Genomic DNA, 72089 nt, shown 5'->3' on the forward strand with positions numbered 1-72089 from the left:
ATGTTTACAGTATAGCATTTGCAAAATTCAAGAGTAGGATAGTCAAAGTGGATACTGTGCATCAGATCTTGTTTTCTTTCTTTGTCATGAAAACATATGACAATTTTGTAATGATTTCACTTAAACTTGTCAGCTTCAAATATAGTGTCAGTAGTTAATACATGTACATATATATGTCCTTTTATAACTATATTAAGTAATAATACAGTTGCACTTACTTTATAATAGTTAAAATTCCAATATTTTAGAAAATGTGGTTTCTTTGTGAACTTCAGTTACATCCCGCCAAATTTAATTAAAGATGGCTGACAGTACTCATGTTTCCCTCCAAAAAAGTTACAGCTGTAATTTTGAGACATGAGCATTTTACAACTGTAACTTTCAGCTGTATTTTTACAGCTGTATTTTGTGAGAACTGCATGTTTTACATCTGTAAATTTCAATTGTATTTCTGGTCATTTTCCACTTACAGGTCTTTTACAGTTGTAATTTCAAAATACAGTTCATTTACAGACGTTTTACAGCTGTAAAATAGTTCCTTTTTTCGTACAGGTAGTTAAAATAATGCTTTTGCCCTAAACGATAAAGCAATTAGCAGAACTTAACAAACTTGAATTTAGAGAGGGGATCTAACATTATGGAGCCTAACTCAAAACCCTGTAAGGGGTCACTATTTGATATTGGGGGAGAGGAGGGGGCGGGGTTGATTTCTTTGAAACAAATTGCCTGAATTCGGTTTTGCTTGAAAAACTATTATGGCTTAAATATACTGAAAAAAAGTCTCAAATCATTGAAAAAAAATCTGGCTCCAAGTCAGATTAAAGAAAAAAACATATTTCAATTACTCCGAAAGCGATATTCCTGCAATACCTTTTTTAGATTAAATACAATAATTACATAAAACGGTTAGTATATACACCATAACATGAGACGTTTTCTTCATCTAGATAGAAGGAGGAGCAGCATCTACATTAACGTTTAACTATTAAACACTGCTGAAGGATAGTGCGAGATTGATTTAAAGTATTAAAGCTATATGTTGTAATTTTGACTGCAAGATGATATAAAAAAAAATTCAGTATTATCACAGTAATCTACTCTATAGGCGTAAGAGCAGGGGGAGGGGAGGGGGACGAGCACCATCTTTTCAATATATAATTATAATTGATCCGCGCCATGAGAAAACCAACACAGTTGCTTTGCGACCAGCATGGATCCGCGCAGTCTGGTCAGGATCCATGCTATTGGCTATCACTTTCTCTAATTACAATAGTTTTTGAAAGCGCAAAAAAAGCAGAAAATTATTAAAATATTGAAAAATCGCTAGCAGTTTCAGCAACTGTGGGTGTATTCAAACCATTTTTTTTTTCACAAAAACAAGATACTGTGTTTATTTGTTCATTGTTTTAAGCACAAATTTTCCAATCATGTATTTGAATTTGAAAACAAAGTCTATGAAAGGAAAAAAAAGCTACAGGAATTCTCTTCCAACTAAACACTTTATGCTTAACATGATATCAGGACTTTCTAAATCTGAGAAAAAAAAAATATATCTAGAATTAAAGAAACAATGTTTTTTTTTTTTTTTTTCTTTTTTGTTATTTATTCTAAGTGCATCACGCGACATTTCTTCATATTGACTGTATTATTCACAAAACAGGAAACACGTCGTTAAGATAAGTACATACAGCACGTGATGTAAAAAAAGAATGAACTTTGTAATTGACCAATTTAGTTAGAATTAAATACATTGTATTCCAAGTGTACTTATAGTGGATAAGAACATTTCATAGTCGTATACAGTCTGTTTTTTCGGCAAATTTTATACTCATATATATTGAAGATGTGTGTCTTTTAGACCAGTCTGGGTAGTAGATAAAGTCTGTTTTTGACAATGCTATACTCATATAATATATTGAAGAGGTGTCTCTTTGAAAACAATTTGGGTAGTAAATACGGTCAGTTTTTTCGACAAATGCTATACTCATATTTTGAAAAGGTTTTGAGGACAGTGTAGGTAGTAAAACGATTGTATAAAAATATCTTTTAAAAATTAAGGATGCAACAAAGCAAAACAGTAGAATTTCCAACACCTCTAAAATCGACTCCAACATTGACACTAATAGCCATTTCGGCTGAATATTCATTTGTTCTTAAAGTATGTTCGAAAAGTATCATTTTCAAACGATTCACAAGCGAATAGCAAAGTTTCAAACATATTTCTCTTTAGGGCAATCATTTAACGATGGGATAGGTTTCAAAACGTAGGCCACTATATAGGGCCTTTTTTGTCTCAAACTCTAGTGTCCTATTTCGACCGGTTTCCACCGTATAAACGATTTAACATGTGATAAATGCTATATATATATATATCGTTCAGTTCTGTCCTAATATTTCTCAAAAATTTATAGTTTAAGCTTTTCACGCACTTTTATTGATAAGGAATATTAAATTTAATTATCACCCCCCCCCCCCCCCCCCCCCCCCCCCCCCCCATAAAGTATGACTTCTACGCTGCTGAGCAGCATAAGGAAAATATATATGTTGAAGTGCGCAGTTTCATCTACGATATATTTAAACTGTGAATGCTGAAAATACGTTCTATGGTGGGCATTGTTTTCCATTATTCATAAACTGTAGCGATATTGATAATTGTTGGTTCTCCACCATTTATAATGATATAGTTTATCTAGACTAACTAAGATCATACAAGTGTTGACAACTCGTTCTCTTAGAAAGTATACCACTTCAAACTGCATACGGTAATTTTACGTGTTTAGTTTCGCTAGCCCCGTGGAATGAACACAAAAATTGGAATCGACAGGCAGCAAGTTCGACCTCCGTTTGCGGTGTATGACTACAGTCAAAAGTAAATTATCCTTTATGTCTAATTCTTTTAAGGAAGCTGTTTGCAAGTTGAAACTGGTGTAGAATCCAGAAACACTTGTCGGTGCATAACTTAAAACCTTTGGGAAAATGTTACATACTGCTTATAATTACTATGTTACCCTATAAACACTATATTAATAACTATCCAGTTCTAACCCTATAACATTGTATGTATACATAATTGAGGCTACACCCCCATATCAAGACAGATTAGAATATGAGTGTGACTCAAAGCAGACCTGGAGAGACTGTATAAATTACAGACTGCGGTATATACCGGATTCAAGCAATGTGAACGGAAAGAATCTTAAATTGATATATTTTGTACTGACCATGGTAATCCTATCCCTAACCTTTAGTCAGTATATTATACATATTATACACTAAATGCGTGCGGACATGCAAAAACTTGAGTAGTTCAGCCGTACGCTCCAATTGATAATCACTACCGGACATGCGCAGAAGACCGCTCCAGCTCCGCAACGAACAACGGCGTTAAATTGTACTTGTTTCAAGAACGACCTTTACTCATATCATATCAAAGCCCTAACACGCTTACGACAAAATGACGCCATTATCGCACAGTCTTACGATAAAAAAATTAACGATACGAATAGCTCCGGAATTCATAGAGCTATTTTCAATCTATGTTGGTTGCGCAGTCAACCAAGATAGGCAAAGGTAAAGTAATAATAATTTCATGCGGGGTGTTCAGAATGTTTCAGGACATATGCAGTAACATTCTTATTTTTTAATAGTTTTACACAGTTCTTTAAACATACATAGCTTCATATACCTTTTACTCAGTCTCAAAAGCAAATTTACAAAAACGATATTTTATCTTCTGGTTTAGATTAGGGGTATATAGTATATAGCAATATCGGGTTTACAAATTGATACAGACAAAATCGATAATACGTCTGCACCCCGCGTAAAATTATTCAATGGACGTATAATCTCTTTTTCGTGTAGATCTACCAGTAATGTTAAAACACGATTTTTCTCTACGTAATTCTTAAACAGCGCTGCACAAAACATTTAAAAGAGAGGCCGGTTCTAAGTTTTCACGGTTTTTGTTTGTTAGTTGATTACAATCAAGCAAAGAAATAAACAAAACAATATATCGTTCACATCGTCGGTGATATTGATTTTAATTCTTCGACCAAATATAATCATACAATTACACCTTTTAGTACTGTTCTTATGTGGTTGTATGACTCCGATGCGGACAGAGTCATTTGATTAATTAAATCTTATTACAAGGTTATCAGTAATCCCAAAGAAATACATTTTAATCTTTGTTTGAGTGTATTTCATACCATAATTATTCACCCGATTTTGTTGTCCTTCTATGTTTGCGTATGCAATACAGTTTTCTGGCCGTAGAAATCAAAATTCTGTGTTCTTTGTTTATTTGATAATTCTTTGTGTTAGAAATGTCTTATCAAATAAAAGTCAAACTTATATATAGCCGCTTAAATGACATGACTGCGTTTAATGATTTTTGTCCTTATTCAAAGCCTGCATAACAGAATACTTTATCTCTGTTTCCCGACTATTTTCCCCGATTGTATGATCAGCATATACATTGAGTATACAATTCAAAACTGAGAGTTTCTTAAAAACATGACAGTCAGTTTATATTGATTAAATGGCACTTTCTTTCATCCGTACATTTGGCTGCTAAGTGTTGTATAATATATAACATCGCGCAGCTGAAATCACTTTCATAAAAAGATTCTGAACACTCGGCACAGGCTTTTAGCAATCATGGATGTTAAACAAATCAGATCCGTGTTATTATGCGTTACTTGCATATTCTTCATGCCAGGAAACGCAGTTGAATCTAGTACTGACGTTTTATATGAATTACTTTTTAAAAGAATGGATGATGTTATGTTTGAACATAAACTACTTAGGCGCGAGTTTGACGAGGCAGTGCGTAATATGGGAAATCAGGCTGACAGGATAACGAATGTAGAAGATGCCACCAACAAGATTGAAAAGCAGGCTGACAAAATGGCCAATTTCGACGAAGCTATCGCCAAGATTAAAGAACAAGCTATCAAAATATCCAATTTAGAAGAAATCACTAACAAGATGGAAAAGAAGGCTGACAAAATGCCCAGTTTCGAAGAAGCCATTAACAGGTTTGAAGAGCAAGCTATCAAAATAACCAATTTAGAAGCTGCCTCCAGAAAGATGGAAAAGCAGGCTGACAAAATGGCCAGTTTCGAAGAAGCCATCAACAAGACTGAAGAACATGCTATAAAAATATTCAATTTTGAAGAAGCCGCCAACAAGATTGAAAAGCAGGCTGCTGACAAAATGGCCAGTTTCGAAGAAGCCATCAAAAAGATTCAAGAACAAGATCTTAAAATATCCAATTTAGAAAAAACCACTGACAAGATGGAAAAGAAGGCTGACAAGATAGCCAATCTAGAGGAAGTCCTCAACAAGACAGAGGAACAAGGTCACAAAATAGCCAATTTAGAAGATAAAATTGTGCATTTAGAAGAAGTCACAAACAAGATGGAAAAGCAGGTTGACAGAATTACGAAATTAGAGGACTGCGTTAAGAAGATCGAAAACAAGAATAAGGAAGTAACGAATATTGAAAATGCGGTGCAACATCTTAACAACAAAATAGAAGAACTAGAAAATAATACTTTCAACAATAAAAAAGCTATCTCTGATATGACACAACTTGCAATGGAAAACGACCTGAAAGCTGTTAATGTATCGGAATCATCTATAAATGCAATTAAAGACGACGTTACAAAGCAGTCTGCTGTCGTTCGCAAAATGGTATCCGCAGAGAAAATATTTTTACGTAAAATAAAAATGTCGCTTCACGAGAAATTCTTAAGTTTCACAAACAAGGTAAAATTACAAATGTCAACATTGAATACTTCGGTGGAATCACAAGTTTCCTCATTCAAAACAATTTTAAAAGAAACTGAAAAAAATGTAAGTGTTGCCCTGAATAATTATTCCAGTTATACGAATGATACTTTTTTTAACTTTAGTCAAAACATCTCAAAATTTGCCAATGAATATGAGCTAAAACTTGAAACGCTTCAAGATGAAATGGACAAAGAATCCGACCATCACAGGAAAACTTTAAACAAAGCCAGCGGAGAAATCCAGCAGCTGAAAACAAGACAAGGTAAAACATTTTAGAGTCTTTCATTGTTTATATCAAATACCGCACAAAATGCTTTATCCTGCAGTATGAATTGGTAAGGCTTGAATCTGGGTCAGTTATTTTATAAGGTTTCGGCCTCTGCATATTCTAAATAATATATATCTAATATAATTAATCGAAAAATATCCGTCCGCATCTTATTAATACTCTTAACCATTATTGATTTCATTTAGTTTCAAACGGTGTATTCTTTTTTTAACTATTTTGAAACAAATTTCGTGTTTTATTAGAAACGCTTCAAGAGAAAGTTAATAAAGAATCGGACTATCACACGAAAACTTTGAAAACAACTAATGGTGAAATTCAGCAACTAGAAACAAGAATGGTGAACGTTGAAAGAAGACAAGGTAAAGACGTTTTAGAGTCTTTCATTTTTTATATCAAATATCGCCGCACACAAAAAATGTTTTATCTAACAATATGAACTGGATAGGCTAGAACGCGAGTCAGTTATTTCATAAAGTTTTGGTATATGCATGTTCTAAGTATATCAAATAAACTAAAGTAAAAAATACCCGTCCGCATGTTATTAATACATAACCGTTATTGATTTCATATCAAACGGTGTATTTCTCTTTTCTTACTAATGTGAAATAAATTTCGTGTTTTACTAGGAACGCTTCAAGATGAAATAGACAAAAATTCAGATCACACGAAAGCTTTGAAAACAACTAATGATGAAATTCAGCGACTAGAAACAAAAATGGTGAACGTTGAAAGAAGACAAGGTAAAGACGTTTTAAAGACTTTCATTTCCATAACAAATGCACACGGGCAAAAACATTTATATACCGTTACTAATATCAGTTATTTGATGAATGCTTTTGAGTTTACATTTTCATATTGCGAAATATCAAACTTTTTTTCAGTTTCATAATAATCCATTTATCACAGGCTTAAAATATGCAGGGTGCATCTGTATAATATCTAATTATAATGCAATGACCCCCTCCTCCCACCCCCTGATGGCTTGTCACGAAAATCCTACACCATACGTCTGTCGAAACGGGGTGTCATCCAGCCATATAGAGGCTATTTCCGGATTTTTTTTTATTGTTTTTCAGTTTGTCACTTTCTGCCTCCCCCCCCCCCCACCCACAACCCGGCTTCGCCCGAGAACTAGGGTTTGGTGTCGGACCGGGTTGCCATTGTAGAAAGGGTTGTCCCATACTAGGCACGGGTTTCCACTATTCTGGGGAAGCTCATATTTAGGAGGAACCCGAGGCAAGGACTGGAGCGGCAATGTCCTTAAAGTATTATAGCCTTAGATAGGAAAGACATACAGACCGGAGTTTGGGGTCGGACTGGGAGATCGATGTAGAGTGTGACGGACTATGAGAGGCCAGTTTAGTGTTTTTCCCTAAACGCTCTTTTTTACTGAACAGTGGGACTTAAATTTGGCTTGAGGCTGTATTTTGTTGTTATTTTTATTCCCAGTTTCAATTGCACGCCCAACGTTTTGACCCTAATCTAAGTCTCGGGTCGGAAGGGGTAAATTATCTCCCTTACGATTTATCACAAGATTCGTTGACTGACATTGTGCTCAAGCTTCCAAAATGATCATTTACTTGTCATCAGTTAAAATTGATTGTGTGATTTTCACTTATTCCTTCTTTACTAAATTGCTAATATCAAAATAAAAATGTAACAATTCAGTTTAGACATTGATAAAGAAACGTTCCTCAACCATTGTATTCTATGATATTCAAAGATAGAAAATACAATTCTGGCCATTCAGCTATTGTTTCACTATTCGCCATCGCGTTTTTTATTTTAATTTCAGTTAATTCGAAGTCGCTTTTCAATAACGACATCTGCTCACATTAGTAGTCGTTAACTGCTGTAATTGCTGGCAGTTGTAGCCGTTAACTGCCGTTACTTCTTGTAATAGCGTTAACTCCTAGAACTGTTGGCAACAGTAGCCGTTAACTACTGTTCCTGCTGGCAAAAGAAGTAATTAACAGCAGTAACTGCTGTCAGTAGTAGCAACTGCTAGCAATAGTAGTTATTTATTGCTGTAACTGCTGGCATTTGTAGCCTTTAACTGCTGATACTTCTAGCAATAGTGCCAACTGCCTGCTATAGTAGCCGTTCAATGCTGAAAGAAATTGCAATAGTAGCAGTTAACTGCTGTAATTAAAGGCAATAGTAGAAACTGATGGCAATTGCAGCGGTTAACTGCTGTAACTACAGGCAATAAAAACATTTAACTGTTGTAATTGCTGGCAATTGCAGAAATGGACTGCTGTGACTGCTGGCAATAGTGGCAAAAGTAGCAACACCTGGCAATAGTAGACGTTAACTGCTATAACTGCTGGCAATAAAAGCATTGAACTGTTGTAACTGCTGGCAGTTGCAGAAATGGACTGCTGTGACTGCTGGCAATAGTAGTAACAGCTGGCAATAATAGACGTTAACTGCTATAACTGCTGGCAATAAAAGCATTGAACTGTTGTAACTGCAGGCAATTGCAGAAATTGATTGCTGTGACTTCTGGCAATAGTAGACGTTAACTTATGCAACTGCTGGCAATAAAAGCATTGAACTGTTGTAACTGTTGGCAGTTGCAGACATAGACTGCTGTGACTGCTGGAAATAGTAGCAACAGCTGGAAATAATAGGCGTTAATTGCTATAACTGCTGGCAATAGAAGCATTGAACTCTTGTAACTGCTGGCAAGAGTAGCTGTTAACTTCTGTAACTGCTGGCAATAGAAGCATTTTAAAGCTGTAACTGCTGGCAGTTGTACCCATTGACTGCTGCAACTGATGGCAGTAGTATAACTTAACTATTATATCTGCTGTCGGTTGTAGTGGCAATAGTAGAAGTAAATTTCTGTAAATGCTGGCAAAAGTAGGAACTGCTGGCAATAGTAGTCGGTAACTGATGTAACTGCTGGCAATAGTAGCAGTTAACTGTCGTCGTAACTGTTGGCAGTTGTAGTACGTGCTTACAAAAGTAGTCGTTAACTGCTGTTAATAGCTGTAACTGCTGGCAATAGTTAAATTTAACTGTTGTAACTGCTGGTAGTAATAGCTAATTACTGTCGTTACTACTGTCAGTATTTGCATCTGCAAGCAATAGTAGCAGTTAACTGCAGTAACTGCTGACAACTGTAGCCGATAACTGCTGCTACTGTTTGCAGTAGTAGCATTTAACTACTGTAACCACTGTAACTACTGTTACTGCTGTACTGCCAACTTCACGGTGGTTTTTATTAAATGTACATGTAACAATTTGCCAATTTCGAGGTTTGCTGTTCCGAAAAGGACAGAAAATACCTAACTATTCGCCTGCCTGCTAAGATGAAAAAATGCGCTATATCAATATCATTTTGATGAATATGTCAAAATGAACAAATTCTACAAAAATGTATTTACATTTAAAGAAAAATACTGAAGCGTGCGCCTCCAAGTTAATATACACATTTGTTTAGCCTGGCTCCCTGGCTGCATGCGTATTTTTTATAAGTAAAGCAAGCATTTTGTAAGTAGATTTTTAAGCTTTGAAAATAGCATATTTTATCTACATGTTTGTAATTAATTAAAAAAAAAAAGAAATATAATTTCACTGGTACAGAAATGGATAAATATTTGATAAGAGAAAACATTGAAAACACAAGAATTGAAAAGAAAACTAATTTTTTATACATACATTTTTATAACCGGTCACCGTGGCCTAGTGGTTAAGGCGTCCGCCTAGGGATCGGGAGGTCGAAGGTTCGAGCCCCATGTGGAGCGTTCGTCCGGGGGATGTTTGTCATGGGACTCATTCCGAAATGGCCGGTTCGTGAGCCGCGAGCTAGTTAAATGAATGGATACCGATTTCTATCCGCCTGGCGCCTGGCATAGTGATAGGAGTTGGGAGGTAATTGGTACGCACAATAAAATGTGTCTCATAAGCCAAATTGGCTGGCCCTTTCAATAGGGGTGACACTATAATAAACAGGACCTTTATCTTTTCCATAGAATCAAAATATATTCACTCGTGAACGCCAGTCCATACATTTTCAATATTGAATTTATTTTCATGCGGTGATATATATATATTGATCAGTCAAATATCTTCTATCCATTTCTTTGCGCTAAAACTATTTTGTTGTTTGTATCATATTGGTTCTATTTCAAAAAGCTAAATATATTCTAGATTTTTCAAAATAATTAGAATTGTATGGTATTATTTTTCACACTTACGTCTGTAATGTACAGATATATAATGAATTTTGAAATGAAAAGAAATAAAGACTGTCATTAAATAGACAAATGCATCTCAGTACATATGATATACATGTAGCATGTTAATGTTTATATACATGTCATCATATTTATATGATATTAATGTCATCTTTTTTAAATATATAAATATACAATATGTTAGTCTTTACAATTTAATATTTCTATTTATACAGGAAAAAGAGCGGCTTTCACAGTACTGGGTGCGTCTAGACAAAGTAATGGAATATTAAAATTCTCGGATGTGAAACTGAACGAAGGATCCGTCTATGATTCAACAACAGGAAAGTTCACGAGTCCGTATGCAGGAATATATGGTTTTACAGCGAGTATCATTGAATATGGTAGTGGTGATAATTACATATATTGTGAAATTAGGAAGAATGGTTACGGTTACGTCGTTGTGCGTTCTTGGCGGGGTAAAATAGACGGTAGGCGTGCAACACACGGCCGGGGAACAGGAACAGCAGCAGCTACACTACATCTAGTGAAAGGTGACAGTGTACATGTCTGGTGTTCCAGTAGCACTGGAACTGCCCTTTACTTGTCGTCATTCAGTGGCTTTCTTATCAATCCAGATCCATAAACTTATCATATTATCATATAAATTTATACATAGAAACACAATAACTGCATGTAGAGGGATTATAATTAGTGTTATTATTATATGGGGTTCACATTTAATAATTTCAGTAAAGTTTCATCTTACAACTTGAATAAGAAAGTACGTTGCTATTGTAGCGTAATGGCCTCTAAGAGCCACATGGCACCAGTGCTACCAGACTTGTAAAACCTGTGGTAGAACTTTCACACACACATATATAAGATTGAAGACGCAATAGTTCGTTTCTGATGTTTATTTAATTTCAGGTATTTAAAGATGGTCTTTTAGTACAAGTAGTTTTATTGTCTCATTGTCCATCTTTCAAATAATATTTAGCTACTATAAAATGTTAAGAACTAATTATGTATATTCTGAAGTTGTCTTTCATGAAATCTACATAACATATTTAGAAATTAACCTAACGAGGCATAATAGTTTGGCAGAACCACGGTTGGTGGCTCTGCCGCCTCGCCTCCCCGAATGTCTAGTACATAGGCCTTTTATATGCACCGGCCAGACTGTTGATTACCAAATTAAGATGCAGTTTTCCTGGTGTTATGTCTTAACCTGCCCAGAGCTACGCTAACTTGTCAGTTTTATATAAGGTCAAGAGTTTCCGGTGAAAGCCTTTAACTAATTTTGAATGAATATATACTATCCATGACATTGAATAATTTAGTCTTTAAAACAATAGCCAAGCCCCTTTTTTGAAATTACATTATACTATTTGATTCATTATTCATGGTAATTCAAATTATATATTATATTTCATTGAAATTATAAGCTCCTTGCTGAAAATGCAGTCCAACATTTTGTATTCTAAACTCTTTATTTAAAATCATTTTCATGGAAGTGTTTTAAACAGATCATAGAGTTCAAAATTATGCAGAATTAAACACGGGTAGAAAAATGGACTTGAAATAGACTGTAAAGACGCAATGAAATGATTTTTTTTAAATAACTACAAATTTGTTAGAAGAAAAAATAATACGAATCGTTCGAAACCTGTTGCGTAAATGAGACTGGATTTGTTCAACTGGAATTAATTTCTGGTTTCAGGTAATCTAAAACATTTCAATCTAAAATTGGCAGACCTTCTACGTTGAAAGTATAAATTATGTGAATGAGTTTAAAAAAACAATCTTTCGATGAAAATAAAGTCTTCCTTTGTTTGCTTATCATCCGAAAGATAATAGGTAAGGGATTTCTCGGAAGCACAGAGCACCAAAAACACAGCCCCAGAGCCACGCACCCACACAGCAGGCCCACAACAAAAAGAAGCTGTCGCGTTTCGACTGACATTGTAAATCTGTGTTGGGAAGACACGTAAGGTTTAACGGGATTTTACCGGAAACTTGTAATTGCATACTCCAGCTGAGAATATTATTCAGTTCTGTTTTACTCTGTAGTTTGAATTCATATTGACCCGCGTTACTGGAAAATTTATGTAAATATTGAGATATAACGAGAATTGGCAGCTGACAAACTTTTTGACGTCAGTACATGTTCGTTTGAAATACATTTATGCAGACGACAAACAACAAAGCGTATCGATGACGCATTTCGTATTTTGACAGTTACTTTCAGAATAAGATCATGAACCTTACAAAATGTATTAATATTGCTACAAAATATGTTTTGATAATAGGCAAGATAGGACCAGTGAAGCAAGAGTGATCACCCTTGAACTAGTCAGAACATTTGAATTGTTTTAAAAAAACTTAAAAACATTATATTTTTGCTTAGCTTGTTCTTGTTGTTGTTGATTTTTGTTTGTTGTTTTTTCTTATTCCATTCAAAACATCAAATCTGCTATTTGATTTCGTCAATCGGACATTAATGGACCGATTTCTAATGTTGGTAAAACTTGTAGTCCAACCATTTTGTATTATCATTTACCGATTGATGAACAGTAATAGTGTGCTGTTTCGCCGTTGTATAGATATATCTGTATACTCATGAATGAACATTTACTGTTACGATTTGTGTGATATTAACATTAAATATTATTGAACTAAAACAATCAGATTTTAGGAAACATATCTTTAGAAGTCTTTATCCATATTAAAAAACAAAATCAAGGTTAGTAATCGGCCAAACTTTCGTACTTTAACCAGTGCTAATACCTTAAAATAGTCCTTTTTTCTAACGGATCAATAATTGATTAAAGCAGAGAAACCCCGGATTTTTTAATATACCATTATCGTTTTTGTATAAGAATGCCATCACACGTAAATGCTATTCTTACTCTACCATCTGTATTCCTACAAAATCTACCATCTGTATTCCTACCCTACCATCTGTATTCCTACTCTACCATCTCTATTTCTATTCTACCATCTGTATTCCTACTCTACCATCTGTATTCCATCCCTGCCATCTGTATTCCTACTCTACCATCTGTATTTCTACACTACCATTTGTATTGAATTTAAAATGAAAACAGCAGTATTTGATATTGTTTTGTATATAATTATTAACAAACTGGAGATGGGTTTTATACTCAATCAGACACTTTGGAGCATTGTAAGAGTCTTCTATCTCAATAATGTGTGTACAAAGCCATTCACATCAAGTAAAACTTTTATTTTTCTGATGATATATATGATTATACAAAAAAATGTATTGGATTTGTTGTTTACTTTTAGTTGTATATGAGCAAATACACTGTGTTTTGTAAATTGACTTATGTTACATATATCCCTGCAGTTCAGTGAAATGGGTGCTATAAAATCAAATATGTTTTCTCTGAAGAAATGTTTAGTTCAGTACATTTGTACTCTCAACCGAAAAAGTTACCTTGGTGAGTTGTACGAAATAGTTATGTTTGTCCAGCAGATACGTTTTCTGAAGCTAGGTTGAATGTTTAATCCTGTGATGAATAAGTCTTATCCCGGCTACATGGTCCTACGTCTAGTCTTATTTAGTGAGTTGTACTCCCCATCCCACCTTCCCCTCCAAACATTTCAAAAGTCGGCCTACCTCTATTTATTACGGGAAGTATAAATAAGCAGTGTTCCTGGATCCAATACCAGTACTACTCTGTTCTCCAAAAGTAGCTGCCAACTTCTTCACATGAATGAGAGGTGGATGACAAATGATTTTAGATCATCATATTGGGAAAAAAGCCTCCGGCTCTAGGGACCGAACCCTCGAAACTCCATGGTGATGATAACTATATATGAGTATCCATTTAATAACGAGTCAATAACTACAATATGTACCTGCAACACATATTGACATGAATATAATTTTCAAAAGTCTATGAACATGTCTCCCCAAACCCCGCCACGAAAAATGGCCCTACCTTCCGGTTGATTGTATATTTGTTACCATAATCATGATTGCTTACTACTGTCTTAAAAAGCATAACCTACCGTTATAAAATATACTGTAAACATATGATATATTACACATATCTCCAAGCAGGTATTTGGATATAGGTACGACGGTAGTAATCTGTCGCATATGCCTCCACGGCCCCTGCAATAGGAGAAATCGCCGTGACGTCACACATTAGCATCATAGCTATAGGAAGTGCCATTTTTTTCGGCCTTTTCAAGTCAGATATAGGCTTCATTGATTCTTTATTTAAAAGGCAATGCGGGTGACTTTAATCTATGTTTTATGCTTCCAAGCTTGTGTCAAACCTGCTAGATAAAATGAAATTGAAAGTAATATCGTTTCCATCACATGTCTCATCACGTATCTCATTCACGTGATGTGGAGGTGGAAAGCTCGAAATGCTGATACGTACACGCTATTTATTGAGTTTTGGTTGCGGGTTTATCCTGCTACCAAAGTTAAAGTGTATTTCTGACAATCATAGCATCTTTATTTGATTCCAAATCACATCCAAAGGATGTTCATGTGCTACACAAAATAGTCCCATTCATGAACAATGCGGATGAATTATCAATGAACAAGCAGTTCTTATTCAACCTGTATCCACTTGCACTTACCATTTAGATTATATAAGATCTATCAATGATAAGGTATTCCAGCCCATGGTTACACCACAAGCTGGGTCAGACAGAGATCATCTTAGATATGAGGCACACTAATTGTTTCTCATTCCTGTATATTCATAGACTGGCATTTAAACAGAAAATAAATCTGCCAAAACCCCGCAACCATCAGACATTTCAAGGCTTTGATTTACGCAAGAAACAGTTGCGGCCTTCTAACTACAATGCAGTTAACACACTGGACACGATTGATTCTGCCTTTGCGACCAGTGTAGATCATGATCAGCCTGCAAATCTGTCTGATGTTTAATGATGATCTGCACTGTTCGCCATTCAGTCAGTACCCTTTTTATAAGCACCCCTTTTAACAGTTACGTCCAAATTGGAAGACTTTGTATTGTCCAAACTGGAAGATGGACAAATTCATTATAGAAATTTAGCAGGGTCAAGGTTAATACGGTGATACTAAAGCTCCACTTTTAGAGGCTCTGTGATTCTGTCTAATAACTAGATTCATATCCAAAACAATGCTAATCATGTCTACAACCACACAGTGGTGTGTGAGACATATTTATTTACTCCTGTCTGTGTGTGTGTCTGTCCGTGACAAATCTTGCCCGCACTCTAAGTCGAACATTTCTCATCCATCTACACTTGAACAAAGTTTGTTAGACAATAAGTCCTTGGCCAAGTTCAATAACTAGCTAAATCTGCAAAGCACTTCGGAATTATGGCCCTTGAATTACCAAAAATACTGATGCCAGTGATACAGGTCTTGGTGCATGGTTAACTCAAATACATAATGAAAGAAAAGGTCATTTACTGCAAAACATACTTCAACACTATCAAAGGTATATTTTCTGTGAGTTAACAATATTTTGTATCATAGCTCGGTGTTTTTTCTTAACAAATTTGCTGCAGGTAAATCGTATACACTGACTACAGGGTGCGGTAACTAAAAGTGTGCAGGTATTTAATACCCGCACGCTAGTTACCGCACTGTTGGATAGGAAAGTATGCCAGCGTGTCTGGAATAGTAGACAGCGAAGTGTATTTTATTGATTTTCTGCTCTCGCATTGGTTTATTTTACCTGGGCTTTACACATTTGTAAAGCAAGGATTTTAAGTACTCACTGAACTGCTGTATATGGAAATGAGGAACGCCTACAACTACCATATATGGAAGGCTATGATACAAAACAGAAAGAACATTAAAACTCTCTGGTAAACGATTTATACTCGGGGGCTACGCCCCCTCGTACAAATCGTTTACCCTCGAGTTTCAATGCTCTTTTTATTACTTATTGCAGGTATGAAAATAGTAAAACATAAAAGATCTATAGTCTAAGGCAATTATTCTCTAATATCATGTATAAGAGTATTTCCGATCCGCAGCATATAATTTAGAAGACTAAACCATTCCAAAATAGATGAATGAACATGAGTTAGTTTTTGTAAGTTACCAACTATTTCGATTGTTCCTCATAGAAAGTATTAAATCTGAAAACGAAAGAGGACCATGATGGCCCCAGATCGCTCTTTCGATGTTCACAGATTTTGTTTGTTTGGGTTTAAAGCCGTTTTTAATTAGTATTTCAGTCACACGAAAGGTGTTTGTTTGTACAACATAATGATACAATACAGAGTTAGGTTTATATAAAAATCAAGGTTCAAGCAGTTGTAGATTCAGAGAAGATGGTATTCAAAATTTCTTTTTAGCCTATATAATATACATGTCACACATGGGTATGACCGTTTTTGAACCTAGGGCCATAATTTGAACAATTATGGTAGTCAACCCTGATATCACAGTCATGCCAATTATCAAAGCTCTAGTTTCAGAGAGGAAAATTTTCAAAGTTTATTATATATAAGCATATTTCACACTCAGGGGTGTCGCCATTTCTGACCCAAGGGCAGTAATTTGAACAATTACGGTAAAAAGTCGAACTCTGATAGAAGCAACATGTAGCATATTCCTGACAAAGCCACGAGTGAAATTTGAAAATTCACGGAAAAAAACTTAATATGCGTCCTTAATGTTGACTTTTTCGTCTATATCAGAACCAAATATGACTATTTTATAGAACAAAAAAAGCAAGAAAAAAAAAAACAACAACCAAAAACAACAACAACAACAACAATTCTGAATTTTAAAGAGAACTAAGAAAAGAAATAAGAAATGTCCTTAAGCAAATACATTTGTACTTAAGTTTGTCATATCATGCTTAAATTGAATAACATATCTGCATGACTAAAGTAAGTACTGTAGACGAATACAACTAACAATAATAAAGCTATAAATAAATTCTAACAGTTATAGACAAAATCAAAGTTGAATAACAATAACTTAAGCAATGTCATGATTTTAAGATAACATACTTAACGAAGTAAATGCTTAAGTTTGTTTGCGAAAATGGGTTATTTCATGTTTTTTCAATGTCTTAACCAAATTATACCAGTTTTACCCAAGCAATACCACATGCACTGGGAAAAATCACCAGCAAAACCATGACGTCACGATGTTTATACAAAAAAATGTGTTAAAAAATTCCTCGTCATATTGAGATTTCTTTTACATTTTAATATAGTGTGGACCATACTTTTATGTTATTGTAGGTATTTGTATACTTCTGTTTATAAAAATTATCACAGTGAAAAATATAAAAAAAATCATAAGTAAGAAAATATAAAATGGGTAATGTAGTCAAAACATGAAATACAATGTGTTTGTTTTACAAGTAAGATCAACATATCTTTTATTTATCTTATGAACACCGTATCTTACAAATACACGTGTGGCTGTGTCACTAGTACAAACTATTACATCATGTGAATGATATTTCAATCTTACACTGAAACAAACAAATATCCTCTATGTCTTTATGAATATACTTTTTAGTGAGAACTTCTGAGTTATTATAATTTATATTCTTTCGCTTAAATATAAGCTAGCCAGAAAAATAAAGCCTAATTCTGTCTTATACACATAACAAAGAAGCACGATTTTAGGTATTTGTATTATTTTAAAAAATGTTTTGTATATTAAAGGATATTGCATGAGTGTCCTTTCATACTGAAATTGTTAAACGAGTTGAATAAAATAATAAAATACGAGGCTCTGTCGAGCATTTTATCATTTATTCAGCAAGTTAGCTTTTTATGCCGAAACATCATAAATTCTACTTTCTTGAACTATTATAAATAAGTCAATTTGACCAACATTTCCTACACTATAAACGACGACGACGTCAAAGATTTATAACACTAAGTCTAGTGTATTGCCAATTTAGAATTCTAATATGACTAGGCCTGTGCAATGCTTAAATAATCACAACAAAATTATGTTAACGTCACGTCTACGTTATATTTAGCGCCATGTACGCAGGCAGAAAAAGCGCTTTCAAATTAGATCAAATGTTACTAAAACATGTTTAAAACAAAATGTCACATAGCACAACTATCTTGATTAATTTACACACACACTGGAAAAGTAATTCGCTGTGAGTAATGATTCGCCAGCATATGAGCTCTAACTGAACTAATTCGCATGGCGTATTACCATTTCCGGTTCTGGCGTGTATAAAAAAAAGAGCGTGGCGACCTTCTTTTTTAGGCGCCATACAAAAAAAAAAGAAAAAAGAAAAAAAAACGTATTAGAATCGTATTAATTTATGACAAAAGCCTTGTTTTTTACATTATTTCTACACTCTGGCGGTTATAGGTCGTATGAAATTATTCACTCGGTTCACGCCCATCGTGTATAAATAGTGTTGAAACACGGTATAAATCATTTGTTTAAAATGAAGTTATTTCGAACGACGTTTAACAACCCGAGCGCAGAAGATGACGAATTATTCTCCAAAGCGAATAACCAACTCATTGTGTGTGTAAAGGAATGAAGGCAGTTATACAATGCGACATTTAGTTTTAAACATGCGAATACGTAAAACGTTTGATCAAATTTAAACGCGCTATTTCTCAATGCGTACATGGTGCTAAATATCACGTCGACTTGACGTTAACATGATATCTTTGTTACGATTTAAGCATTGCTAGTCATATTAGAGTAGTAAAGTAATTGTTTGTGCGAAGTCAATCTAACCTCATTTGACCTTTTGACCCTCGGTCCGAACTGACCAATGCCGGCCAATTTAAAATCCACAGGTTTTAAACCCAATAAAAACCTCTGATTTAACTAAAGATGATTTAATTAAAGATGATTTAAAATGAAGAAAACATATGTCTTTATTTAAAAATAGTTTCCACTTAAAAACTTTAAACACTACACCGAGAGACAAAATGTAGAATAAGTTTGGCCTAATATAACATACAGGAAGTAAAATATAATGTGGTTGAATTTAGACCACATTTATTTTCTGTTTAAATAACTCTTTTACTTCCTTGTTTTGTAATCCTTCTACATAGATAAAACAACTGTTAAAGACATTAGAAATGACACAAAATGTACACAATACCAATAAATACATTAATAATTATCCATGAAACAAGAAAATTTCAAACTAAAAATAACACAGACCCGGAAACCAAATGCTAAATATAACAACTAAAAATAACACAGACCGGGAAACCAAATGCTAAATATAACAAATATAATAAGGTCGGTTATTTACAAATCTATCCCTCTTTTTATTAAAAAACAAGTAATATCTCCCTTTGATAATTGAAATTCATACAAATTATTTTAATTAATATTGGAAGAATAAAATTACTTTAGGAGTTGTTATTATTTAGAAACAAAAAGTAATTGAATAAATTATAACACATAAAAATAAAATTATGATAATTTCAAAACCATAACACTATTATAATAAAGAATATACACTATATATAACCGGTTTCAACTTTTATATCATTGAGTCGAGTTCTGTTATGCTTAGTTCCGGAAGTCAATCTGACGTTTCCTTGTCTGTTTAAAGGTAGCTTGCAGTATGGTTTGTGTACTGGATCGCCTTGTCTGTTAACGGTTACAGCCTGCTGTTATGACATTGACTGGTTGTGCACATAAAGAATTCTTCCGTCAATGTTGTAATAGCACTGAATTGCCTTACTTCGTTCTTGTCTCTAGTTTCGAAGGTTTCGGGAGGCAAGAACAATGGGGTTGAAGGTGATTCTGGCTGCAAAACCGGGCAGGTTTGATGATTTAGAAAAACCAGCGGTATGGTGAGCCTACAGATGGTACATGCAGTACCAGCCATCACTTCACCAAGATCTTCAATTACTACTATCTTAGGTTTGTGATTCCATATATTTTACTTATTAATTTTTTTTTTTTGAAATTTTCAAATTCAAGTAGGGAGAGCTCTAGAAAAAAGGAGATTACTTTTCTATTTATCTAATTAATTTTTCCAAACTTCTTTTTTATCTTTAGGTTGTGGGAATGCACTTGGAACTCAACATCCACCATATTTTATCTTTAAAGGACAGCGCATGAATAATGAGCTACTTGCTGAATCTACACCAGGAGTGTCTGGCTGTGTAACTGACAGTGGCTGGTCCAATTCAGACACTTTCTTGAAATACTTGAATGATCATTTTCTTAAATTTGTTCAAAGGCCAGATGAAAGCCAGTCTATTTTACTAATTTTTGATGGGCACAGGTCCCATATTAACATTCCAGTCATAGAATGGGCCAAGCAACACAATATCATACTATTTGTACTTCCAGCTCATACTAGTCACTTATTACAACCCCTAGATGTAGGGTGCTTTGGACCACTGCAGCGTGTTTATAACTCAGAGTGTCACAAATTCTTACGAACAAGTCCAGAATCTAGAATTACTCGGTACAATGTTTGTAAGTTAGCATGTTCAGCATATGCAGCTGGATTATCTGCAAGTAACTTGAGATCTGCATTTCAGAAAACAGGTATTTATCCGTTTCAACCAGCTGCAATCTCTAAAGATGCATTAGCTCCTGCAGATGCTTATCACCTCACACCTATGACACAAAATACTGTCTGTTCTCAAAAGCCTTCTGGTGATCCCGGGGACTTTTTTTCTCCTGACCACTAGTTGATTGCTAAGAAGCAGGAATTTGAAAGTAAAAAGGAACATAAAAATACTGTTAGCAAAATAGTATCTGGTAAATGTATTACTAATCCAGTTGTTGAGAAAAAAAACCATTGAATTCTCTGAGGGTCAGAAAAAGAGGAAAACTGAGTCATCAAAAACAGGTAAAGTGTCTAAAAATAAAAAGGTATCAAAATTACCTAAACCTAAAAATGTTCAGAAGAAACTCTTGGGATTTGAACCCCTGCCCGGTCCTTCAAAAGTTGTTGTATATCCTTCTGACTCGTCTGACTTCTCAGACACTGAAATTACTGATTCAGAAAAATGTTGTGTATGTCATAAATTTGAGCCTGAGGAACTCAGAAATATTGTGTCACTGGTTTTTGTTAAATTGGCCAAGTGCGACATTGTTGGATGTGATCACTGGACCCACTTGAAATTTTGCTGTCCTCAAAGGGTTGTTAGGTATAATGACAGTTTTGAATGTCCATGCCACCAAAGAAATTCTGAACTGACTGAAGAGTAAATTAGAAATGTCATAAAAAATGAAACCAAGTGAAAATATTGTAAAAACCTTGTTTTTGTTGTGTTTTTCTGTTTTTATATTTGCAGAAATATTAACCTGTACTGTGGTTATGCTTCAACTGTGTTGGAATAGATATTTTGAACTGCTGTATACTTTTAAAACAATGCAATGTCAAGGTCACGAAAATTGGTGGGTTTCCAAAATGGCTGACTTTATATACATGTTGTTTTTGTAGGGGGATTGTGCATCATTTAAAGGAAGTTTTCATTTTTTATAGTTTATATATTGTCTGCTGGGATATTGATTAAAAGGTATGTACACTTTGTCTTTGCTTTGTTCATGTTATATGAGTGTCAGCATGCCAAAGACCTTACTATAACGATTTATGGTAGGTCAACGCTACAACATATTATAACGCTCAATGTCAGGATAAAATGTGTTTGTATTATTAATTGCTTATAACATCTATGAATGATATTAAAAGAATATGGTACGTGGAACACACAGACAAGACGGGTCAGGTTTCAATAATATTTCATTATAATACCGGCGTTTCGACCACTCAATAGTCTTCATCATCTATGAATGAAAAACAAATATTTAAAATGTAATTTCATTTTAAAGTCGGCTAGAAAATGAATTTAAAAAATAATGTTATGAAATAAATCATTATTCGACAGTGAAGTTATCCTAAAGAAAAAAATGTTTGGATTTAAAACATGTGTATCTGACACCTACAGTTGTTAATTGCTTTTAACATTTGTTATAATTGAACATTCAATAACATTTCGTTTTGAATTGTTGGGAAATTAAAGAAAACAAATTTAATTAAATGCTTCAGCACGTTGGAGAGAAGTAAGAAAAACGACCTCAAATATTTGACCTCAAGTATGACATTCACCTGTGATGTTGCGCTTGCCACATCAACTAACTATGAGGAACGTTTTCAAATCTCCTGATGGATGATACAGTTATTAAACAGACACATAACGTACCCGGTTAACCTTTATCATCGTACAGTGGCATTGACCTTTGCCTAGTGGATCGGTGAACAATTGTTCCAAGCTACATAATGGAGCGGATACAATAAAGACCTGTGACCATCAAGTGTGAACTTGGACTTGTATATGTATATGACTTTTGTGCCAAGTAATACCAAATTCTTTATTGAGTGGTTAAAAGTCGCCGCATGACCTACGATTGTGTCGGTGCGACGTTAAACCCAACAATAAAAAAATGTGGTTTAGTTATAAAGCGGACAGGAAAAATACTATTGACATTTGACCTCCAAGTTTAACTTTGGGCTTTAATTGGGGGTCATATACGTTGCGCAATACACATTGTCTCATTATCGGAAACATCTGTGCCAAGTAATAATATACTCGTGTATGGATGGCACTGTCATGTAATGGGTAAAATCAGGACCGTTCTGATACCATGTTTACTTTTTACCTGAAAGTGTGACTACGAAATTTATAATTCAGTCTCGAAGCATAACGCGCCATCTTGTTATTGGAAAATTTATGCTAAAATATTTAATTCATTAGATGGTAAATGCACGAAAAGGAAACAAATCTATCATAGTGTGATCTTGACCTTTAAGCTAGATGTTTTGGTGTCGCACCTGGCATACTGTCTTATTATGAGACAAATTTGTGCCAAGTAATGGCATGAGCCTTTGATGGATGGAAGTGTTATAGACTGGACAGACCCTGCTAATACCATGTTAACCTTTGATCTCAAAGTGTAAAGTCACATTCTGAGTTAGACATGTCATTTCATTACAACTAAACATTTTTGCCATGTAATGTTAAATCCGTTTAAGGGTGTCAGAGTTATCGGCGGACACGGAAGTGCGGACGGAGAGATGGTACATCGGACGAACGGAAAAGCGCATTCCTGTAGTCCCCAAACTGGTTTTTAATCAGTAAAGGAATATTAATAATGATGAAAATATTTCTACAAGTAAAAATAACAGCTTTTTAATATCGATAATATAAATAGAATGTGATTTCAAATAAGATTTAAAAGTAAATGAAGAATGTTCAAGTATGCATGGTGATAAATATATCACGAACCTATATACGACTCATAAGCAGAACGTTTAAACAGTTTTCATTTGGCATTTCAGCATGCAAAAAAGACCTGTATTTTTAGAAGGCATAATAAACTAAGAGGCAATGCCACCAGGTATTACCAAGTTTAAACTGATTCAATAAACATGTAGCCAATATTGAATATTTTACGGGTAATGCGTATATGTATGTAAACTTATTCAATAGTTTAAATACACTGACATGAAAATGTATTTTGTGTATTACAGAAAATTTAAATAAGGAAGTAACAGTGCACGAAGTTGCAATTTTATAAGAAAATGTGTATCAAAACAACAAATTTTAATTGAAACTATGGGTAGCCGAGAAAAACAAGATGGAGGTTATAGTTGGATTATTTGTTTTTCACTTTTCATCGTTGAAGTGTTAGTTGACGGTATTAGGTTTTCCTATGGGCTTTATTTTGTGGAATTTCTCGCCGAATTCAAAAAGACAAAGGCAGAAACAGCATGGATTGGTGGTATAATGGTTGGTGTCTCTAACATTGGAGGTAAATTGTTATTTTCTTTTTATCAATTTGCTCCTAATCCAAAACACCCTGCCTTTAGAAGCTAACGCTGCCAAGTTGGTTGACAGAGCTTTCAAAATCTCATCACATTACGTACGTGATTGACGTTCAGTATAAAACATATTTGGATAATGTAGAGGCGCTTTGTTTTTTCTATATATTATTGTTTCTTATTCTTTTTATTTTTAGTAATAATTGATAACTACAATTACGCCTGTTAATGCTGGGAATACAGTAATTGCTTTCTTATGAATTGCTCTCAAAAAAGTTATCATATACAAAGCCATATGTAAACCAATTCCTTTGACCTTACCACTGACATGGCCACTGTTGAATAATATAACTATTGTATTAGTTTCGTCTTGCTATATGAATACTGAAATTAGTAAGTGTATATTTGTATTTGAACAATGAAATTTACACATATCATTTCCTCTAATCACTTAACTGTAAGAAGTTTATATAACGGATATTAACGGAGCCTCAAATAGATTACAACTACATGTAAATGTTTGTTTTCGTTTTGCGTACATATGTCCTTCGTTATTGCTATTAATATGTCATCTGTTTTGCTGAATGTGTTTATTTAAAGACTCACCTCAGAATATGTTCATTCTTGTGTGTTTCCTTGATGGTGATTATACGTACACCATCTGCATCGAAAATAGGAGAAATGTACTTTAATATCTACTGAATTTCTACGAAATGGGCTTTACCTTCTAAAGATTTCACTGTATGATGGTAGTATCATGTACAATTCTTGATGTATCTAGTTAATTAGATCATACTTTTCCCGTACTGCAAGATATTTGTTAAGTTGTATTTTAAAGCTTTAAAATGCACTGAAAAAGGTTGAATGTAAAGAAACCTTCAACACATTTTTAAACACAACTGTACAAAATGGGCATTAAATTGATTACCTGTCATTTTGTAGTACAGTTGTATTATCAAAATGATTTTCATGAAGTTCATGTGGGGTGAAGTAATAGGTCACTAGGTTGTTGCAGGTTTTTAAGATTAATATATTAAATAAACATTCACAAAACGGTATCAACTTACATTATTATAATTATCAATAAAATAAATATTAAGGGGACGCATACTTTGAAATTAGAAAAAAGTGGGTGGGGTATTATAAAATTTACCTGCAAAAAGTACAAGGTTTTGGTAAATGAAATGAATACTGTTTCAACTGTTATAAGTACACAAAGGATTGCTCACTAAAATAAAAATGAGAAAAACTGAAACAAGAAAGTTATTGTTGAATTACATAAGACTTCTTGTGTACATTCAAAGTCAACAATTAAGACTTTTTGGTGCGAAAATAATAGTGCTTCACTTTGTCCAAACATTTATCAATGTCCTACAGATTCTAATTTAAAGAAAGAATGTGAAAAAAGTTCACTGTCTTGCGTTTCATTTCGCATATGTGAGCTAAAACACATTATTTAGTTTGTTTACAAAGTAGTGCATAAGAAAAGATACGGTGGTCAAGGAATGCCACATTCCAAAACTAAAAGAGTATATTCCCCTTAATACATTAAACATTTATCGTTACAGAAGTCTAGTGGCTCACAATAAAGGCCTAGAAATGTTGCCATTATTAATTTTTAACTTGGTATTCATGAACTACAATGCACTTAAATATCAAAACACATTCAACAAACTTTTGAAAATGTATTGTCTTAAAAATCCCTAAAATAAGGTATGAAATTTGGTTGAGAGGTCCAATCAATGTGTATATGTGCAAAAGCAACATTCTAATCTTGTTCACAAAAGTTACTAATACACAGCAGGAATGTCAGTGATCAAAACTGGACGAATTAACAGTTATCCTCACTTTAATGTCATTTATAATTTGTCCTTGAATTCTCCACCATACTTTTCATAACTCTGTTTGCACGAGTTGAACGAGAATGCTGTCATTCACGTAAAAAAACGGGGTCAAATAAGTTGTAAATGCAATATCATCTAAACGTAATTAATAGATTATGCAGTTCAAGATAAACTTTATCTCATAACGTAACGAACATGTATAATGTTGTAACAACAACTTTACTTACACTGATTTAAGTAGCAGTCGGTTTATTAGTGACTTTATTGATTCATTTTGTGTTTTGTTATTGTTGTCAAAAAGTATAACGGAAGTGCATCACAACTGAAGCGGAAACCAGTTTGATGCGCCAAGTAGTCCACTGTAAGTAATATTTTTTGACAAATGTCCACAGAAATTAATAATTTTCTAATATCAAAGACGAATATCTGAATAGGATTCATTATTCGATAAGAAATTATAATCATCGACATGTTTTTTTAAAAGTCGTACACGTTCTTACACCTAAGTTGTCTCCCGTTGTTTATTAGAGTTACCTTTCGTCCAGCGCAGTAATACATTTGCAGTGAATCGCCGAGAAGTCGTGGGAAAATTAAAAACCATGTAAACAAACTAAAATTAACCACCTTTTCAAGATGAATTTCAAGTGATCGACATTATGCATTTAACCCGCCTGACCTGTGTAGCATCTTAGATATCTGTTCTAAGGTATTCATTGTGTAGAATGTCATGTTATGCCCTTGCAATGCTAATCCCACTCTGATATTTTTGTTTACATTTTTTATCAATGAGAAATATGGCGTCCATCCGGAGATGAACAGACGTGGCGTTAAATTTTTACATGTTTAAGCAAACCTGGTGTGTTAGAAAGAAAATCTCATCCCTTCAACATTATTTGGAACACTGTTATTGTAAAAAACCTGTATTTTCTTTATACAAAAGCTTAATATTTTGTGTTGAATGTACTTTCACAAAGATCTCTGTTTTCCTATTACATTCATAGTACCTCATCCTTATCCACAAAATACTTAATATTACAGGTGTCCATCAGTATTATATCAGTTTAGGAATATGTTTTTTTGTTTTCCCAGCATCGATTTCTTGAATATGCACCCCTTCCGCATTGCTGTATGAACTGTGAATGTAGCAATATGCGTCCCCTTAAAGCGATAAGGTAATCACAACACCTGTAAACATTTCATGGTTGGTATGGTTTAAGCTATGTTATGTAAGTTGGTATCAAATATACGGTGCCCCTAAAGTGACATGTTATACACATTTTTTCCAATTAGGTAATGTGAGACTTTTTTTTATTTCGTTTAAACGAAATGATTTCGTTTAAACGAAATAAAAAAAGTCTCACATTACCTAATTGGAAAAAATGTGTGTAACATGTCACTTTAGGGGCACCGTACAAATAAAATTTCAACTAAATATACATTTGTCCTACGTAACCAATATGCAAACTTCAAACAATATTCTTTGCAATACCGAAAGTGCATCTAGTGATTAGCAATAAAAACATTTCTCTTGTTTTGTTTGTTTAATTAGGGATTACATATCAGCTGATCTTACCGTTGAACACGCGTGTTAGTTTTGAGAAGGTCGTTGCTTTTTTTAATCCTTAAATATTTTATTCAAATACGATTATTAACATTATCATCAGTTCAATTCAAATTTATTCAGGAATAAGATAATGAAACTTTATATCTAACTTATAAAGTAAACAAGAGGGTCATAATGACCCTAGATCGCTCACCTGAGTAATATGAGCTACATGTTTCAAATGTCAAACTGATGATAAAATATTAAGAAAGTCAGTAGGTCAATGAAATTCGGTTTTACGATTTATGTGCAAATAAAATTTCAAGGCTGTATCTTAAAAAATAAAAAAGTAGGTCAGTAGGTCAAGGTCACAGTCAAGTGACATGATATTACTTGGGGTCATCAGGTAATTATAATTAAACAGTCTTGGAAATAGGATCAGATGATTTTTTAAGCATAATTGCTCCTTTATAACTCACATAATAACTAAGTGACCCCAGGGCGGGGCCTCTTTTAACCCCAGGGGCATAATTTGAATAATTTTAGTAGAGGACTACTAGACAATGTATCATACCAAATATCAAAAGTCTAGGTCATACGGTTTCAGACAAGAAGATTTTTAAAGCTTTTTCCTGTATAAGTCTATGTAAAACTTGGGACCCCCAGGGCAGGGCCTATTTTCGTCCAAGGGGTACAATTTGAACAATTTTGGTTTAGGACCATAAGACAATGCTACAAACCAAATATCAAAGGTCTAAGTGTTGTGGTTTCAGACAAGAAGATTTTAAAACTTTTTTTCCTATATAAGTCTATGTAAAACTTGGGAACCCCGGGGCGGGGCCATGTTTGATCCTAGGGGGATAATTTGAACAATCTTGGTAGATGACTGCTAGATGATGCTACATACAAAATATCAAATCCCTAGGCCATGTGGTTTTGTAAAAGAAGATTTTCAAAGATTTCCCTATATAAGTTTATATAAACCATGTGACCCCCCGGGACGGGGTCATATTTAACCCTAGGGGGATAATTTGAACAATCTTGGTAGCAAACTACAAGATAATGCTACACACCAGATATAAAAGCCCTACGCCCTGTGGTTTTTGGACAAGAAGACTTTTAAAGTTTTTCCTTTCGGTTGCCATGGCAACCAGAGTTCTGCATGGAATTCAATTCTTTGAACAATGTTAAAAGGTGGCGATCCAAGGATCATTCTTGTGAAGTTTGATGTAATTCTACCCAGTGGTTTTTAAGAGGAAGATTTTTTTAGAAATTGTTGACGGACGACGGATGAAGGACATCAAGCGGTCACAATAGCTCACCTTGTCACTTTGTTACATGTGAGCTAAAATACATGTATACAATAATCAATACGTTTAAAATTCTCGGATTAAAATTTTATAAATATTTTTGTATAGATATGTTGAATAATACATGAAAGATTTAGTCAAGTATATTTTTATAATTTATGACATAGAAAAATGAAATGATCTTAACGCCTAGAATTAGAGGAGATCCCAATCATTTGAAAATATATATTAATATGTTATGACGACAGGAGAAAGAACAATGCCATTGAATTCAAAAAGATGAAAGTTTTTACTTTGGTTATAAACTATTCCTTGTAGATCAATGGAATATTATATTACAATACAATGTATGTTGGTAATTCTACATTATCAATCATTGTTCTTTATTTGCACGTCTTCAAATTTTATTCGACTTTAAAAACGACAATCGGTTTGGTTACCCGCGTTGCGTAACGTCATGACTTGTCATAAAAACGCCGAAGTCATAAAACTCTTCCCTGGTCAGAATACTAATTTCTTTTACTCGTAAAGCTTACGATGCAATAAACCGTGTTCATATTGCTAGTCCTGTATTTCTCGTCATCACATCAAAGCTTACAGTGTGCCATAACCGCCTATTTTTTACGCTATGTAGTAGGATCTGTGTTTGTCTTCACCAAAGATTCAAGCGCCTATCTTTGTTTTTATATTGCAGATCCTGTATTTGCCTTTACCAAAGCTCTGTGTACATGTACCTTTACCGCCTATCTTTATTTTATATTGCAAGTCTATGCTTGCCTTCATCAAAGCTTGCAGTGCCCTTATAACCGCCTATCTTTATTTTATATTGCAGGTCTGAGTTTGCCTTCATCAAAGCTTGCAGTGCCCCTTACCTCCCTATCACAAACCATTAAAGTGCACAAAACACAATTTTTGACCACAAAGTTTTGATATTTCAGGTCGGCGTTTGCCTTCATCAAAGCTTGCAATGAACTTTAACCGCCTATCTTTGTTTTATATTGCAGGACCTGTGTTTGCTTTCATCAAAGCTTGCAGGGCACCTTAACATCCTATCTTTGTTTTTGTATAGCAGGGGCTGTGTTTGCCTTCATCAAAGCTTGCAATGAACTTTAATCGCCTATCTTTGTTTTATATTGCAGGACCTGTGTTTGCTTTATCAAAGCTTGCAGGGCACCTTAACATCCTATCTTTGTTTTTGTATAGCAGCGGCTGTGTTTGCCTTCATCAAAGCTTGCAGTACACTTTGATCACCTATCATTTTCAAATTTTATTAGTCTCATGTTAGCTTTCATAACAGTTTACAGGATAACTTTAAGGTCTATCTTTGTTTATAAATTGCAGGGCCTGTGTTTGCCTTTATCGTAAACAAAGTTGGATACAGAAAAGCCTCATTAATAGGTACACTTGTTGGAACGGCTGGATTAATCAGCAGCAGTTATGCCACAGAAGTGTATCATTTATATTTTAGTTATGGCGCACTACAAGGTACTAGTATCTTAAGTTTCAACGTATTATTATTTAGATGTACTCACGCAGAGTTGGGATGAATTTTTCAACTTTGATCATTTCCACTAGATCTGGCATAAAATGTTGATATCACACTGAACAATGACAAAGTAAATAACTTTCCATTATAAAAAATATACAATGGAACCTGTCTAATCCGAACATGCTCGGACCAGAAAAAAAGTTCGAAAACTTAATACCCTTTTTGTACATGAAGTGTAGATTTGCTTTTTTGTGAAAATACAAATAAAAAATAATTAAATTGGAAACAACATGTAGATTGCTTTAGTGTAATGTAAATTTCATGTTAATTTAACCTCTCAATATCACTTATAAACATTTTGTTCAGCGCTTGAAAAAGGTAGCTAAAAGGAGAATATTTTACTTGTCTGGTTTATATTGTAATGGTTCTGGTTTATATTGTAATGGTTCTATTTAGCACCACTTTCAGTGAATCTATTTGCTGCTTTAAATGAACAAATTCCACACAAAAATGTGAGGAATGTACAGATTTATAAGAATCTATTACGCTGGCTGCACTTATGTCTATTCTTACAAATTTCTGTTCAAACATACTACTTGTACTTGTACATGCTTCTTTCACACCTGTGCTAACTGCATGCATCTACAAAGCAAAAATCTGACAGGACTTTTGATAACCAGTGTTGGGGCCTATTGCTGTTGATATCTTTATAAAGAGTAATAGTTAAGATTGTAAACAGACTGAAACATGACAAAAGATAGCAAGATTTATAACAGAGGCATTGACCAAGGTTCGGGTTAGAAGGGTAGATTTTAATGTAATTTGATATAAAATTCTCAAAAGTTTGTTCGGTTTTTGGAGTAGAGTGGTTTCGGATTACAAGGGTATTTTTACAATAGAGGATAAATAAGAAAAAATGGGACCAAACAATTTGTTCTGTTTAAAGAGGTTTTCGGATGAGAGGGGTTCGGATTAGGGAGGATCCACTGTTCTCGCTTTTATTTACAGTTCCGGAAACGTCAGTATTTTTCCATATTGACGTTTGAATTTCATATCGGGTACGTGGCACCATTTTGATGTATGTTGTTGGATTAACTTATTTGTTTACGTCATAATTGTCTATTTTATTCAGACTTTTGAAAAATCCATATAACATTTATATAATATTAATATGTGTTATTGTGTATATAATAGAAAAATTAATTTTAATTTAGCTTTAACTGGAGAAACATGCTCCAAAAGTCGCGAAATGTTTCCGCTGCAGAACTCGTGCATATTACAAAGCTAATAACCTATGGTAATTGTCTTATAAAAACGTTTGATCATCCAAATAACAGATATAGCAACTTTACGCTTAGTTTGTACGCTGTAGAGATTACATTTTGTACATATGTACAGGATCCTCACTTTGATTCAACTGCCCCTCCTAATCGGTGTGGTTCTAACCTTTTGCTTGGGGTGAAGTATTCATAATGCGAAGAAGCTAACCAGCTGGCTTGCGGATGATCGGTGATTCTTCCTTACAAGGGCGCATGCCCATGCATGACACAATACTCAGAGAGGCACACGGGGTCTTCATCCAATATCTAAAGCTGGAAGAGTTAACACATGACCAGACTTGTGTCGGCGTGATTGTAAACCCAGCAAAAACAAAATTAATGAATTGCGTAGGGTTTGCATTTTAGCTTAAAGTATTTTTTATTTTTTAGTTCATTTCAACATTTGGAAAATGCAATTTGAAGACAATTGCTATTATTAATGATAAAAATGTTATTAATATTAAAAAAGCGAATTAACATTATCTGCTATATTAATAAAATAACAGTTTGACTACAAACTGTGCACTATATTTCATTTTTAATGTGTTTTCAGGCTTCGGTTTTGGCTTGGTGTATCTATCTGGAACAGTTGCCATCAGTCGATACTTTCTCAAGAAACGGGCTCTAGCAATTGGTATTTCTTTTTGCGGAAGTGGAATAGGGCTATTTGTTTTACCACCTCTTGTCAGGTTACTTTTTGAGGCATATTCATGGAGAGGAAGTTTGTTTATTCTGGCGGGCTTGATGCTAAACTGTTGTGTGTGTTCCGTTTTATACAGACCTTTACATCCCGCTGTTACTGCTAATGAGGAATATGATGTTAAGGGTTGTGATAAATCTGCGGCAAATGATAATTGTGTCACCTCTGGAAATGGACAAGTTGCTCTTGAACATGCTAGTCCTTTACTCACTAATGAGAACAGATTAATCACTGATAAACCTGTTAAAGAAAGGAAACCTGGAAGTTCATCAACACCACGAAGGTTCGCCGAAATGAAAAAGGAACAGCTACAACCTTTAAAGGAAGGCAATGATTTTGCGTCGCAATGGAGCCTTACTAAAGCTGTGTTAAGCCAAAGTATTTTTGGTAGCAATGCTTCTTTTCAATACATTATAGAAAAACACAACAAAACTAAAAATTCAGTATTAAGTCTTCAACAGCCAAATACAAAAGCTGCTGAGATAGAAATAAATATACAAAATAATCGTTTCAAGAGTTCACTAATAGAAAGTATGTTTCCAAAAGAATTAGTGACCAATATAAACTTCATAATAATGATGATAGCAACGTTTATGTTGGGTGTCCCGTCCTTTGTTCCATTTAGTATGTTACCAGATTATGCCCTCACGACTGACTCTTCGCCATCACAAGCCGCATGGCTACTATCTGCAATTGGAATTGGAGGTAAACTCAACAATTTATTAACCACTTTTATGAATGAAACTTATCGATATAGTTATCACAGCATTTATCTGTTTGATAGCCAAACGATAAAAGCTATTGATGCGTGTGTTTTTCAAAATAAGTGTAAATCAATGTCCAAAATATTTGTTGAGATATACACACCTTAGTGTTTCTTTTCAGCTTTGACATTATTTTTGTGGGGAAGAACTTCACTTAGAGTCAATTTCTCTGTTAGAAAACTCGCTCGCTTTCGGTATTTCTGAGAGTGTGTCTACACTCGTCTATGATCAGAGTTATACAATTTATGATGAATTGTGATGAAAATAGTCTTGTTTTAGGACAGATTATATAGATTTATAATGACCTTTATTTTGTACATAATCAGATATTCGGAATGCATACCGTCCGTTGCTCTGTAATTGATCTCAGTATTGATGCTGGTATTTCAGGCCATTTCGTATAATAGAGTTAATCCGCTGTTTTTTGTTTTTGTTTTTTTTTTGTTATATTTATATTCGTAAACCGACATTGTTTTGCTTGGTTACGTTTTGTACTTTGAAGGAATTTTCTAACAGATTTGACTGTTGGGTATTATTTCTAAATATTTTAGGTACGATTGGTCGTATGGGTGCTGGGATACTATCTGATATGCCATGTGTTCACCGTCTTACCTTGAACAGTGTCTGCTTTCTTACAGTCGGGGCAGTTACAGTAGTTGCAGCTATTTTACCAAAGTATGAAGTGCTTCTGAGTTCCTCGGTGATTTTTGGAGTGTTCTATGGTAAGGCCTGTAAGCAGATGTTTACAAATATTCAAGATAACAATCTTAATTTTGTGGAGTAAATAGAAGTCTTTATTCTATTTGACTAGCTAGCTTTCCAACGTGCTTACTCAATTTTTGGTCATTTTGTTGTAAAAGTTTTAGCCTTGGGTTAATTTGAAAACGGGTTTAATTAATATTCTAATGGCAGTCGAACCGTAGTGAAAATAGGAAATATCCGTTCATTTAGGCAAGATGTGATTATGGCATTCTACGGTTATGATAATGTAAGTTTCTGATTTGTTCAAAGGATACAGGGGATACGGAAAATTAATTTATTATTACAGGTCCATTACCTTAATAACAACAAGTATAAAGCAGTCAAGATTTCTTAGGAAGTTTATGTTCTGGCAGACATCGTGTTTGGAGGGTGGCTATTTTCATTAGACCCTTATCTTTTTTCCTTTTTCTTTTATTTTTAAGGTGCTATTTACGTCGTACAACCCGTTGTCTTGTTAGAGTACATTGGTGAACAATACGTTAGTGAGTTTATGGGAGTCTTAATGAGTGTTTATGGAGTATCTGGTTTGATTGGAAACCCTCTTGCAGGTACGTGATTCACATGGCCTATGGTGGATTATGTTGACCCAATTAGCCGAGTAGGTACAGTATGGTACGTTGAAGTAGTTCGTCATTCACCTCTTATTCTTTTTCATCAATCTCTTGTTCTTCGTCAATGTCATTCATTATTTGTTCTCTGATTCTTGCAATACAGCTTTCTGTTATACTTGCAGTACTTAAGTCAGAGCTGGTGAAGGATCTATGAACACTGATGTTTATTTAGAACTTTAATTCCAGAATAGCCGCCATATCAGTGTCTTAAAATATTGTTTTCAAAAACTTTGTATTAATTGTTTCGTTTCGAGTACAAATAGACTAAAAACCATTGTCGATAATCCATTATTGATACAATTTTTATTTTTTACGTATTTGTACGAGCAGTCAGTTTTAAAATTATAAATTTCAATCAGAATTATCTTCATTGCCTTTCTTATCGTTCTAAAAAGGGTTAAATAAATATGTGTAGCATGTGTAGTAAAACTAGCGACTTCATTTTGAATTGAGTCTAGTATGCGCTACCTGATAAAGAAGTTTTTCAATTATTCAATTTCCATGAACATATGAGCCACCTTTGCGGAAATGTCTTTTGAATCCGACTATAAATTGTATAAACATTAGATCGGTCATTTGCGGCAATTGTTATTACATTCTTATAGTTTTTAAATATTTTTAAAGATGTTTTGACGTTAAATCTGAAGTCTAAAGTGTGTTAAATTTGTTACGAAACAGGCACAGTGTTAACGAAACGGGCATAATTTGACACATTTCTCTTTAAAGGTTTGGTTTTTGATGTGACTGGAAGTTACAAAACTACATTCTTGGTCGCTGGAATAATGTTTACACTTGGTGGTGTGATCAACTTTTTCGTGTTGTGCACAAAATCCAGTAGAATTGACAGACTGCGGGCTAGTCAGGAACAGGAGGTTATTCAAGAAAATGTTGAATACAATGCCTAACTATTACACACATTTAAAGCGCCTCGTGTAAACGTTTATACATTTTTAAAGCAGGGGAGTGCGGGTTCAAACGTATCTGTTATCATTGTTCCACAGCATAAATAGAAAAAGTTGACAACCACAGGTCGTCTAACACATCGTAAACGAAAATGTTGCAAGCTCGCTTTGATTTAGCCAGTTCATGGACTGTATTGGAAATGCAAGCTTACGCCCGCGCTCTCTAACCGCGGGTTGGACAGAACTCAAGATTCACACATGTGGTAAGTACCCGAATATAATTTAGTGACATCCGCAGATGTACTCATGCGACCAGATTAGTCATAGCCAGAATTGGGCAACGTTCAGGTGATATGTAAGAGCAACAAAATGTTTCAAAGCCAAAACATAGACAGTTCAGTTTTACGTATTTTATCGAAATAAATTTTCAAACTAATATCATTTGTCTTTTACTTTTAATAACTTTCTATTGAGAACATGTGACAATGATAAGCCAGTAAAAATTAATATAGTTGTCAAAAAAAAAAACAACACGCATTTAAATTAACTTTACTAATGGAGATAACTTCAGATACAAGTTTGTTGTCTTGCATGTGATGGTTGTTAATCTTTTTTAACTATAATCTTTTAGCTGCGTTCTTAAGGTAGTGGACTCGTACTGATAGTCGGCAATTTCCGTTCGTTTACGTATTCTCCGTATGTCATTTCGGGATTCTCCGGATACTGTGAAAAGTAATTTCAGTTATGGCCGAAGGATGCCGAAATAGCGTACGAAGGATACGTAATCGCACGGAAATAGCCGTTTGTCATTACGGGTCAATTTCCTTAATTTTGTGAGTTCTAGAACTCTAGCTAATAGCCACTGTACATAGTTCAACACATTCTTCGATTTAAAATAATAGTATAGACAATTGAAAATGCACTTTAATAACCCAAACGTCTTACCTACCTACAACCTAATGATTTTTTTCAATAAAATTATTCTCCTGAAACCCCCATTTAATATGCTCTTTTTTTCATTCATTCTGTTCAAAAAATGCTTATTAAAGACAACACAGAAAGTTAACTCTCAGCGATTCTGGAAAATGTGTTCTTTTCACCATCCAAGTCTCCAATCCACGATTATAGTTTTGTTTTTAGGTAATTTTCCGTAATGTATATTCTGTCCGCACCTCTTATGTGCTTGAGACTCAGCACACAGCTTTTCGTTTTATAGGTCCTTGCATTTTGTGATGGATCAACATAGAATATACGATAAAAATATTGACCATAAAAAGAGGTAACAAAATCAAATAACCTCATTGGAATTTAAACGATACTTCTTTATCCCGTATCATGCTGGACAGGATTGATTCTGCCTTTTTGACAGATGTAAATCACGATCGTCAAAATGAAAAATGGACAAGTTCATTATAGAAATTTAGCAGGGTACGGGTTAGAAAACTCTGTACCAAAACCAACGATCTATTTCTCACGTACGCACACAGTTAAAAACTCGACCATATTCTGCACATGCGTAAAGCATGTGACTTTAGTAAAACACGTAAACGCATCTGATATGTTTATGCAAATGGATATGTAATGATCTGCCCGTGTATCGGTATGCTGATGATAAGACTGAAACGAAGTATGTGTATACATTTTAATCTTTAGTCTTCTTACGGCAAGTGAGATTGCTTTTGCTACCAGTGCAGACTAAGATCAGCCTGCACATCCATTCAGGCTGATCATGGTCTGCACAGTTCGCCATTCAGTCAGTAAATTGTCAGTGAACATCCCTTCGAATAATAAATGGTATTGCCCAAATTGAATGATGGACCAATCCATTGTAGACATTTAGCAGGGTAAGTGTTAATAAGTGGTCTGCCTTTAGTAAAATGGATAAACAAATTTGGTTTCCGTCTAAATGGACTTTCTAGTCTTTACCTTGCTCGCCGCAGTGAAGGTTATGATACTTTAGAAAAAGGCTTTATAATTTCTGGACCTTTTTAGGGTCCTCGAGTCTATTCATAATTATAGTTTCATGACAATTTCCCTCAAGTCGATGCCGGCCGAGTGCTGAGGAGTACTAACCTCTTGAACAAACTCGGTCAAGTCGAGTCCGATGTTATTTTGCTTAGTTGTGTTCTGTGCTTTCAAAGGATGTTATATATAAACTTATATTCTGTGGCGACTCTATTCTAATTTTAATTCCAATATTATCTTTAATAAGAAAATTTCAGTTTTCTCCCTTCTCCCTTTTACAAATATGTTCATTCCCCGTACAGAATTCTGTCTTTTTAGCAGTTACAATTTGAAGATGTTTATGTTATGTGCAACAATACACCAAGATCAACCAAACCGACCAGCATCTGGTCACATGTTTAGGCAAAGTCCCATAAAGCTTCCGAGGGATCTACTTTCCAGATTTTATTTATACTAATTCATTTACAGAAATGATTACAAGTCTCGTTCACGACGAATCACTGGCGTTGTGTCATTTTCCCTCAACCTTTGTTGACTCTACACAATAGGCGGCGTTTAAAAGCAAAAGTCTACGTTATTTTTGAGCAGCCTTCGTATAATGTATAAGTATAATTATAATTTCACATGTTTTATTTGTTTTTATAACAACAGCAATGATAACATGTAAAACTGGTATTAAAATGTTAATGAAGTATTATGATCATGCAATATAGGGAACCATACATTTTGCAATATAACCGAATGGCGTGATATCTAGCAATGATGTTTATACAATATTGTGCTATTTATACAATATGTTATATTGCTCAATTTCAGGAATAAAAAATGTGAATGTATTGTTGATTGCTTATAACATCTAAGTATTTTTAATATAGTTTTATTTTGAGGTTGGCGGAAAAACAAAAATTAAAAACAATGTTATGAAATTAATTATAATTCTAAAGTGAAGCTACCCTGAAGAAAAAATATTTGGATTTAAACGTGTGTATCTTAACTCCTACATCTGTTAATTACATTTACTTCTGTTATCATTGAACGTTCAATAACATTTCATTTTTAATTGCTGGGAAAATAAAGTGAACGAATTTAAATAAGTACTTCATCAGGTTTGAGAGAAGTAAGAAAACTTACCTAAAATATTTGATCTTAAATATGTCCTTGACCTATAAGCTATGCGTTTCGGTGTTGAACTTGACACACCGACTTACACTTATTTTGACGAGTAATATTAAATCCATTGATGGAGTTTTTAAACATACACAGAACACACCCGGTTAACTTTATCCTCGAAAAGTGGCCTTGACCTTTGCCGTATGTGTCGGTGAGCTGCACATGATACATTATCTCGTTATTAGTAACAACTGTTCCAAGCTACATAATAGGGCGGAAACAATAAAAACTATGTTAACCTGCGATCATCAAGGGTGACCTTGGACTTTGTTTGTGACTTTTGTGCTAAATAATACCAAAGTTCTTTATTAAGTGGTTAAAAGTCGACGTATGAACAATGATTGTGTCGGTGCGACGTTAAACCAAAATATGAAAGATAATAATATATAAGTGTTTAAGTTATAAAGCGGACAGAAAAATATCTATTGCCATTTGGCCTCCAAGTTTGACTTTTGGCTTTAAGTTAGAGGTCATATACGTTGCACATTGCATGCTGTCTCATTATGGGAAACAATTTAGCCAAGTAATGAAGTAATCCTGGATGGGTGGCACTGTTACGTTATAGGTAAAAACCAGGACCATTGTGATACCATGTTAACCTTTTATCTAAAAAAGTGACTGTGACATTTATAATTCGGTCCGGACGCAGAAGACGCCCACTTGTTCTTGGGAAAATTTCTGCTAAAAAATGCTAAAATTATTAGATGATTAACGCACGGACAGGTTAAAAATACCCTATTGTCATTTGACATCCTAGTGAAACATTGACCTATAAGCTAGTTGTCTTGGCGCGCACATGGCATGTTGTCTAACTATGAGACAATTTTGTGCAAAGTAATGGTATGATCCTTTGTTGGATGAAAGAGATATGGACTGAACACACCTGCTAATATCATGTTAACATTTGTCTTCAAAGTGTGACGGCCACTTCTAAGTTAGACATGTCTTTTCACTACGAGGAAACGTTTGTCATGTAATATTAAAATCCATTTTGTAAGGGTGACAGATTCATCGGCGGAAACGGAAGTGTGGACGGAGAGACGGTATACCGGACGAACAGAATAATGCATTCCTGTAGTCCCCAAACTAGTTCTACAAGAATAATAGCGGCTTTTATCGATAATGTAAATAAAATGTGATTTAAAGAATGATTTTTAAAAGTCAATTAAGAATGTTCAAGTATGCGCATTGATAAAATATCTCGGACCTGTATACGACTCTAAGCCAAACGTTTAAACATTTTTCAGTTGGCATTTTAGCAATGCAAAAAAGACCTGTATTTGTAGAACGCATATATTAAACTAAAAGGCAACGACATCTGGTTATATCCAGTTTAAATTGATTCAATAAACATATTGCCAATATTGGACATTTGACGGGATTAAGTGTATATGTATGTAAACTAAGTCAATATCGTGTTTAAATACACTGACATGAAAATGTATTTTGTTGTATTACAGAACATTGAAAATACATAATTATACAAAGGAGGTAAACTAACGAGGTAGCAGTACATGAAGTTGCAATTGTATAAGAAAATGTGCATTATGGCAACAGATATCAGTTGAGACTATGGGTAGTCGAGAAAACCGAGATGGAGGTTACGGTTGGGTTATTTGTTTTTCACTTTTCATCGTTGAAGTGTTAGTGGACGGTATTAGGTTTTCCTATGGGCTTTATTTTGTGGAATTTCTCTCCGAATTCAAAAAGACAAAGGCAGAAACGGCATGGATTGGCGGTATAATGGTTGGTTTCTATAACATTGGAGGTAAATTGTTGTTTTATTTATCAATTTGCTTCTAATCCAAAGCATCCTACTTTTTGTAGCTAACGTTACCAAGCTTTCAAAATCTCAACACGTTAAGTACCTGATTTACGGTCAGTATGGAACATATTTAGATTATGTAAAGACGCTGTGTTGTTTTGTATATTAACATTTCCTATTCTTTTTATCATTATAACTTATAAATAAGTACAACAATGACTGTGAAAGCTGGGAATACAATAATCTTTTTTTCATGAAATGTTTTCAACAAAAAGGTTTCAAGTAGCTCATTTCGGGTATTGATATAATTAAAGCCCCATGTAAACAAATTCCTATGACAATGTGGAATAATATAAATATTGTATTTGTTCCGCCTGGCTGTATGAATATTGAAATTAGTAATTGTATATTTGTATTTGAACAATGAAATTTACACATATCATTTCATCTAATCACTTAACTGTAAGAAGTTTAACGGAGGTTAACGAAGCCTCAAATAGATTACAACTACCTTGTAAACGCTTGTTTCCGTTTTGCGTACAGATGTCCTTCGTTATCGTTAAGTCATGCTACTAAGATTATGTCATCTATTTTGCTGAATTTGTTTATTTAAAGACTCACTTCAGAATATTTCAATCCTACTGAGTTTCCTTGATGGTAATTATACGTACATTAGTTACATCGGAAAATGGAGAAATGTACTTTAATATCTACTGAATTTCTACGACATGAGCGTTTACCTTCTAAAGATTTGATTGTATGATAGTAAAGTTTCATGTCACAATTCACTTATGGGATCAATATGAATCACTACCTTTACCGACAAAGATATACATGGTTTTAAACTTAAAACCTAAAAAAGTACTCGAAAAAAAACTTATTTTTTTATTGTTGAAAAAAACCAAATTAAATGACAATGTTTGTAGTATTTTTATCAAACGGCAGTTCCCATGTAATATTCTTGTCGCACTGGAGTTTCGCTCTTAGAAATTTGAAGTAAATCGAACGGATAATTTACTGTGAATTTATCGGAATCACTAAAATTCAAGCGATACAAATCCCAACAAGTGAAGTGCATGAGTGGATGAATTAAGTTCAATGCTTTATTTGTATCAAAAAAAATTTCAACAAACTATCAAAGTTGTCACTACCAAAATCCAATTCTCAAACCTTCTATACCAATGCTCAATATAGTGTTAGCAATAACAAGCATCTTTTTATTGAATGGAATTAGATCAATCGATCTTAGCTTGAAACGATGTTGTTTCAATTACTTCTATTTACCTAAACGTTTGTTTCAAGATAACATTATTAATTATATCATTAATTGAATTAATTAACAGCCGACCACAAACATATTTACTTTCATAAAATGATACAAACATCATTAATCCTTATATATCGTTTGTGTAAATTGCTTTTTGTAATTTTGAATAGAAAACTATGACTTACTGGATGAAATGACTTAGTATTGCCTGGCACATGCAGATTATATGACGCGCCAAGGAAAAAACATATGTTGAACAGCATGACAACACCTGCCATCGCAGTGGTAGAATATCTTCCTAACGGTTTCTCTAATTGAAGCTAGCTTAATATGAAATGCATAGATCCTGACCCAATGATGAATCTTGATACATTTCGTCAAACCTATCTGTGTTATTTTTTTAGGTATAATGTTTGTTTATGATGGAAGCAAGCGAATGGATTGAACCATTCCTAATTTATATTGAATTAAAAATTAATTTTACTTTATTATAAGCAGTTTCTTGGAACCCTTATAATAAAATGTTAACAATTCAGTATGGTTACACATAAATAAATTTTTATATACATACCCTCCAAATTTAAAGTATATTAAAAAATGACATCTTTTTACCCCTGTATTAGTATGACTTCATAAAACGATGCAGTCAAAACTAACTTGTAAATATTTTAGCGATTTTTTGTCAAATCTGTCAAATGAATACCACCTTCTACGTGCGTGAATTGTTGCTTGACAGCATAAAATTCCGCCTATACTATCGATCTTCTCGAAACAGGTTTTTTTAACCAATAGATTTTTTCATTTTGTTTTAAAAATTATTTATATATTCCAAGTTCTGTTAAGAATTTTCAGTTTACGTTGGCTTTTTTTCCACAAATATGAGCCAACATATAGCTTTCCGTACTCAGCTTCTGGACTAATCACGCTACAGTTTTTAATTGTCCTGCACAAGCGTTTTGTTAATAAGCTCACGGCACCGATTAAATTCTTTTTTTATATTGCTAGCCCTAGTGTTGCTTTGCACGTTGACGACGCGCGATCAGATATATTGCAATATCAAATTGTAATGCACAAAGTGTTCTCACGTGGCAGGGACCTGTAGGCTATCAAACCTTGTTACGCAATTTTGTTCCATGCCAGTTCCACCCATTGTATACTCTTTCCGCACTTTGTTCATAATTATTGAATTATCAAAGTGCATCTACTTTACCCAGTCTATTCGTCAAATGCTTTTCAATGAGCATTTTATAAATTTTGATACATAAATTAGAGTTACAAAAGATTATTTCACACCACTTGCCCTTGCAGACTATCAAGCGTAGTAAAATCTTTCGCCCTTTGTTCAAATGAAGTTCAACTCGCCTATAATACTGCCACTTTTAATGATATCAACTTTTGAGGGGTAATTATTACGCCATTTTTGTATTATTCATTCACAAAATGATCATTAATCACTTCAAAGTGTCAATATAAAATTGGACACCTTAACCATCTGTTCATCACCTGTTGTTTGAAAAGAGTTGAACAAAAACTCGCTAATGGTAAACTGGTATGATCGGTGGATAACACACAGTTATGACCAGAGTTGTTCATTATCAATTTAAGTAAGACTAAAAGAGTTTCATAAGTTCTTGATTAATTCATGTATCGCACAATGGGTAATTTTTAGCTGATCATTTCACTGGATTAGAATAAATGTTATATTAATTACAAGCGCCATGTACAATGAATGTAATGACTGATTGAACCGCTTCGTTCAAGTTCAGGCAAATCACATTAATAGAAACTTTCTTATGAACATTTACTCGTTTTATTTCTTTAGAGATATTAAGGAACGTAGACCATACATTGACGTCTAAATTTCATATGGAATGGTGATGATTTAATTACTCCATTAATAAATTTTGTATACCCCTTTAATACAAACTGTTAAAAGTCCGATAATCTTTATTAATATAATATAGTTATTACATTATGAAGTTATATTATGGGAAATGTACACTATCGAATACGGAAATAGCAATCTTTGAACAAAGGATAACCTTGAATATTAGTCTTATAACTTTGGTAGCCAACAAAAGATAAAGATATAATTTTTAATTTCTTTTCTAACGTTGGCAAGATACTGTTCATGTCCATCAAACTTATTTTCAACTTTGAATGCAGTAGTGCTTAATCAATAACCATCCACTTAGCATGTTGTCTCTTTAGGGCAACCATGATGAAAAAATCACAGAGATAAACAATGTCTTCCTGCAAATCTACAGTGAAAAGAACTGACTAAACCAATTGTGTCAGTCGTGATGGTAAAGTCAAAAAAATCTAAGTTTGCGTAAGTTGATTTATATTTAAAAATTGCTGATTTTAGATAAAATCATAAGAAGTTGCTTCGGTAGAATGCAGTTTGAAACAAAAGCGAATTAATTCCGCTAAATAAAATATTAAACGATAGTAATTGACGATATCAACTTTTACTTATTTTGGCTTCGTTGGACTTGATTATCTTACTAAGGAAAAACTCATTAATGATTGTTCAAAAAACGCTCTAAATTATTTCTTAATGAAATGGATAGACTCATTTTTTTATACACCTCGCATTTTCTAGATTTCTTCGAGGGAGTGTATATTCTGGCGCTTGACAAACTGTTGTTGCCAAAAATCGTTTACCCTATTCTTTATTGTAATGATGTTAGGTTTGTGATAATTCGAATTGTATTTTATTTTGAAATAACTGTTGCTCTTGACAGCTGGTCCTTACTGCAATATATGACAGATTAATCATTATTACTTTAAAGAAAGAAACTTAAGTAACAAGAAGCTCCGTATGAGGAATGTACAAATGTTAATATAAATATTCGCACGGACACGCGTTTTAAAAGTAATTTTTGGTATATTGCAATCTTTTCAAATCATTATAGAAATCAACAAACTAAATCATTCTTCTCAAAGATATACAAAACTAGCGAATAGTTAAAAATAGAATGCATCACTGCACGTGTTTTGTGTACGTTGTCGATGGTAAAATTAGATATTTAATACGACAGGTCGCACGTGCTTGTGGAATGGAAAATTACCGGCATGACGTTTTGATATCTTTACGATTCGCGGGTAAATTCCAGTCAATCCAGGTAGCGACTGAACCATCTCAAAGTTTGTTGAGGTTTTGGAGTTTGTAATTTCTGAATTTTGGTAAAGTAAGGACGTAAAAAACCACTCGCCCGATCGGTCGAGTATACAGCGAGGTCCACTCGTCTACTCAGACTTTAACTCGCCAATGCGAGCGGGCGAGTGGAATTTTACACCCTGTCAGTAAAACGTTAAATTGTTACCTTTGAAAAAGAGGCCATTGTCCGTTCTACATTTTTATCCACAGTGGTGACTAAAGGAGTTTACATGCAACACTAAAATATGGAGTCTTAAAGAAAAAATTTGTTTACGTTATTACCTTTCTGTATGTTTTCCGTCACTGGTCCAATATAAAAATTTGGCCTTTCAGTGGAACATTTACATAAACTGATATTTCATTATAAATTAGATCTGGGTCCTAAATATAACTAAAAAATACAGAAATGTTAACAAAATTATTTAGGAAAACGCAATATTTCTATTTCTAAACGGTCAAGATAGTTTTTGTAACTATGAACGTATTTCAACGCAAATATTTCGAGTAGTAGACATCTAACCATTTAATGTTTAAAACATTTTTTTCCTTGTCCTGTCCGTTCAGATTAATGTGACGTGATTGAAAGGGAATATCCTGACGGACTGCGACGTTTAGTTTCTACTTTTATTAATTAAATCCATAAAAATACTTCCGGGAGGTAATATCTATCTAGGTCACATCCACAGAAGTCAAGTTATATTATAATTTTCCGGTCTAACAACAGAAAACATAATATAAGAAGAATACCCATGTGTTAATAAAATATCGAGACGCTCGCACGCACATTTGTTTTTAGAATGCCATTGATTTTTGTGTTTGTTTCTTTCTATTTTCTTATTTATTTATTTATTTATTCATGTTGAGGTGGCCTGACATGAATTCCCCAAGAATTAGCATAATACGATAACAAACACAGTATTTTCAAATATTAACTCGGGCGTTTTAATTTTGAGTTGACCCCTAGTTTGTTGCGCTACGGACGCCGCCATATTGGAAAGTCGACGTAACGTCATATAGCATTACGGCCTATGGGGAAAAAAGAAAAATCCAAGATTATATCTTTAAAATACACTTTATTGAAAAAATGAAAAAAAGGTCTAGAGATATTGATGTATGGTATATAAATATGTTTTTTGGACGATTTTATCGATACTGATAATTCAGAAACGAGGTAAACGTAATAGGTGGAACAGACTTTAGTATTATGTACAATTCTTGATGTATCTAATTATTTAGATCATACCTTTTACCGTACTACAAGATATTTATTTAGTTGTGTTTTAAAGCTTTAACATACACTGGAATAAAGATTGAATATAAAGAAACTTCCAATACATTGGTAAATAAAATTGTGAAAAAAAAACACGGGAAGGGTATTAAATTGACCATCTGTCCTTTTGTAGTACAGATGTATTATCAGAATGCTTTTCATGAAGTTCATCTGGGGTGAAGTAATAGGTCACTAGGTTGTCGCGGGTCTTTAAGGTTAATATATTAAATAAACAATCACGAAACGGTATCAATTTACATTATGATAATTATCAATCAACTTAAATATTAAAGCGATAAGGTAATCACAACACCTGTGAACGTATCATGGTTGGTATGATTAAGTCAATGCTATGTAATTGGTATCAAATAAAATTTCAACAAAATATACATTTGTCTTACGTAACCAATATGCAAACTTCAAACAATACTTTTTGTAATACCGAAAGTGCATCTAGTGATTAGCAATAAAAGCATTTCTCTTGTTTTGTTTGTTTAAATTGGGATTAGATATCAGTTGATCTTAGCGTTGAATACGCGTATTAGTTTTGCGAAGGTCGTTGCTTTTTTAATCCTTAAAGTTTTTATTCAAATAACATTATTAACATTATTATCAATTCAATTCGATTCAAATTTTAAATTAAACAGCCTGAGAGATAAAATACCATAAAACATTATATATAACTTATACAGTTAAAATATATGTATACAATAATCAATACATTTAAATGCTTTGATTAAAATTTTATAAAAATCTTAGTTTAGATATGCTAAAGATTTTGTCAAGAATATTTTGTAATTTATGACATAGAAAACTGAAATGATCTTAACGCCTGGGATGAACTATTAAAGTCAAACTAATCACTTATTTCCAATGCGGTCCCAATCATTTGAAAATATATATGAACCGCGCCATGAGAAAACCAACATAGTGGCTTTGTAACCAGCATGGATCCAGACCAGCCTGCGCATCCGCGCAGTCTGGTCAGGATCCATACTCTTCACTAACGGTTTCTCTAATTGCAGTAGGCTATAAAAGTGAATAGCATGGATCCTGACCAGACTGCGCGGATGCGCAGGCTGGCCTTGATACATGCTGGTCGCAAAGCCACTGTGTTGGTTTTCTCACGGCACGGCTCATATTATGTTATGATGACAAGAGATAGAACCAATACAAAATTACCTATTGAATTCAAAAAGATGGAATTTTTGACTTTGATTATAAGCTGTTTCTTGGAGATCCTGTCATCAATGAAATAGTTTACAATTCATTGTATTATGGTAATTTTACATCATCAATCAATTTTTTATTTACACGTCTTCAAATTGTAGGCTACTTTAAAAATGACAATCCTCTCTGTTACCCGCCTGGTATTACGTAATGACTTGTCATAAAAACGATGCAGTCATAAAACTCAACCTTGGTGGAAATATTTTTAAGCGATTTTTGTTGTCAAATCTGTCAAAGAATGACCCCACCTTCTACCCGTTCGTGAATTAAGTGCTAGACAGCATAAACATTTAGCCGCCTAATACTATCGATCATTCTCGAAGCAGTCATAAATGTTTCTACCCAATCAGACTTCTTTCTTATTTTAGATTTTAAAAGAGTTGACGTGTTATAATATTCGCCAATGTCTCTGTGATTAAGTAATTTTCAGATTTTACTCTGGCTTTTTTTGTCATAACATTAGCTCAAAATAACATATAGCTTTCCGTATCAGCCTGGACGTTGCACGTTCACCGCCTTACTATGTTTTTATATTGCAGAGCCGTTGTTTGCCTTAATTGAAGCTTTCAGTGCACCGTAACGGACTATCTTTGTTTTTATATTGCTAGCCCTGTATTTGCCGTCATCACCTTAACCGCCAGTCTTTGTTCGTATATTGCAATTCATCAAAGCTTGTAATGCACATTTACCGCCAGTCTTTGTTCTCACGTGGCAGGACCTGTTGTTGCCTTCATCAAAGCTTGCTTTGCACCTTTACCGCCAATCTTTGTTCACAAATTGCAGTTCATCAAAGCTTGTAGTACATCTTTACCGCCAATCTTTGTTCATAATTATATTGAAGTTCATCAAAGCTCGCAGTGCTACTTTACCGCCAGTCTTTGTTCTCAAATTGCTGTTCATCAAAGCTTGTAGTACATCTTTACCTCCAATCTTTGTTCATATATTGAAGTTCATCAAATCTCGCAGTGCTACTTTACCGCCAGTCTTTGTTCTCAAATTGCAGTTCATCAAAGCTTGTAGTATATCTTTACCGCCAATCTTTGTTCATATATTGAAGTTAATCAAATCTCGCAGTGCTACTTTACCGCCAGTCTTTGTTGTCATATTGCAGTTAATCAAAGCTTTTAGTGTACATTTACCGCCATTTTTTTGTTCATATATTGCAGTTCATCAAAATTGCAGTGCACATTAACCGACTATCTTTTTCAAATATTGAAGTTAATATGGAACCTTAACCGCCTATCTTTATCTATATTTTGCAGGGCCTGTGTTTGCCTTTATCGTAAACAAAGTTGGATACAGAAAAGCCTCGCTAATCGGTACACTTGTAGGAACGGCGGGATTAATCAGCAGCAGTTATGCCACAGAAGTGTATCATTTATATTTAAGTTATGGAGCACTACAAGGTATCATAAGTTTCAGTGTATTATAATTCAAATGTACTCCGGCACAATTGGGTGAATTTTTCAACATGATCATTTCCACTGGATTTAGAATAAAATGTTGATATCACACCGAAAAATGACAAAGTGAGTGAAAATAGGCGTCCTTACAATTGATTATGTAATACTATTGAAACCCGTTTGTATCAAGTTCAGGCCCCAAAACACGTGCACATAATAATAAATAACTTTCCTTTATAAAATATACTCGCTTTTATTTACATTTCAGTATAGTAGAACCGGAAACGTCAGTATTTTTCCATACTAGTGTTGACGTCTAAATTTCATATCGGGTGCGTGACATGATTTTAATGTACGTCGCGGATTCATTTATTCATGTACGCCATAAGTGTCTATATTATTCAGACTGTTAAAAAGATCCGTAACATTTATATAATATTAATATGTGTAGATACGTACATAAAGAAAGATTATTAGCTGTACATGGAGAAATGTGCTCCTAAAGTCGCGAAATGCTTCCGCTGCATAACTCACGCATATCTCTTGATACAAAGCGAATAACCTATGATAATTGTCTAATATAAAACGTTTGATAGTCCAAATAAAAGATAAGATATAGCAATTTGATGCTTAATTTCTACGCTGTAGAGACTACGTTTTGTATACCTGTACATGTCCCTCTCTTTGATTCGGTGTGGGTCTAACCTTTTGATTGGAGTGGAGTATTCTTAATGCGAGGAAGCCATCCAGCTGGCTTGCGGATGATTGGTGTTTCTTCCCTTTCTAGGTGCATGCCCATGCATGACACTATAATCATAGAGAATAGAGAGGCACATGGGGTCTTCCTCCAATATCTACAGCAGGAAAGAGACACGACCTGACCAGAGTTGTGTCAGCGTGACTGTAAACCCAGCAAAAAAAAAATAATGTATTGCGTATGGTTTGCATTTTTATTTTAAAGAAATTTCTATTTTTCAGTTCTACATAAGTATGTGATTCGACATTCGGAGAATGCAGTTTGAAGACAATTAAAGCGAATTAACCTTCTCTGCTAGAATAAAATATTAACTACAAATTGTGCACTGTATTTCAACTTTTTAATGTATTTTCAGGCTTCGGTTTTGGCTTGGTGTATCTATCTGGAACAGTTGCCATAAGTCGCTATTTTCTCAACAAACGGGCTCTAGCAATTGGTATTTCTTATTGCGGAAGTGGTATAGGACTATTTGTTATACCACCTCTCGTCAGGTTACTTTTTGAGGCATATTCTTGGAGAGGAAGTTTGTTTATTCTGGCGGGCATGATGCTAAACTGCTGTGTGTGTTCCGTTTTATACAGACCTTTACATCCCGCTAATGTTACTTTTAATGAGGAAGATGATGTTAAGGTTTGTGATAAATCTGCGGCAATTGATAATTGTGTCACCTCTGGAAATGAACATGTTGCTCTTGAACAGGCTAGTCCTTTACTCAATAATGATAACAGATTAATCACTGATAAGCCTGTTAAAGAAGGGAAACTTGTAAGCCCATCAACACCACGAAGCTTCGCCGAAATGAGAAAAGAACAGCTACAGTCTTTAAATGAAATCAATGATTATGCGTCGCAACGGAGCCTTACCAAAGCTGTGTTAAGCCAAAGTATTTTTGGTAGCAATGCATCTTTTCAATACATTATTGAAAAACACAACAAAACTAAAAAATCACTTCTAAGTCTCCAAAAGCCAAATACAAAAGCTGCTGAGATAGTCATAAATATACAAGGCAATCATTTCAAGTGTTCACTAATAGAAAGTTTGTTTCCAAAAGAATTAGTGACCAATATAAATTTCATAATAATGATGATAGCAACGTTCTTGGTGGGTGTCCCGTCCTTTGTTCCATTTAGTATGTTACCAGATTATGCCCTTACGACTGATTCCTCACCATCACAAGCCGCATGGCTACTGTCTGCAATTGGAATTGGAGGTAAACTTAACAATTTATTAATCATTATTAATGAAATGAGACTTAATGATCTAGTTATTTATAGAGTTTTTTATTTTATTTTATTTTATTCTCCTTTTTTTTGGATATCCAAACGATAAAAATTGTTTATGCTTGTGTTTGTCAAAATATGTGTCACTTAATGTCATAAATATTAAATGAAATATGCAAACCTTAGCGTTTCATTTCAGCTTTGACAATATCTTTGTGCGGAAGAGCTTCACTTAGAGTCAATTTCTCCGTTAGAAAACTCACTCGTTGGCTTTCGGTATTTCTGACAGTATGTCTACAATCCTCCATGATCAGATTTATGTAATTTGAAGAAAAAAGTCTTTATTTTAAGGACAAGTTTTATAAATGTATAGTGACCTTTATTCTTATTTTGTGTATGATAAGATATTTCGAATTCTTGCCTTGAGTTGCTCTGTACCCAGATTTGATCTGGTATTTCAGGCCATTTCGCATGATAGAGTAAATTCACTGTTTTTTTTTTTTTTTGTTTTGTTTTTTTATAGAGATCGTATACCGTCATTATTTTGTTTGGTTACCTTTTGTACATTGAAAACGTTTCTAACAGATTTGCCTGTTGAGTATTATTTTTGAATAATTTAGGTACGATTGGTCGTATGGGTGCTGGAATACTATCTGATATGCCATGTGTCCACCGCCTTACCTTGAACAGTGTCTGCTTTCTTACAGTCGGGGCAGTTACAGTAGTTGTAGCTATTTTACCAACGTATGAAGTGCTTCTTAGTTCCTCGGTGATTTTTGGACTGTTCTATGGTAAGACTTGTACGCAGATTTTCCAAAATATTCAAGATAACGGTCTTCACTTAAATAGAAGTCTATATTCTATTTGACTTGCTTTCAAATGTGCATACTCAATTTTTGGCCATTTTGCAAATTTTAAAGCCTTAGGTCAATTTGATTACGAAGACATTTAATTTTATGTTAAAAACAGATAATTGTGCTGGCCAAAAGAAACTACCCATAATTGAATAGTTAGAAAACGCTACTTTCATTATTACACAATGACATGAAATTATGAAGTCAGTCTCTTAAAGGGAGATAATAAAAAATAGTGAATGATATAGTACATATGTTCTTTTTATTTTATTAATCATATAGTCAAACCTGAGACAAATATATGAGAAAACAGTTATCAAGCATTGTATTTAACAAGAAAATGATATATGTTATGTTCATAACAAATAATGTTGAAGCCCCATTTTAATCAAAGGCATTATAATAGCCCTTTAATCATCCTAATGGTAGTGGACCCGTTATAAAATTTGAGACTCTCCGTTCTTTTACGCAAGATGCGATTATGGTATTCTCAGGTTATGACCATTAATCTTCTATTTTGACCAAAGGATGCGAAATCGCTTACAGGGAATATCTAATTCCCCGGTATCACTACCGGTCCGTTACCTTGTGACAATTTGTATAAAAGATTGTCAAAAGTTTTAAGAAATGTTGGGTTTTTGCAGGCTGTCTTTAGAAAGTGTGGCTTTTCTCATTAGACCCTTATCTTTTTCCCTTTTTATATTTTAAGGTGCTATTTACGTCGTACAACCCGTAGTTCTGTTAGAGTACATTGGTGAACAATATGTTAGTGAGTTTATGGGAGTGCTTATGAGTGTTTATGGAGTATCTAGTTTAATTGGAAGTCCTCTTGCAGGTACGTCATTCACGTGGCTAGCGTAAGTTTATGGAGTATCTTATTTGACGGGAAGTCTTTTTGCGGGTTCGTTATTTACATGGCTAATGTATGTTTATGAAGTATCTAATTTGATGGAAAGTCCCCTTGCAGGTATGTGAAGCATATGGTTGGCTAATGTCGACCTGTTTAGCCGAGGAGGTATAGCATAATACTGTGCATCTAAGAGAAGTTAATTCTATCCCTTGACAAGAGTTTGTTCTCCATCCCGATTTGACAGAAGCCAATTTGTATGAAGAAGTTCCTTGTTATTCACCACTTGTTCTTCGTGATCCATCTCTTGTTCTTCATCATCCACCTCTTGTCTTTCGTGTCCACCTCTTGTTCTTCGTTATCCAACGCTTTTACTTCGTTATCCACCCCTTGCTCTTCGTTATCGAACTCTTTTTCTTCGTCATCCATGTCTTGTTTCTCGTCATCCACCTTTTGTTCTTCATTATCCACTTCTTGTTCTTCGTAATCCACCTCTTGTTCTTTGTCATCTACTTCCTATACTACATCGTCCATCAATTGTTCATCGTTATTCATACTTGTTCTTCGTCATCCTTCTCTTTTTCTTAGTAATTCATTTCATCCATTAAATGTTCTATGATTCTTTTGATAAAACTTACAGTTATACTAGCGATGGTACAGCATTTCTTGAAAACTTGTAAGATTAAATAACCGCTCATTTCGAACTTGTTAGAACTTGAAAAGTAACCTTTTAAAGCCTTGCCACCGTATCTGAATGTATTGTTATTTCAAATACAGACAAACCGAAAAACATTTATCGATAACCAATATTTAATACTCAGTATTTACCAGGATTGTATGTTTTAAGAAAGACAATTGTTTATTATTATGTGAATGACCAGTCAGTTTTCGAGTGATCACTTCAGTCACATTTGCCATTCTTACATTGCTTACCTTTTAAAGAAGTGTTAGATTTCCTTTCTGCATAAAAGTAGTCTATTAATTTTGAATTCAATTATTTGATTTCTTTTTGATCATGTGAACATCCTTTAGGGAAGTGTCATTTTGGATTCAACTATAAATTGTATAATTGTCATGTCGATGATTTGCGGCAAATATTATACATTCACATAACTTTTAAATATTTTGAAAGATGTAAGGTTGTTAAAATGCTTACGAAACGCAAATATTTTGACTTTTCTTTCTTTAAAGGTTTGATTTTTGATATCACCGGCAGTTACAGAACTACATTCTTGGTCGCTGGGGTAATGTTCACACTTGGCGGTGTGGTAAACTTTCTCGTATTTTGCACAAAGACCAGTAGAAATAGCAGACTGCAGGCTAGTCAGGAACAGGAGGTTATACAAGAAAATGTTGAATACAATGTATTATAACTATTCCATGTTTATATGACGCCTTATGTACATATTTAATATATTTCTAAAGGAGTAGAGTGGGGCCTTAACAGTATCTTTGGATACTGTATCTTTGTCTTTGGTTCAAAGTATTATACTGAAATAAAAAAAGTAGAAAACTACAGGTCGTCCAACACGACGTTAACGAAACTATTGCAGGCTCTGTTTGACTTAGCCTGTTCGTGGACGGATTGAACAGAACTGAACATTTACACATGTTATAAGTACCCGAATATAACCTAGAGACATCCACAGATGTATTCATACGGCAAAATTAGCTTGTTGAAACGTTTTGTTCATATTAGTGAGCAACGTTCAGGTAACATATACATTGTTAGTGCAATGAGACGTTTCAATTACAAGGCATAGACAATCCAGTTTTACGTATTTTGTCGAATTAAAATTTCAAAATAAGTATAAAGTTAGTGTCTGTTTTCCTCCTTTTTTGACTATTTTTTCATTTTTAGTTGAGAACATAATATTATGAAGATGTCGAGCCAATAAAAATTGAAATTATGTTGACTAGGGGAAGTAACATCAAGTACAATTTTTTTGTAATGCTTGTGAGATTTAATGCCCTGGTTAACAAGATTCTATATGCTACCTTTTTGTGAGTTCTATAGCTACTGCGCATAGTGAATCACATTTTTCCATCTACAAACGTGGCAAACAATAAAATAGTAGTAGTAGTAGTAGTAAGAAAAAACTAATCTACTTACCTGATGCATAGTAAAGAATAGTACTATGTGAAAAGAAACATTCCTTTATCCGAGTCTCTAAAATAAATATGCTCTTCTTCTCCAACATTTAACAATGGCATCTGCGCAGTCTGGCCAGGATCCATTATGTTCGCTAACGGTTTCTCTAATTGAAATAGGCTTTGAAAGCGAACAGCATGGATCTTGACCATACTGCGCGACTGCGCAGGCTGGTCTGGATCCATGCTGGTCGCAAATGCACTATGTTGGTTTTCTCACGGCGAGGCACATTTAACAATGGCATGTGAGAGCATTATTATATCCGACAATAAGAGAAAAGGGTCGTACTTGATATTTTTAGACCGATTTAATAATATTGGTCCTCAGATCAATGTTTACAATGGACTCCTAAATGAAAATCGCACTATTATTGACATTTTAGTGTATAAAATGTTCAACAAGTTAGATTCTAATAAAACTTTTACAAAATTGTAGATTAATCTGTTTGCGATTATATGGCCAAGTAAACTGTGTTTATTTTTTTCTAAAAATTCGCTAGATACCAATTTGAATCCATACAGTTCTGCTTATTTTATGCCTGTTATTTTGAGCTATATTTACAAGAAAACCTATTTATTATCAAGATAATTTAAAGAAAGTAACATTAACTGCTGGCACTTTAAACACGGGACACAATATATTCCAGGAATGATTGAATGCATATAACGTTACTGAGCAGGATTAACAGATTCTTTTTGGTTGAGACAATGAAACTTGCAACATTCCTTACGCCCCCTAATACAGACTTTATCGCAATACTATTATAATAGCAAAATTGAATAAATTTCGATGTTCCCAAAGGACAGATAATATTTTTAACAACACAACACAGTTTTACATTCATCTGATTGCCAAGTGGAACATTAATAGAACGCAGCGATATACCAGTAGTTTGATCAGTTGCTGTTGTACGTGCAAGGACATTTGATTGCCAAATGGAACATAAATAGAGCGCAGCGATATACCAGTAGTTTGATAAATTGCTATTGTACGTGCAAGGACATTTGATTGACTCTAACTCGTACAAACTAGAACTAATTCCGCCAAAGCTGATACAGGCTTAATTCAACATAGAGTAATTATTGGGGAAATGACAACTCTTGATGTCTTTATATACTCTCAAATTTGTTTTACATATACATTCCAAACGAACAAAAACCTGAGGTAAAAATAAACTACATATATTTATGAAAAGATGTGGACTTTTCCTGAAGAGGGCGAACTCCTAGCTAGTAAACAAATTGGTACCGATGCCTGCCTGATTCATGACACTTAAAAGAAGGAAATAGAAAGTAATATTGTTTATTTCTGTAGGTTCTCATAATCCGATATGGCTGACCTATCCTGTAAGAATGACACTATAACTAACAAATGCATTACTTCCCCTTGTTCCTTTTATACAGGTATAATAACACACAGAACAAACTGATATGGATATATGACAGTAACAAAACTATAGGATGAAATATTGTTGTACACTTTGATTTGTCAAGATCATTTGTTTAGCCAGTAAAGCAAAAACAGAACGAGCTTAGAGCGAAAACAAGAGAATACTTTTAAAGGTAACAGTGTATCGGCTTTTCTAAACTGGATAGGAAGCAATTTCCACACTCTGTTAGCACTGTATTCAAAATACCGGTTGTCAAATATCACGGCTCGAAAAGCAATGCCCATATGTCCATAATCTGATAGCGATTTATTCAACATTCTGCTTACAATATATCATAGTGTCTTCTAATCTGAGGATAGTGTTTTCAATAAAATATTTACATTATATTTACACTCTTGAACGAGACTGATTTTTCGGCTGCTGTTATTAAAACGCTTGAAAAATTGTTTCGACAATAGGTAAATAATAAATATTATTTTATAAACAATGAGTTAGATATGACTTCATTAGAGTAAAAGAATATAAAGCCTAATGTCTGGCCAGTTATGTCAAATTTGCATAAAAAGATGCAAACATATTTGGTATAAGAATATAAAAGAATCCTGATGTAACATTGTAAAAGTGTAAAAGAATATAAAGCCTAATGTCTGGCCAGTTGTTTCAAAATTGCATAAAAAGATGCAAACATATTTGGTATAAGAATATAAAAGAATCCTGATGTAACATTGTAAAAGTGTAAAAGAATATAAAGCCTAATGTCTGGCCAGTTATGTCAAATTTGCATAAAAAGATGCAAACATATTTGGTATAAGAATATAAAAGAATCCTGATGTAACATTGTAAAATTATAAAAGAATATAAATCCTAATGTCTGGCCAGTTGTTTCAAACTTGCATAAAAAGATGCAAACATATTTGGTATAAGAATATAAAAGAGTCCTGATGTAACATTGTAAAAGTGTAAAAGAATATAAAGCCTAATGTCTGGCCAGTTATGTCAAAGTTGCATAAAAAGATGCAAACATATTTGTTATAAGAATATAAAAGAATCCTGATGTAACATTTCTATCTAACTTACGAGACATTACTTCTTCAAAACAATCCCTTGTGTTCAGGTGATAATAAATCTATCAAGTAACAGCTACTTTTTGACAGCTATTTTTGATTCATCATGTGAGGAAGCCATCCAGCTGGCATACGGAAGGTCGGTGGTTCTACCCAGGTTCCCGCTCTTGATGAAATAATGCACGGAGGGGCACCTGGGGTCTTCCTCCACCATTAAAGTTGGAAAGTCGCCTTATGACCTATCATGTGTCGGTGCGACGTTAAATCCAACAAAAAAAGCTATTTTTGACATTACAATAGATATATGCTGTAACACAGATGAATATCTCCAATCGCACTGTTGATATTACAAAAAAAGGAATTAAATTTAACGCCCAGTGAAAAACTCCCTCGAAACAAACCTGAAAATTGTACATGCTAGTACGTCTGCTTTTATTATAAAATCTTCATCAAAGACATCAAAACATTTTTTTTTTAAGTTTGAGTTATATATTGCAATCTATTTCGATTAATCAATTGAGATTTGTTTCTTAATTTTGCTCATCGTGCATATTTGTTTGCCTCATATACATAACATTTATATAAAGCGACGAAGCATGCGAGATAGGCTGAATCTAGAGAAGTTTCTGATTGATTCTTACCAAAGTAATTTCGTTACATGACCCGCAACAAGACCTTCATGTCTCATATTGACGGAATGGTGATTATATTTGCCCATAATCGATGTTTTCCGAGCCTCCTCGTTAATTTGGGTTGTATTTTGATGTCAATAGATAATGCTTCATTTCATTCCTTTGGAGCGAATATAAAAAGAACAGTATCGGGCATATTACGTACCAGTAAGATGTTGCACCATAATTCTTACTTTTTGGTTTAATCGCGATCTTTTTAAAGATATCCAATGGCCATCTTTCAACAAAATATTTTTTCTTTAGATATTTACTCCAAATGTTCTTAAAATCCTAATAAAATGTATTTAAAATTACTAAATATATAAATTAATATTCCATATAGACCTACATTCATAACTATATATCATGCAATAACAGTTGATTGTTAAAAACAAAAATCAGTTTTTAAGTGGTAGTACACATTTTTACTGTCTTTATCTACACATGCTAACATGAACGATATGGAATAACTAATCGTGTTTTAATATGAAATTTGGATCTAATATACCTTTAAAGGATCATAATGTCTTTGCTTATAACGTGACAACCTTATAATTTGTTATGAACATGAAATATACTGATTTCTTGGTTAATCCTATTCTCGATAATATTTACAAGGTTTGAATATTGGTAAAAATAGTGGAAATATCAGAATGTGTTGTTATGTATGAGTCCCTTTGACAGATATTTGAAACTCCAGCTAACGCTCCTCCCCGCCTTACCCGACATATCAACTCCGAGGATGCTCACTCCGCATTCCGCAAACACATTTTGAATAAGAACACAAAATAAAAGGTTCAGCAATTTTCGTGACAAATAAACTTTGATGGTGCACAAAAAGTACAAGTTTACCAATTTTATGAAAATATCCTTTTGAGGATGCACAAACGGTTCAGGTTTTACGATTTTCGTGAATAGTGAATATTTCATTTACTATATATATTTTGTATGAAAATCTTAATTAGCAAAAAGGTGTACGAAAGACGGTTGTAACGCACTAGGTACACAACTTTTCAAACTTTTATTGTTCTATTTAATCTTTTCTGTTCAACAAAAATGTATGGCTTAGCCTAAAACATGTGCGCTCCCTTGCATATGCTTTCATTATTTCTGTTTCATCTGGATACGGCTTAAACTACATAAATCATAGAATATCATCGTTTAAGAAAGACTGTTCTGCAATTAGATACTGTTAATAATAATGAAACCAAGAGGCAGCTACTATGGTTCTGCTTTAGTGAGGAACATCCTTCAAAAGAGATTTTTAACTCAGTATTAGAGTCACGCCAAGTATTTAATGTATGACAATTTTACAGTTTCGCATTCTTCCATGACAGGCAATTGTAAAAATTCCATTGGGACTTGGCTGCTTTAACACATATCGTTCAGTTTTTTTCTACAGCAAATGAAAAATGCAAGGAGTACATGTTCATATGGTTAGTTAATTTGTCCTTTGTAGCATTTCCTTCTTTATTTAGTTTGTTTTTATCTCTTTGTATATACATTTGACTTTGCCTCTGTGTAGTGTTATGAACATACAGGTACATGTATGTTCATAACACATACACTTCTGTACTTGTTAGTCTGGAGGAAACTGCATTCTTAGGATGTGGCACATTCGTTTGAATATCTGTTCTCATTAATGTTTAAACTGTATTTTGTTTTCTTGCTTTTGAACTGATATTCAAGTTTTCGTCCTTTTGGAATCTACAATCGACGCAAACTGCGTTTCTTTGATGGGGAAAAGTCAAAGGACAACAATGTGTTGTTCTATGGGGGAAATCTACCCTTACATTATATATTTTGTATTATTATACCTCACATAAATATCCAATGCAAATTTCCCATTAGTTTAACTTGAATAATTTATCATATTTCCCAGTAATTCTATATCTCATGCGCAAAATCGTTATTTTCAGTTTCTGCGCATGTGATATGATACATAATTTCATATCACCTGCGCAAAAGCGCTATTTTGTTTTTCTGCGCATGTGATATTATTTTATCATATCTCCCGTTTAGATATTGATACTTTTGCACTGAGTAAAAGACTGAGACGTTAACTTTTCAGAAGATGTGCTTTTATAATTTAGGATTAAATTTCTTTCATTTGTGAACCCGGCCGATTTTTCTTTTAGTTCTATGTGCCAAAAATTTCGAAAACAACTTTTGTCAAATATTAAATCGAAACTATTTCCATGAGATTGGAAATGATCTAACTAAGAAAATAAGTGCTCACACATATATATTTCGTTTAGAATGTTTTTCGTTTTTCGAATGTTACTGCTAGCGATTTCAGCAGTATGTCACAATGTTGAAATAATTATGCGCATAAACATAGGATTCAGCGATATGCAAACGTCTCGACTAAATCTATCAAAAGTGTCTTATTACACAAAGAGTTGCCGTCCGAATGCTAACAAGTAAGCGCTCCTTAATTCAGTCTCCATTATTTGGTAATTCCTTTTTAACGTTAGATAAATCATTTAAATCATTATTATATGTTGATTTTACAATAAATGTTTTGACCTTTAATGTCATTTCGGTATAATAAAATAAATATTGCATTCCTGAGAGGGTGATATGAAAAATGTTCACCCCTCGAAATATGAATATAGACCTCGGCTGGCGCCTCGGTCGATATTCATATATCTCGTGGTGAACATTTTTCATATCACCCTCTCAGGAATGCAATATTTATATACTATAGCAACATACAACTAGAGCGTTTTGAAGCATTTTCCACTGGACAATACGCATGCTATTTGATTCTTTTGTTGTGTTTATCGTCAAACCGGCTCAATTAAGATCATATGGTTATTTCCAGCCCTTTAATGAGAGAATAACACCTCAGGTGCCACTCCAGGCTTTGTTTGATGTACGAGCAGGAACTGGGTAGAACCAACGACTTTTTGTAAGCCAACTGGATGGTTCCCTCACGTGAAATATTTCTACATACCAAGCAAGGTTCGAACACAAAGAGGTGAGAGTCCAGTGATTCGATGTCTGTGACCTTAACCATTCGGCCATGAGGGGGAGGGGTGGGGTGTGCATTTACTTTGTTTTGGTTCAAGAAGTAAGCTATTGAAGGTCATGGGGAAATTGTTAATGATATGCTTTTCCTTGCCGTTTTACCAGAGTACGCGTTCCTATGTGAAGCAAAAACACGTATCACCGGGAGTAGACATATAGCGGTATGGAACTTTTATGATTTTGGCTCCAGAGCACCGAAAAAATTCATTACACTCAGTTCTGTTTAAAGACAGTCCGACATGCATCGGCCCCCTGTGGTGTATGATTTCGTTTCGGAGAAGCGGCGTTCTTTGGAATGTGGATTTTTATGTTAGATACTAATTGTTGTTTTGTTTGTTGTTTATTTTCAGTTAAGGTTTGTTATGTTCTAAGTAATGAGCGTTGTTTGAGTAAATCCTAATTTGCTTGAAAGATAGTAATCAAGTATACCATGGGTAATATTAAAATAATTCCTTGAAAAAGAAATGAGAAAAAATTGACTGATCAAGAATTTAGAATGCGTTATCAAACATTTTGAGCAGTTTGAGTTTTCCTCGGTATATTTCCCAGAAGTATCTGCATAAACGTAAATTGAATTAGTATAATGGCGGCATTTAAATACTCCAGAGCTTTAAACTACGGCTATCTCTCATTCGGAATTGTAATAATCAGGAGTTATAAATAATTGATATAAAATACAAGTCCTTTGCCGAAATATCTATTGATTTGTGGTCATATTACCGCTCATTGCCTAGGAAGTTTTCTAGCATGATAGAAGATTAGAATAATCATGTAATTGTGTGTGGCGTTTTATGATGGAATATGTTGAAGATTATGGGTGACTTGGGAGTTCAGTCTGCATTTTTGGTCAGAGTAATATCCGCAAGCCAGGGCTAACATAACATGCATATCACAGGCGGTTTATGGGATTTTATTTGCTTTCATGAAATAAATGTATCTTATTAATTCAATTTAACAATGTGAACTTAAATTAAAAAAGGTTACATAAGCCGACCAAACATTATGATACTTCTTACAATGAAATATACCTTTTTGCTCAGAGTTAATATGACAGGTAGTAATGAGTTGTTTAACAAGATGTCAATCAGAGACACGTGACTAGACGTCAGTCAGACACGTTACTAGATGTGAATCACAGATACGTTACTAGACGTCAATGAGACACGTGACTAGACGTCAGTCAGACACGTTACTAGATGTGAATCACAGATACGTTACTAGACGTCAATGAGACACGTGACTAGACGTCAGTCAGACACGTGACTAGATGTAAATCACAGATACGTTACTAGACGTCAATGAGACACGTGCCAAGACGTCAATTACAAGCTGTACTTCTCAACTGATATTTATTATTTATAAAGTGAATGCCATTGGAAGGGCGACTTTTACTTATACTACTTTAAAAACATATATTTGATAAAGCCATGGACAATTAAAATAATTCATTTATATTGTAGGCATATCATCTTGTCTAATCGTCTAGCAATGCAGTGAAAATATCTCTTAATAATTGAAATTTTCATGAGATTTTGTCATGGCTGATATCCACAAATAGCTTTTTTAAATTAGAAACACAGCATGTCAGTTTTTCACTTTTAAAGCGAAAATCTTGTCCGGCTATTTTGCTTTGTGAACGTTACAGTCTCTTTTCATTTCATATCTTGTTGAAGTTTATTAATTTCTACAGCAAGTCTAAGTTATTGTAACATATTTACCCATTGGAAACAATTTCACAATGATTATATTTATCTATATATATCTGAAAAAATGACTGAATGTTGGACTGTTATATGAACTACTTAGCTGCCTTGAATTAGGACATATCATACCTTGAATCAATGCGTTAGTTTCCATGAATTTAAAGAGTTTCTTGCCCTGAATTCAGGTGAAAAGGTATTGTTTCGAAGCTAAAAGGTAGGGTAATTTAGGTAGGGAATATTTAGAAGCCTGAAGAGAACGTCATACAAAGGTTTTGTCTTACATGGTTACAATATAATAAATTATTTGACCTCTTTTCCTAAATATAGAAAACAAAAATAAAATAGTTCGAAGAATAGAAAAGAACATGTTGTTAGGAACTCAAAATGAAATTTGTATACAATGTTAGAGAATTCTCGACGGAAGAACGTTATAAGAATTGTCCCGTTCTCACATCATCTCTTCTTGTAACGTTGTTGCCTACTGAGAAACACTTCATTTCGAAAGTTGAAATGAAGTTGCCAGTTGTAATGACTACAGTTGAAACTCAATATATCGAAAACGCTTATCTCCCGACTATCTCGAAGACACTTTTCGAGTCCCGTCTAAAAAACACCGGCACACAATATCGTTTTAAGTTGAAATTCAATTACCCCTCGAAGTAAAATACTGAGTTTCATAATATATGTACTTACAAAATGACTGCAGATTATAGCCAAGTGACAATTTAATTTAAATCTCGCCAATCAACACATGCCTATCACGTCAATAAACTGGACATTTTATAATTGAGCCGTGCCATGAGAAAACCAACATAGTGGCTTTGCGACCAGCATGGATCCAGACCAGCCTGCGCATCCACGCAGTCTGGTCAGGATCCATGCTGTTCTCTAACAGTTTCTCTAATTCCAATAGGCTTTGAAAGCGAATAGCATGGATCCTGACCAGACTGCGGGGATGCGCAGGCTGGTCTGGATCCATGCTGGTCGCAAAGCCACTATGTTGGTTTTCTCATGGTACGGCTCAAATGTTGTTGTAAAATATACATGTTTTATGTTTGTAATATTAGCGCAACATTCACATCTGTTTTGACTGACGTAGCAAATTATCTCCTGGTTACGTTTCATGGTTTATTCATTTTGAGTTGAAACACCAAAACTAGTCGGCACAGCAACTGAATATCCAACATTTCTTGGAATGCTATTAAACGTAATCAAGCGAAGGTATTGTTTTGTTCATCTAACAAAATAAATTCGGTAAAACCCAATATTTTGACCCACCTCGGACGCTTGGTTGCTTAATATTACACATTAATCTCGAATGTTCTTTACGACAGGAAAATACAGTAGGCAAATGTATTGAAATGCATTGAAAATAGTGGGAAATAAACAGTTCCTTAGTCTTCCTAAACACACTACAAGGGCAATAATCTTTTATTACCTGGCCGCATTATTACACTGACTGCATAGTGTTCTTGTCTTGTTTTCGCAGTAAGTATTTGATTCCCTCAATTAAGTTGATCAGTAGTCAATTAAATGTCTTAACACGTAGAACAGCAATTTATCAAACTGTACCATTTATGTTCCAATTGATAATCAAAAGTCATTAATCTATTGTCAGGAGACGCACATATTGACGCTTAATGCTACTGGGGAATATTGTCCTATTTTGTGTTACAAGTTTCATCGACCTAGTCAAGTAAGCAACCTTTATTTCATTCATGTATTAATGGGGTGATTATTTAACAATATATTTTAGGCTCATAAGTAAATGAACAATATGATTCTAACAAGAATAAGACAGAAGTTTTCGCAAAATGTTTTTCTGTATCTAAATATGTAAAGGATATTTGTTTGTTTTGAGTGAAGAAGTGAGAAAATTTCAAATATTTTCACGAGCGCATAGTGAAACTTTTCTCACTTCGAGGTGAGATATAGAGGATATTTGTTTGTTTGCAGTGAGATATCGAAATATATCATCACCGATAAGGGAGACAATTGAATATTTTCACGAAGGCGGAGCCTGAGTGAAAATATCAGATATCGAAATATATCATCACCGATAAGGGAGACAATTGAATATTTTCACGAAGGCGGAGCCTGAGTGAAAATATCAGAATTGTCTCCCTTATCGGTGATGATATATTTCGATATCTCACTGCAAACAAACAAATTTTCTTTTTATTTTATGCTAGCTTGTGAAGATCAACGAATTTTCTGTTTATTACGTGCATAAATGTTCATATAAATCCAATATTTTATGGCGAAATTTGGATTTATTTAAGCTACCGTGTTTCATATGATACATCCGCTAAATTACCATGGACACTTAGGCACATTAATATCGAATATTGGTGATTAGGTTCATTAAATCAACACGACGCCATTTTATTTTTAAAAACAGAAGGCGACAAACAAAAACTGCATTTAAATATTTTGTGTAAAAATACACAGTCCGCGGCTAACAGAGACATTGACAAATGCCGGTAGTTAAGTAGAAGCATAATTAAATCTTTTCGGGTCAATCCGTCAGTTCGTTGAATAACCGGAAGCTTGCTTTGTTTACCAAAACACACGCTGAGTGTCAGATTAAAAAAAACAACACGAAAAATCTAAACAACTGTGGAATATGCGTATGTCCATGGAAAATCAAGCTGCAGAATTAAATATCATCATGGATTCAATAGAAATAGCTAGGAAATATTGATCTAGGAGCTGCATAGCATAACAAAATGCATGGAAGTTGGAACACAACTGGCTGGGCTTGGAGTGGGAAAGTAAATGCTGGCATATTACATAAGGTTGAGTTGATGTCTTGTGATAATTAACTAAGACAACAACCAACTAAATGTGCTGTCGCCAGTAAGATCTACCACACGATAGTGAACCAATGGAAAAAAGTAGAGGAAACACACATATATCTGTAGCTACATGAAATTATGGCAAGGCCTAGCAACCAAGCTGACAAAGGTAACATTATTTCTTTTGCAAATTTAATTATATAGCTAGCCTGTTCTATATAGGATTGTCTAGCAGTTCATGACTCGTGTATGGCTTGAGTATTAGTATAATCCAGTAATTTTAAAGGCAGCAAAGGGAGGTAATTAAAGAATATATATTTCAAGGGAGATAATTTCTCTGGAAAAAAAGAAGTTCGGCACTGTGAGTGATATCGATTTATATCTCACTGCTATTTTCCAGTATTTCACCAATAACCATAAAATAAATATTCCATATTCACTTAAAACAAACAATTTTTCTTTTTATTTTATGCTTAATTACGTTGAAATGTGCATTTTCAACAATTGTAATCTCAGCGCGGGAAACAGACGCGCGTAAACAGACATGACGTCATACGTGTTGTGACGTTATAAAGACACACACAACACAAAGTTCCATTTTATTTTTTATTTTGCTGCATAACGTTATGAAATTCTCATTAAGTAAAATAACTGAATCGAGAAATATACTATAAAGACCAAATTGCGACTACAATTTTTATCCTGTTTTGAAGCAAATAATTTAAAATTTATACACAATGTACAAGTAGATCGGCAGCTATATCAGTGTGCCCATACCACGTGACTTTGACGTCATTTTATGGCTAAGACGGCAAGTCAAATTCCGTCGATTCGATTCTTCAAAGTGGCGTAAGTTCTTTATTTCTTGATCAAATATGACCAAATAAAGCGCAGGCTAAGGAAAAAAGTGAGTACTTCACTCACAAGTAAACGATTTTTTCAACAGATGAACAGTTTTGGCCTGAAAACGGGAAAACTGTTTTGTTTAGAGAAAATGAGCATGGTAAGACGGCAAGCAAGAGCCCTTTTTGACAGAAAAACGGATGATTGTGCACATCAGAGGTGTCGCACGTATTACCGATTCACAGGAATTTAATGCCGGCTCTGTTGGAGGCCTTAATTGACAAAAATGTAGCAGGATTATTTAAAAACTTTTTAAAAATCCAAAATACGCTAAGACGGCAAGTCCGCTAAGACGGCAAGTCATTTTTTATAGTAATATCGTCTATGGAGTCGCACTTCTCTACAAGCGGTCATTGGATGTTTACCAATAGTAGATCATTCTACTTCTTGTCAAAACTATAGGAAAACATCAAAGAACCGTTATATAAGTGAAGTCATATGATGTTTTGAACTACATTGTACATTATATGGTTTTTTTTTTTTTTTTTTTTTTTTTTTTTGGTACAGTTGCTAAATTGTGAGGCTTAATAGATAAATTAAACGAGAATTATGATTTGCTCTAGCAGGATTGGCATATAAGTGAGAACTGTTCTAGAAAGGTTAAGAATTCAAAAGCTACACATGTATACCATCTTGGATGTACCTCTGCGTGCCGGTCTTTGGATTAAAGTATGTTATAGCGTTTCGAAAACTAAAGAACAATATACAGTTGGCAGCAGGCAACAACAAATAATACACATTTTTGACCTAATCAATACTACTTTATATGTTCACAAGTCTGTTGTACATATAATTTTTGAGTTAATGTTTTCTTGACAAATCGTTATGTATTAAAAATAAGGCTACTTATTAAGAAGAGTCATTTTGTCGACTTCCACAAATCAAAAACACAATTTTCAGATATATAGAATAATGTTTTGACAAATAAGAATCTTATTCTTAACTCAGTCTATAAGCAAGAAGACATGCGTTAAAAAGTATTTCTATGTAACGTGTTCAAAGTATTGAGTAGAATAGAAAAATCTTATTTTTTCCCCAAAAATTTAACACGATATCACATATTAAAATAGAAATAGTGGAAACTCCACAGGTCGCTCAACACAACAAAAACGAAAATGTTGCAGGCTCGGTTTGATTGAGCCTGTTCATGGATGGTAGTGGAAATGCATGCTACCGTCCACGCCCTCTAGCCCCGGGTTGAGCAGAACTCAACATTTACACATGCTAAAAGTACAAAAAGCAATTTAGAGACATCCGCAGATATATTCAAACTATGGTGAACATGGAACCTTCAATGATACACGTGTTGAGGCGTGTAATTCCATGATGAGCGGCGTTTGGTCCCCAGATAAAATAAACGGTTTGCCCCAAACGAGAGAACAATGGACAGAACTAAACAAACTGGAATTTAGGAAGGGGATCTGAGGTTATGGAGCCTGCGTATCACAGGAACAGTCAAAAGACAAAATTAAAAAGCAGGCACCATATCCAAGGGGTGATTAAACAATACCCAAGGCTATGAAAGCGGAAGTATTGGAACCACCCACAAATACACCAACTTTCACAATTTTTGGAGAAAGGGTTGTATAATTCTACACATTTCTGCAAAATCAACTTCTTGTTTAGCCGAGCCTAATAAAATAAAATGTACTGATGTCACGACTTAAGTAATCGTGTCACCAAAACATTAAAAATGTTGCAACCCTACTTCTTTAATTCATGTGTTGTTGTCTTTAAACTCCACTACCTTGTTAAAAATGTTTGTACAAACGACCGACCCTGCTACAACAACAGCAGAAGTCAGTGGGGTCCGCCAAATGGAAACTAGACCTGTATCTACCCCAAGATCCTGCTGTTTCGACTTCCATGCAGTTTTGAGATAAGAAAAGGAACTATACACATGAAAATCATCGGGAGAAGACGCAAATGCCCCGTTGATATGCTTTTTTTTTTTGCTTAAACGAAATCAAACAGTTTCATTTATCGGGCACACATACTTAGAAACTTCACATCAGGCAAACACCAACATTTGATACATTAAGATAAGATTTATTAATTGAGTCGGAAAGTCAAATTACAAGTAACATTAGCTCTGATGAGATTTTTAACCGACTATAAATTCTCGTTATGTACTGTTTTGATTCTATTTTGCTTCATAATCTATTTTAAAATCTCTGTAGCTTTTACTCTGTTTTATTAACGTTTATCAAAATGTCAACTTTCATGTAAATTTTTCAATTCAATAACAATTATAATAATCCGGAACTGATGTAATGTTGTTAAAAGTCAAAGTAAAGTACCCCTAACATCTAAATGTATTCAGGATTTGCAAGGAATGTCAATTATTTATCTTTTAAGTATAATTAATATAGGTTATTACATTAAATATCGAGACAAATAGGTAAGTTAACCAGACGTGTACTTGCAGCACGACCATTTTCCTTAAAGCCCTGCTCCCGTCCTACCTTTTAACCTTGAGTTGTCACTGAAAAAGCATGAAAATCCTGACTATGAACAGTGACGTCTGTCAAAATAGAGTCTGTTGTATATGAATTCTATATGAAATACCTGTGGTTTTGCGTGCTAAAGGTTGACACGTGGCCGTTAACTGTTACCTATTGTAATCATGGGTTGCATACACACAAAAGAATTTGAATAGCCGCGGAGCAGGGCTTTAACCTGTAACGTGTAGCTTTCCATGTAACAGTGGAACACTGTAGCAATTAATATACTACAGATATAATTATTTATAAGAAAGAATTTTAAACAAATATTTTGACTTAGTTTTGCATCAGCCTTACAGAGATATTAAAACGATAAAGTAAAATGTTAAATAATAAATAATATGAATCGGTCGTTATAAAAGCTGTACAAAAATAAGGATAAAGTAAGAATAAAGGGAAGTAATTCAGAAAAAAAATATATTTTTAAATAAAATAAAGCAGTTTATCATTTAGCTTACTCCTACACAGTAATCTCCCTTGTCATTCGAATCAGGACAGGTAGAAAGAATCGCATGCAGATCTATATCCTATACAACTAGAAAAAATTATTAAGATCATATGCTGTTTTATTACTGACGAGTGCATTATATATTAAGGCTAAACTAGAGAAATCTTTCTTATACGTTTTGAACTATTTTTTAACGGCATATTTTCATGCGCTTCGGTCACGTCTGCGGTTTTTCTGAATTGTTTTAAAGGAATAAACCTTCGCTTTTCAACTTAGTCATGCTCGATGGATCAACAGACTTAAAAACATAATTTCAATACGAAATGACGCATTCTTTAACCTTATTGTATTTAGATATGTATGAAAATATCAACCGACTGTAGAACAATGTTCAGAAAACATCAATAAGAATATCTGTCGATTAGCCCGAAAAAACGGGCAAAAAACCTTACTGCGGATTAATCTGTCTTTCAGTGAAAATGGTTAGTCTGATATTTTTGCAAGCTCTGGAATACGGTAATTATAGTCTCAACCACCTTAATTTAGCAACATCCGATGATGTATCCATTCGGCGATGCATATGGTAGCTTCAATGATAGTGTGTAATTCCACCAAAAACGGTGTATGGTCCAAAGTTAAAATAATTGTTTTGCCTTAATGAGAAAACAGTGAGGATAAACCGTTCATATCTCTTTTGCCCAGCACTAGTGATTGAAGGAGGAGATGAAAGATGATCAATGAATGTCACTGAACTTTTATGTAAGTGTTCATTGAAGGTTCCATGTTCACCGCCGTTTGAATACATCTGCGGATGTCTCTTTACTGCTTACTGTACTTTTTGCATGGGTAAATGTTGAGTTCTGCTCAACCCGGGCGTGGAGGGCGTGGACGGTAGCATGCATTTCCACTACCGTCCATGAACAGGCTCAATCAAACCGAGCCTGCAACATTTTCGTTTTTGTCTTGTCGGGCAATCTGTAAAGTTTCCACTTTTCTCTATTTCATTTCACAAGCATTGATGAAACATAGTAAAAATGTTACTGACGGACGGATTGATAGAAGGATGGACGGCCTGTAACCACGGAAGTGTTGATTACGTAAGTTGGTGCAACCAGGTATATCTAATAAAAATGACTTGCCGTCTTAGCGGACTTGCCGTCTTAGCATATTTTGGATTTTTTAAAAGTTTTTAAATAATTCTGCTGCATTTTTGTCAATTAAGGCCTCCCACAGAGCCGGCATTAAATTCCTGTGAATCGGTAATACGTGCGACATCTCTGATGTGTACAATCATCCGTTTTTCTGTCAAAAAGGGCTCTTGCTTGCCGTCTTACCATGCTCATTTTCTCTAAACAAAACAGTTTTCCCGTTTTCAGGCCAAAACTGTTCATCTGTTGATAAAACCGTTTACTTGTGAGTGAAGTACTCACTTTTTTCCTTAGCCTGCGCTTTATTTGGTCATATTTGATCAAGAGATAAAGAACTTACGCCACTTTGAAGAATCGAATCGACGGAATTTGGCTTGCCGTCTTAGCCATAAAATGACGTCAAAGTCACGTGGTATGGGCACACTGTATATCTCTCATAGTGTGAAAATATAGATTTCATATTTTCACAGTGTGAGTGATGAGATATAAAAATATTTAACTGGTGGAAATATACTCACAGTATGATTTATCATTACTGAGACATTATAATTTTAACAAATTTCTTTTTTTACTTTCAGTGTTTAAAACTTGCTCCAGTTTAAATACTTTCGTATGTTTCAAAAAGTTGATTTGATATTCTTTTTGGTTAAATTTAGAAACACTCAAAAAAATATATCAAAACTTATCTCCTAGTTTGAAGTGTAGGGCAGTATATTTAAGAAACATGTATGTAGATGGTTTGCTTTGGTAACATTCGAGTGTGTAGAATTAACTATAAAAAAGGAACTTACTACATATCGTTACATTTTATTTTTGAAATCATACAAATAAAGAACATTTCCGAATCATTTATCTATGTGAACCAGTTTATTTTAATTATCACTTCAAATTGTAAGTTATTGTTTTATCATTTTGTAGGGGTTTTGCGCAAATTACAAATATGACATTAATTTAGTCGAAGGGAAGAAAATTGACATAAAATTAACAGTGTTGAATATGTCGCAGAAAAATAGAATCTTTCATATATGCATAAAATACCCTAATACATATCTATTATTCGTTTGTCTTATATTTAAGAAATAACATATCTCATCCAGTGATTTGTCGTTGAATAAATCATTGTTAAGAGTTCAGATGCGAAGGAATTATATCACGAGGGCGCAGCCCGAGTGATATAATAATACGCATCTGAACGACAAACAATGATTTATTCAAGAGCAAATCACTAAATGAGATATATTATTTCGATTCTAACACGTTACAAAAGATTTTTAAGTACATCCTTGATGACATGCATTAAATATTTGCCCGTTTTCAATCGGTTTCTTTTCCAGCGCGCCGCTATGTCGTTTGACGGCATGGCGTAATAACTGTGACGTCAGAACAGTGATTTGTTTTATAATAACTCACTGTTTTCTGCCTTCTGTTTTTAATAGGAAAAAAAATCGGATCGTGTTAGAATTCTCGTGAGAGATGTGAGAAAAACTAATAGCGCACGAATAAGGTACAATACCTACCGGCAGAGTAGGTCGGACGTTAGCAAACACTTAATTTTTTAATGTGGCCTTAAATGAAGGGGAAAACAAGACATATTCGCCTCCGATTTCCTGTTCTCTGACAATATCACGGGTCTCACAACACTACTTACAATTCCTCTTTGCTGTACAATTATTCAGCACGAACACTGGCTCGTTAACTTAATAAAATACAATATCTTTTGTGTGAAATGTTATTTCATTCACAACGGTTCTCTCCTGGGGAGTCTCTCGTCAATGCAAATTGTGTTTTAGTAGTAGGCAAAAGTCATGTGACGCCAGTACTGGTTTCTGTGTCAATGAAGTTGCAATTGTTTCACAATTTTCCCAAGTATCTTACTTAACAGTAAGAAATGGTTTCATATGATATGCATTTTTTATGGATACACATATACACATGACAATATGTCATATTAAAATATTCCATAAATTAATATGGTTTTATATATTATGCATTATTTTTCCGGATACAAGTATATTATTTATATACATAACAGTTTGTCATAATGTA

General features: G+C 34.0%; 2 protein-coding genes across 9 annotated transcripts; both read left to right on the forward strand.

The window, feature by feature from the left end:
- The first annotated feature begins 4600 nt into the window (after positions 1–4600).
- LOC123555103 (nuclease SbcCD subunit C-like) lies at positions 4601–13614 on the forward strand. Of its 3 annotated transcripts, XM_053547409.1 has the most exons (4): positions 4602–6058; positions 6328–6444; positions 6712–6825; positions 10506–13614. In XM_053547409.1, exons 1-4 carry the CDS (start codon positions 4660–4662, stop codon positions 10913–10915), a joined length of 2040 nt encoding a protein of 679 aa, XP_053403384.1. In that variant the 5' UTR covers positions 4602–4659; the 3' UTR covers positions 10916–13614. The 3 variants fall into 3 exon arrangements, with proteins under 3 accessions (XP_045201618.2, XP_045201617.2, XP_053403384.1); XM_045345683.2 differs by lacking the exon at positions 6712–6825 and having other exon boundaries at positions 4601–6058; XM_045345682.2 differs by lacking the exon at positions 6328–6444 and having other exon boundaries at positions 4601–6058.
- Positions 13615–20100: 6486 nt separating this feature from the next.
- LOC123555097 (monocarboxylate transporter 9-like) lies at positions 20101–54034 on the forward strand. Of its 6 annotated transcripts, XM_053547410.1 has the most exons (13): positions 20101–20155; positions 20294–21771; positions 22302–23425; positions 23784–24064; positions 30113–30256; positions 32133–32984; positions 33595–33765; positions 34228–34353; positions 48411–48554; positions 49664–50518; positions 51149–51319; positions 52092–52217; positions 53421–54034. In XM_053547410.1, exons 4-13 carry the CDS (start codon positions 23869–23871, stop codon positions 53600–53602), a joined length of 2967 nt encoding a protein of 988 aa, XP_053403385.1. In that variant the 5' UTR covers positions 20101–20155; positions 20294–21771; positions 22302–23425; positions 23784–23868; the 3' UTR covers positions 53603–54034. The 6 variants fall into 6 exon arrangements, 3 of the variants coding, with proteins under 3 accessions (XP_053403385.1, XP_053403386.1, XP_053403387.1); XR_008371579.1 differs by lacking the exon at positions 52092–52217 and adding an exon at positions 52218–52349 and having other exon boundaries at positions 22302–24064; positions 53421–53559; XR_008371581.1 differs by lacking the exons at positions 52092–52217; positions 53421–54034 and adding exons at positions 50728–50816; positions 52218–52345 and having other exon boundaries at positions 22302–24064.
- Positions 54035–72089: the final 18055 nt, after the last annotated feature.

The sequence above is a fragment of the Mercenaria mercenaria genome, chromosome 7 (assembly GCF_021730395.1).
Source record: "Mercenaria mercenaria strain notata chromosome 7, MADL_Memer_1, whole genome shotgun sequence".
In the NCBI taxonomy this organism is placed as follows: domain Eukaryota; kingdom Metazoa; phylum Mollusca; class Bivalvia; order Venerida; family Veneridae; genus Mercenaria; species Mercenaria mercenaria.

Coding starts and splice junctions, on each gene's coding strand:
- LOC123555103 (XM_053547409.1), top strand. CDS start 4,660: ATGGATGTTAAACAAATCAGATCCGTGTTATTATGCGTTACTTGCATA. Junction 6,059..6,327: donor GCAGCTGAAAACAAGACAAG/GTAAAACATTTT, acceptor GTGTTTTATTAG/AAACGCTTCAAGAGAAAGTT. Junction 6,826..10,505: donor GAACGTTGAAAGAAGACAAG/GTAAAGACGTTT, acceptor CTATTTATACAG/GAAAAAGAGCGGCTTTCACA.
- LOC123555097 (XM_053547410.1), top strand. CDS start 23,869: ATGGGTAGCCGAGAAAAACAAGATGGAGGTTATAGTTGGATTATTTGT. Junction 24,065..30,112: donor TGGTGTCTCTAACATTGGAG/GTAAATTGTTAT, acceptor TATAAATTGCAG/GGCCTGTGTTTGCCTTTATC. Junction 50,519..51,148: donor GTCTGCAATTGGAATTGGAG/GTAAACTTAACA, acceptor TGAATAATTTAG/GTACGATTGGTCGTATGGGT.